This window comes from Triticum urartu, chromosome 1A (assembly GCF_056163025.1).
Source record: "Triticum urartu cultivar PI428250 chromosome 1A, HENAU_Tu73, whole genome shotgun sequence".
Classification (NCBI taxonomy): Eukaryota; Viridiplantae; Streptophyta; class Magnoliopsida; order Poales; family Poaceae; genus Triticum; species Triticum urartu.
This window is the reverse complement of record NC_141873.1, coordinates 146432034-146504122: the sequence shown is the minus strand read 5'-3', so window position 1 is coordinate 146504122 and position 72089 is coordinate 146432034. Positions and strand designations below refer to the sequence as shown.

Sequence of the window (72089 nt, the reverse complement as noted above, 5' to 3'; positions counted from 1 at the left end):
TTCCATGATGATCTCATCGGATGAACCACGATGTCGAGGATTCAATCAATCCCGTATACAATTCCCTTTGTCTAGCGGTACGATACTTGCCCGAGATTCGATCGTCGGTATCCCGATACCTTGTTCAATCTCGTTACCGGCAAGTCTCTTTACTCGTTCCGTAACACATCATCCCGTGATCAACTCCTTGATCACATTGTGCACATTATGATGATGTCCTACCGAGTGGGCCCAGAGATACCACTCCGTCACACGGAGTGACAAATCCCAGTCTCGATTCGTGCCAACCCAACAGACACTTTCGGAGATACCTGTAGTGTACCTTTATAGCCACCCAGTTACGTTGTGACGTTTGGCACACCCAAAGTATTCCTACGGTATCCGGGAGTTGCACAATCTCATGGTCTAAGGAAATGATACTTGACATTAGAAAAGCTTTAGTGAACGAACTACATGATCTTTGTGCTAGGCTTAGGATTGGGTCTTTGTCCATCACATCATTCTCCTAATGATGTGATCCCGTTATCAATGACATCCAATGTCCATGGTCAGGAAACCGTAACCATCTATCAACGAGCTAGTCAACTAGAGGCTTACTAGGGACATGGTGTTGTCTATGTATCCACAAATGTATCTGAGTTTCCTAACAATACAATTCTAGCATGGATAATAAACGATTATCATGAACAAGGAAATATAATAATAACTAATTTATTATTGCCTCTAGGGCATATTTCCAACAGTCTCCCACTTGCACTAGAGTCAATAATCCAGTTCACATCGATATGTGATTAACACTAAAGGTCACATCCCCATGTGACTAACACCCAAAGAGTTTACTAGAGTCAACAATCTAGTTCACATTACCATGTGATTAACACTCGATGAGTTCTGGGTTTGATCATGTTATGCTTGTGAGAGATGTTATAGTCAACGGGTCTGAATCTTTCAGATCCGTATGTACTTCGCAAATTTCTATGTCGTCTTGTAGATGCAACTACTACGCTACATTTGGAGCTATTCCAAATAACTGTTCTACTATACGAATCCAGTTTACTACTCAGAATAATCTGGATTAGTGTCAAAGTTTGCATCGGCGTAACCCTTTACGACGAACTCTTTTACCACCTCCATAATCGAGAAAATTCCTTAGTCCACTAGTTACTAAGGATAACTTTGACCGCTGTCTTGTGATCCATTCTTGGATCACTCTTGTACCCCTTGACTGACTCATGGAAAGGCACATTTCAGGTGCGGTACATAGCATAGCATACTGTAGGGCCTATGTCTTAAGCATAGGGGACGACCTTCGTCCTTTCTCTCTATTCTGCCGTGGTCGAGCTTTAAGTCTTAACTTCATACCTTATAACTCAGGCAAGAACTCCTTCTTAGACTGATCCATCTTGAACACCTTCAAGATCATGTCAAGGTATGTGCTCATTTGAAAGTACCATTAAGCGTTTTGATCTATCCTTATAGATCTTGATGCTCAATGTTCAAGTAGCTTAATCCAGGCTTTCCATTGAAAAACACTTTCCAAATAACCCTATATGATTTCCAGAAATTCTACATCATTTCTGATCCATAATATGTCAACAACATATACTCATCAGAAATTCTATAGTGCTCCCACTCACTTCTTTGGAAATACAAGTTTCTCATAAACTTTGTATACACCCAAAACTTTGATCATCTTATCAAAGCATACATTCCAACTCCGAGATGCTTACTCCAGTCCTTAGAAGGATTGCTGGAGCTTTGCATACTTATTAGCATCTTTCAGGATTAACAAAACCTTCCGGTTGTATCACATACAACCTTTCCTCAAGAAAATCATCGAGGAAACAATGTTTTGACATCCTACCTGCAAGATTTCATAAATAATGTAGTAATCGCTAATATAATTCCAACAGACTCTTAGCATCGCTACGAGTGAGAAAGTCTCATCATAGTCAACTCCTTGAACTTGTCGGAAAAAACTTAACGACAAGTCGAGCTTTCTTAATGGTGATACCTACCATCATTGTCCGTCTTCCTTTTAAAATCCATATGTACCTAACAGCCTTACGACCATCAAGTAGTTCTCCCAAAGTCTACACTTTGTTTTCATATATGGATCCTCTCTCGGATTATATGGCCTCGAGCCATTTTGGAATCCAGGCCCACCATCGCTTCTCATAGCTCGTAGGTTCATTGTTGTCTAGCAACATGACTTCCAAGACAGGATTACGTACTACTCTGAAGAAGTACGCATCCTTTTCATCCCACGAGGTTTGGTAGTGACTTGATCTGAAGTTTCATGATCACTATCATAAGCTTCCACTTCAATTGGTGTAGGTGCCACAGGAACAACTCCCTGTGCCCTGCCACACGTTAGTTGAAGAGATGGTTCAATAACCTCATCAAGTCTCCACCATCCTCCCACTCAATTCTTTCGAGAGAAACTTTTCCTCGAGAAAGGACCCGATTCCAGAAACAATCCCTTATTGCTTTCGGATCTGAGACAGGAGGTATACCCAACTGTTTTGGGTGTCCTATGAAGATGCATTTATCCGCTTTGGGTTCGAGCTTATCAGCCTGAAACTTTTTCACATAAGCGTCGCAGCCCCAAACTTTTAAGAAATGACAGCTTAGGTTTCCCTAAACCATAGTTCATACGGTGTCATCTCATCGGAATTACATGGTGCCCCTTTTAAAGTGAATGTGGTTGTCTCTAATGCCTAACCCACAAACCATTGTGGTAATTCGATAAGAGACATCATGGTATGCATCATATCCAATAGGGTGCAGTTATGATGTTCGGACACACATCACACTATGGTGTTCCAGGCTGTATTAGTTGTGAAACAATTTCCACAATGTCTTAATTCTGTGCCAGACTCGTAATTCAGATATTCATCTCTATGATCATATCATAGATATTTTATCCTCTTGTCATGACGATCTTTCAACTTCACCCTGAAATTACTTGAACCTTTCAATAATTCAGACTCGTGATTCATCAAGTAAATATACTCAATATCTACTCAAATCATCTGTGAAGTAAGAACATAACGATATCCACTACACGCCTCAGCACTCATTGGACTGCACACATCAAAATGTATTACTTCCAACAAGTTGCTTTCTAGTTCCATTTTACTGAAAACGAGGCTTTCAGTCATCTTGCCCATGTGGTATGATTTGCATGTCTCAAGTGATTCAAAATCAAGTGAGTCCAAACGGTCCATTTGCATGGAGTTTCTTCATGCATATACACCAATAGACATGGTTCGCATGCCTCAAACTTTTCAAAAACGAGTGAGCCCAAAGATCCATCAACATGGAGCTTCTTCATGCGTTTTATATCGATATGACTTACGTGGCAGTGCCATAAGTAGGTGGTTCTATCATTACTATCTTATATCTTTTGGCATGAACATGTGTATCACTACGATCGAGATTCGATAAACCATTCATTTTAGGTGCAAGACCATTGAAGGTATTATTCAAATAAATGGAGTAACCATTATTCTCCTTAAATGAATAACCGTATTGCGATAGACATAATCCAATCATGTCTATGCTCAACGCAAACACCAATCTCGATGGTAGAGGGAGCGTGCGATGTTTGATCACATCAAGCTTGGAAAAACTTCCAACACATATTGCCAGCTCACCTTTAGCTAGTCTCCATTTACTCCGTAGCCTTTTGTTTCGAGTTACTAACACTTAGCAACCGAACCAGTATCTAATACCCTGGTGCTACTAGGAGTACTAGTAAAGTACACATCAACACAATGTATATCCAATATACTTCTATCGACCTTGCCAGCCTTCTCATCTACCAAGTATCTAGGGTAATTCTGCTCCAGTGGCTGTTCCCCTTATTACAGAAGCACTTAGTCTCGGGTTTGGGCTCAACCTTGGGTTTCTTCACTAGAGCAGCAGCTGATTTGCCGTTTCATGAAGTTTCCCTTCTTGCCCTTGCCCTTCTTGAAACTAGTGGTTTCACCAACCATCAACAATTGATGCTCCTTCTTGATTTCTACTTTCGCGGTGTCAAACATCGCGAGTTGCTCAAGGATCATCATGTCTATCCCTGATATGTTATAGTTCATCATGAAGCTCTAATAGCTTGGTGGTAATGACTTCGGAGAACCATCACTGTCTCATTTGGAAGATCAACTCCCACTCGATTCAAATGATTGTTGTACTCAGACAATCTGAGCACAAGCTCAACAATTGAGCTTTTCTCCCTTAGTTTGCAGGCTAAGAAAATCGTCGGAGGTCTTATACCTCTTGACGTGGGCACGAGCCTGAAATCCCAATTTCAGCCCTCGAAACATCTCATATGTTTCGCGACATTTCAAAACCGTCTTCGGTGCCTCAACTCTAAACCGTTTAACTGAACTATCACATAGTTATCAAAATGTGTATGTCAGATGTTCGCAATATCCACAGACAACATTCGAGGTTCAGCACACTGAGCGGTGCATTAAGGACATAAGCCTTCTATGAAGCAATGAGGACAATCCTCAGTTTACGGACCTAGTCCGCATAATTGCTACTATCAACTTTCAACTAAAATTTCTCTAGGAACATATCTAAACAGTAGAACTAAAGCGCGAGCTACGACATAATTTGCGAAGACCTTTTGACTATGTTCAGGATAATTAAGTTCATCTTATGAACTCCCACTCAGATAGACATCCCTCTAGTCATCTAAGTGATTACATGATCCGAGTCAACTAGGCCGTGTCCGATCATCACATGAGATGGACTAGTCAACATCGGTGAACATCTTCATGTTGATCGTATCTTCTATACGACTCATGTTCGACCTTTCGGTCTCTTGTGTTCCGAGGCCATGTCTGTACATGCTAGGCTCGTCAAGTCAACCTAAGTGTTTCGCGTGTGTAAATCTGTCTTACACCCGTTGTATGTGAACGTTAGAATCTAACACCCGATCATCATGTGGTGCTTCGAAACAACGAACTGTCGCAATGGTGCACAGTTAGGGGGAACACTTTCTTGAAATTATTATGAGGGATCATCTTATTTACTACCGTCGTTCTAAGTAAACAAGATGTATAAACATGATAAACATCACATGCAATCAAATAGTGACATGATATGGCCAATATCATATTGCTCCTTTTGATCTTCATCTTCGGGGCTCCATGATCATCATCGTCACCGGCATGACACCATGATCTCCATCATCATGATCTCTATCATCGTGTATTCATGAAGTTGTCTCGTCAACTATTACTTCTACTACTACAGCTAATGGTTAGCAATAAAGTAAAGTAATTACATGACGTTTATGTTGACACGCAGGTCATAAATAAATTAAGACAACTCCTATGGCTCCTGCCGGTTGTCATACTCATCGACATGCAAGTCGTGATTCCTATTACAAGAACATGATCAATCTCATACATCACATATATCATTCATCACATCCTTTTGGCCATATCACATCACATAGCATACCCTGCAAAAACAAGTCAGCCGTCCTCTAATTGTTGTTTGCATGTTTTACGTGGCTGCTATGGGTTTCTAGCAAGAACGTTTCTTACCTACGCAAAGACCACAACGTGATATGACAATTGCTATTTACCCTTCATAAGGACCCTTTTCATCGAATCCGATCCGACTAAAGTGGGAGAGACAGACACCCGCCAGCCACCTTATGCAACTAGTGCATGTCAGTCGGTGGAACCGGTCTCACGTAAGCGTACGTGTAAGGTTGGTCCGGGCCGCTTCATCCCACAATGCCGCCGAATCAAGATTGGACTAGTAACGGTAAGCATATTGAACAAAATCAACGCCCACAACTACTTTGTGTTCTACTCGTGCATAGAAACTACGCATAGACCTAGCTCATGATGCCACTGATGGGGAACGTAGCAGAAATTCAAAATTTTCCTACGTGTCACCAAGATCTATCTATGGAGAAACCAGCAACGAGGGAGGAGTGGATCTACATACCCTTGTAGATCGCGCGCGGAAGCGTTCAAGAGAACGGGGTTGATGGAGTCATACTCGTCGTGATCCAAATCACCGATGATCCTAGCGCCGAACGGACGGCACCTCCGCGTTCAACACACGTACGGTCAGCGTAACGTCTCCTTCTTCTTGATCCAGCAAGGGGGAAGGAGAGGTTGAGGAAGATGGCTCCGACAGCAGCACGACGGCGTGGTGGTGGTGGAGCTGCAGTACTCCGGCAGGGCTTCGCCAAGCACTATGGAGGAGGAGGATGTGTTGGAGAGGGAGAGGGAGGCACCAAAGGCATAGGTTGAGAGGCCCTCCTTTCCCCACTATATATAGGGAGTCCAAGGGGGGGCGCCGGCCCTAGGAGATCCAATCTCCTAGGGGGGCGGCGGCCAAGGGAGGAGTCCCTCCTCCCCAAGGCACCTAGGGGTGCCTTCCCCTTCTGGGACTCTTCCCTTCTTGAACCCTAGGCGCATGGGCCTCTTGGGGCCGGTGCCCTTGGCCCATATAGGCCAAGGCGCACCCCCTACAGCCCATGTGGCTCCCCGAGGCAGGTGGCCCCACCCGGTGGACCCCCAGGACCCTTCCGGTGGTCCCGGTACAATACCGGTGACCCCGAAACTTGTCCCGACGGCCGAAATAGCACTTCCTATATATAATTCTTTACCTCTGGACCATTCCGGAACTCCTCATGATGTCCGGGATCTCATCCGGGACTCTGAAAAACATTCGGGTTACTGCATATACATATCCCTACAACCCTAGCGTCACCGAACCTTAAGTGTGTAGACCCTACGGGTTCGGGAGACATGCAGACATGACCGAGAAGACTCTCCGGTCAATAACCAACAGCGGGATCTGGATACCCATGTTGGCTCCCACATGTTCCACGATGATCTCATCGGATGAACCACGATGTCGAGGATTCAATCAATCCCGTATACAATTCCCTTTGTCTAGCGATACGGTACCTGCCCGAGATTCGATCGTCGGTATCCCGATACCTTGTTCAATCTCGTTACCGACAAGTCTCTTTACTCGTTCCGTAACACATCATCCCGTGATCAACTCCTTGATCACATTGTGCACATTATGATGATGTCCTACCGAGTGGGCCCAGAGATACCTCTCCGTCACACGGAGTGACAAATCCCAGTCTCAATTCGTGCCAACCCAACAGACACTTTCAGAGATACCTGTAGTGTACCTTTATAGCCACCCAGTTACGTTGTGACGTTTGGCACACCCAAAGTATTCCTACGGTATCTGGGAGTTGCACAATCTCATGGTCTAAGGAAATGATACTTGACATTAGAAAAGCTTTAGCGAACGAACTACATGATCTTTGTGCTAGGCTTAGGATTGGGTCTTTGTCCATCACATCATTCTCCTAATGATGTGATCCCGTTATCAATGACATCCAATGTCCATGGTCAGGAAACCGTAACCATCTATTGATCAACGAGCTAGTCAACTAGAGGCTTACTAGGGACATGGTGTTGTCTATGTATCCACACATGTATCTGAGTTTCCTATCAATACAATTCTAGCATGGATAATAAACGATTATCATGAACAAGGAAATATAATAATAACTAATTTATTATTGCCTCTAGGGCATATTTCCAACAGGAATTACTAGGAAGTTTACGTAAGAACTTTCATTACTTTAGGTGGATGCAACATTGTCGTACAAACTAAAATCCACCGCCCTGACAAGTCACTAATGGGCAAATAAGTTTTCGAGTCTCTGGCCACTTGATGTTTCAAAAACGAATTCAGCTTCTACGGAGAAATGAGCTCCACCATGTACCCGCGCGGGTGTGGCTGGGCACGAAGCGTGAGTACGTGCACGGTGCACCTATTCTCTTGTATACATACACCACCTACGTGGGGTTGTGTGAGAGAGATACAAACCTAGAGAGATATAGTGTGTGGGTTCTTGAGAGTTTTTTTGTGGGTGGGGGGGTCAATCAAAAAATTTAACATATGCAATGTGTGTGAAATAGAGTCCTGGATATAACATATATATAGAGGGGGCGATCCACGAGAAGAGAGTGGAGGTATCATCGGCTTGAGGTGTCCATAGAATCGAAGAGAGGGATGATGTGTGTGTGTGCGCGCGCACGCGATCGATAAAGAGTGCCATCGAATTTATGTGTGCCCACGTCAAAGATATAGAGTGGCTGGACTACTGGAACGTGAGATGGGACATGTGCAGTTTGTCTCTATGGTATGGATACCAACCTGTTGGGTTTCATAGTAATTTCAAAAAAATTCCTACGCACACGCAAGATCATGGTGATGCATAGCAATGAGAGGGGGAGTATGATCTACATACCTAGTAGATCGACAACGGAAGCGTTTGGTTGATGTAGTCGTACGTCTTCACGATCCGACCGATCAAGCACTGAAACTACGGCACCTCCGAGTTCTAGCACATGTTCAGCTTGATGACGATCCCCGGACTCCGATCCAACAAAGTGTCGGGGAAGAGTTCCGTCAGCACGACGGCGTGGTGACGATCTTGACGTACTACTGCTGCAGGGCTTCGCCTAAGCACCGCTTCAATATTATCGAGGACTATGGTGGCTGGGGGCGCCGCACACGGCTAAGGAATAGATCACGTGGATCAACTTGTGTATCTCTGGGGTGCCCCTGCCTCCGTATATAAAGGACTAAAGGGGGGGCGGCCGGCCAAGGAGGGCGCGCCAGGAGAGTCCTACTCCCTCTGGGAGTAGGATTCCCCCCCCCAATCCTAGTTGGAATAGGATTCGCGGAGGGGGGAAAAGAGATAGAGGGGCCGGCCCCCTCTCCTTGTCCTATTCGGACCAAGGGAGGGGAGGGGCGCGCGGCCCATGTAGGGCTGCCTCTTTTCTTTTCCACTAAGGCCCATCATGGCCCATTTAGCTCCCGGGGGGTTCCGGTAACCTCCCGGTACTCCGGTAAAATCCCGATTTCACCCGGAACACTTCCGGTATCCAAACATAGGCTTCCAATATATCAATCTTTATGTCTCGACCATTTCGAGACTCCTCGTCATGTCCGTGATCATATCCGGGACTCCGAACAAACTTCGGTACATCAAAATGTATAAACTCATAATATAACTGTCATCATAACCTTAAGCGTGCGGACCCTACGGGTTCGAGAACAATGTAGACATGACCGAGACATATCTCCGGTCAATAACCAATAGCGGAACCTGGATGCTCATATTGGCTCCTACATATTCTACGAAGATCTTTATCGGTCAGACCGCATAACAACATACGTTGTTCCCTTTGTCATCGGTATGTTACTTGCCCGAGATTCGATCGTCGGTATTCCAAATACCTAGTTCAACCTCGTTACTGACAAGTCTCTTTACTCGTTATATAATACATCATCCCACAACTAACTCATTGGTTGCAGTGCTTGCAAGGCTTAAGTGATGTGCATTACCGAGAGGGCCCAGAGATACCTCTCCGACAATCGGAGTGACAAATCCTAATCTCGAAATACGCCAACCCAACATGTACCTTTGGAGACACCTGTAGAGCTCCTTTATAATCACCCAGTTACGTTGTGACGTTTGGTAGCACACAAAGTGTTCCTCTGGTAAACGGGAGTTGCATAATCTCATAGTCATAGGAACATGTATAAGTCATGAAGAAAGCAATAGCAACATACTAAACGATCGGGTGCTAAGCTAGTGGAATGGGTCATGTCAATCAGATCATTCACTTAATGATGTGATCCCGTTAATCAAATAACAACTACTTGTTTATGGTTAGGAAACATAACCATCTTTGATTAACGAGCTAGTCAAGTAGAGGCATACTAGTGACACTTTGTTTGTCTATGTATTCACACATGTATTATGTTTCCGGTTAATACAATTCTAGCATGAATAATAAACATTTATCATGATATAAGGAAATAAATAATAACTTTATTATTGCCTCTAGGGCATATTTCCTTCAGTCTCCCACTTGCACTAGAGTCAATAATCTAGATTACACAGTAATGATTCTAACACCCATGGAGCCTTGGTGCTGATCATGTTTTGCTCGTGGAAGAGGCTTAGTCAACGGGTCTGCAACATTCAGATCCGTATGTATCTTGCAAATCTCTATGTCTCCCGCCTGGACTAGATCCCAGATGGAATTGAAGCGTCTCTTGATGTGCTTGGTTCTCTTGTGAAATCTGGATTCCTTTGCCAAGGCAATTGCACCAGTATTGTCACAAAAGATTTTCATTGGACCCGATGCACCAGGTATGACACCTAGATCGGATATGAACTCCTTCATCCAGACTCCTTCATTTGCTGCTTCTGAAGCAGCTATGTGCTCTGATTCACATGTAGATCCCGCTACAACGCTTTGTTTAGAACTGCACCAACTGACAGCTCCACCGTTTAATGTAAACACGTATCCGGTTTGCGATTTAGAATCGTCCGGATCAGTGTCAAAGCTTGCATCAACGTAACCTTTTACGATGAGCTCTTTGTCACCTCCATATATGAGAAACATATCCTTAGTCCTTTTCAGGTATTTCAGGATGTTCTTGACCGCTGTCCAGTGATCCACTCCTGGATTACTTTGGTACCTCCCTGCTAGACTTATAGCAAGGCACACATCAGGTCTGGTACACAGCATTGCATACAGGATAGATCCTATGGCTGATGCATAGGGAACATCTTTCATATTCTCTCTATCTTCTGCAGTGGTCGGGCATTGAGTCTTACTCAACTTCACACCTTGTAACACAGGCAAGAACCCTTTCTTTGCTTGATCCATTTTGAACTTCTTCAAAACTTTGTCAAGGTATGTGGTTTGTGAAAGTCCAATCAAGCGTTTTGATCTATCTCTATAGATCTTAATGCCTAATATGTAAGCAGCTTCACCGAGGTCTTTCATTGAAAAACTCTTATTATAGTATCCCTTTATGCTATCCAGAAATTCTATATCATTTCCAATTAGTAATATGTCATCTACATATAATATCAGAAATGCTACAGAGCTCCCACTCACTTTCTTGTAAATACATGCTTCTCCAAAAGTCTGTATAAAACCAAATGCTTTGATCACACTATCAAAGCGTTTATTCCAACTCCGAGAGGCTTGCACCAGTCCATAAACGGATCGCTGGAGCTTGCACACTTTGTTAGCTCCCTTTGGATCGACAAAACCTTCTGGTTGCATCATATACAACTCTTCTTCCAGAAATCCATTCAGGAATGCAGTTTTGACATCCATCTGCCAAATTTCATAATCATAAAATGCGGCAATTGCTAACATGATTCGGACAGACTTAAGCATCGCTACGGGTGAGAAGGTCTCATCGTAGTCAATCCCTTGAACTTGCCGAAAACCTTTTGCGACAAGTCGAGCTTTGTAGACGGTAATATTACCGTTAGCGTCAGTCTTCTTCTTGAAGATCCATTTATTCTCAATTGCTTGCTGATCATCGGGCAAGTCAACCAAAGTCCATACTTTGTTCTCATACATGGATCCAATCTCAGATTTCATGGCTTCAAGCCACTTTGCGGAATCTGGGCTCACCATCGCTTCTTCATAGTTCGTAGGTTCATCATGATCTAGTAGCATGACTTCCAGAACGGGATTACCGTACCACTCTGGTGCGGATCTTACTCTGGTTGATCTATGAGGTTCAGTAGTATCTTGTTCTGAAGTTTCATGATCATCATCATTAGCTTCCTCACTAACTGGTGTAGGTGTCACAGAAACAGTTTTCTGTGATGCACTACTTTCCAATAAGGGAGCAGGTACAGTTACCTCGTCAAGTTCTACTTTCCTCCCACTCACTTCTTTCGAGAGAAACTCCTTCTCCAGAAAGTTTCCGAATTTAGCAACAAAAGTCTTGCCTTCGGATCTGTGATAGAAGGTGTATCCAATAGTCTCCTTTGGATATCCTATGAAGACACATTTCTTCGATTTGGGTTCAAGCTTATCAGGTTGAAGCTTTTTCACATAAGCATCGCAGCCCCAAACTTTCAGAAACGACAACTTTGGTTTCTTGCCAAACCATAGTTCATAAGGCGTCGTCTCAATGGATTTTGATGGTGCCCTATTTAACGTGAATGCGGCCGTCTCTAGAGCGTATCCCCAAAACGATAGCGGTAAATCAGTAAGAGACATCATAGATCGCACCATATCCAGTAAAGTACGATTACGACGTTCGGACACACCATTACGCTGTGGTGTTCCGGGTGGCGTGAGTTGCGAAACTATTCCACAATTTTTCAAATGTACACCAAACTCGTAACTCAAATATTCTCCTCCACGATCAGATCGTAGAAACTTTATTTTCTTGTTACGATGATTTTCAACTTCACTCTGAAATTCCTTGAACTTTTCAAACGTTTCAGACTTATGTTTCATTAAGTAGATATACCCATATCTGCTTAAATCATCTGTGAAGGTGAGAAAATAACGATATCCGCCACGAGCCTCAATATTCATCGGACCACATACATCTGTATGTATGATTTCCAACAAATCTGTTGCTCTCTCCATAGTACCGGAGAACGGCGTTTTAGTCATCTTGCCCATGAGGCACGGTTCACAAGTACCAAGTGATTCATAATCAAGTGGTTCCAAAAGTCCATCAGTATGGAGTTTCTTCATGCGCTTTACACCGATATGACCTAAACGGCAGTGCCACAAATAAGTTGCACTATCATTATCAACTCTGCATCTTTTGGCTTCAACATTATGAATATGTGTATTACTACTATCGAGATTTAACAAGAATAGACCACTCTTCAAGGGTGCATGACCATAAAAGATATTACTCATATAAATAGAACAACCATTATTCTCTGATTTAAATGAATAACCGTCTCGCATCAAACGAGATCCAGATATAATGTTCATGCTTAACGCTGGCACCAAATAACAATTATTTAGGTCTAATATTAATCCCGAAGGTAGATGTAGAGGTAGCGTGCCGACTGCGATCACATCGACTTTGGAACCGTTTCCCACGCACATCGTCACCTCGTCCTTAGCCAATCTTCGCTTAATCTGTAGTCCCTGTTTCGAGTTGCAAATATTAGCAACAGAACCAGTATCAAATACCCAGGTGCTACTGCGAGCATTAGTAAGGTACACATCAATAACATGTATATCACATATACCTTTGTTCACCTTGCCATCCTTCTTATCCGCCAAATACTTGGGGCAGTTCCGCTTCTAGTGACCAGTCTGCTTGCAATAGAAGCACTCAGTTTCAGGCTTAGGTCCAGGTTTGGGTTTCTTCTCTTGAGTAGCAACTTGCTTGCCGTTCTTTTTGAAGTTCCCCTTCTTCTTCCCTTTGCCCTTTTTCTTGAAACTAGTGGTCTTGTTGACCATCAACACTTGATGCTCCTTCTTGATTTCTACTTCCGCAGCTTTCAGCATCGCGAAGAGCTTGGGAATAGTCTTATTCATCCCTTGCATATTATAGTTCATCACGAAGCTCTTGTAGCTTGGTGGCAGTGATTGGAGAATTCTGTCAATGACGCAGTCATCTGGAAGATTAACTCCCAACTGAATCAAGTGATTATTATACCCAGACATTTTGAGTATATGCTCACTGACAGAACTGTTCTCCTCCATCTTGCAGCTATAGAACTTATTGGAGACTCCGTATCTCTCAATCCGGGCATTTGCTTGAAATATTAACTTCAACTCCTGGAACATCTCATATGCTCCATGACGTTCAAAACGTCGTTGAAGTCCCGATTCTAAGCCGTAAAGCATGGCACACTAAACTATTGAGTAGTCATCAGCTTTGCTCTGCCAGACGTTCATAACATCCAGCGTTGCTCCTGCAGCAGGCCTGGCACCCAGCGGTGCTTCCAGGACGTAATTCTTCTGTGCAGCAATGAGGATAATCCTCAAGTTACGGACCCAGTCCGTGTAATTGCTACCATCATCTTTCAACTTTGCTTTCTCAAGGAACGCATTAAAATTCAACGGAACAACAGCACGAGCCATCTATCTACAATCAAACATAAATAAGCAAGATACTAATCAGGTACTAAGTTTCATGATAAATTTAAGTTCAGTTAATTTACTTAAAGAACTCCCACTTAGATAGACATCCCTCTAATCCTCTAAGTGATTACGTGATCCAAATCAACTAAACCATGTCCGATCATCACGTGAGATGGAGTAGTTTCATTGGTGAACATCTTTATGTTGATCATATCTACTATATGATTCACGCTCGACCTTTCGGTCTCCGTGTTCCGAGGCCATATCTGTATATGCTTGGCTCGTCAAGTTTAACCTGAGTATTCCGCGTGTGCAACTGTTTTGCACCCGTTGTATTTGAACATAGAGCCTATCACACCCGATCATCACGTGGTGTCTCAGCACGAAGAACTTTCACAACGGTGCATACTCAGGGAGAACACTACTTGATAATTTAGTGAGAGATCATCTTATAATGCTACCGTCAATCAAAGCTAGATAAGGTGCATAAAAGATAAACATCACATGCAATCAATATAAGTGATATGATATGGCCATCATCATCTTGTGCTTGTGATCTCCATCTCCGAAGCACCGTCGTGATCACCATCGTCACCGGCGCGACACCCTGATCTCCATCGTAGCATCGTTGTCGTCTCGCCGAGCTTGTGCTTCCACGACTATTGCTACCGTTTAGTGATAAAGTAAAGCATTACAGCGCAATTGCATTGCATACAATAAAGCGACAACCATATGGCTCCTGCCAGTTGCCAATAACTCGGTTACAAAACATGATCATCTCATACAATAAAATTTAGCATCATGTCTTGACCATATCACATCACAACATGCCCTGCAAAAACAAGTTAGACGTCCTCTACTTTGTTGTTGCAAGTTTTTACGTGGCTGCTACGGGCTTAAGCAAGAACCAATCTTACCTACGCATCAAAACCACAACGATAGTTTGTCAAGTTGGTGCTGTTTTAACCTTCGCAAGGACCGGGCGTAGCCACACTCGATTCAACTAAAGTTGGAGAAACTGTCACCCGCAAGCCACCTATGTGCAAATCACGTCGGGAGAACCGGTCTCGCGTAAGCGTACGCGTAATGTCGGTCCGCGCCACTTCGTCCAACAATACCGCCGAACCAAAGTATGACATGCTGGTAAGCGGTATGACTTATATCGCCCACAACTCACTTGTGTTCTACTCGTGCATATAGCATCAACATATAAAACCTGGCTCTGATACCACTGTTGGGTTTCGTAGTAATTTCAAAAAAATTCCTACGCACACGCAAGATCATGGTGATGCATAGCAACGAGAGGGGCAGTATGATCTACATACCTAGTAGATCGACAACGGAAGCGTTTGGTTGATGTAGTCGTACGTCTTCACGACCCGACCGGACAAGCACCGAAACTACGGCACCTCCGAGTTCTAGCACACGTTCAGCTCGATGACGATCCCCGAACTCCGATCCAGCAAAGTGTCGGGGAAGAGTTCCGTCAGCACGACGGCGTGGTGACGATCTTGATGTACTACTGCTGCAGGGCTTCGCCTAAGCACCGCTACAATATTATCGAGGACTATGGTGGCTGGGGGCGCCGCACACGGCTAAGGAATAGATCACGTGGATCAACTTGCGCATCTCTGGGGTGCCCCTGCCTCCGTATATAAAGGACTAAAGGGGGGAGGCGGCCGGCCAAGGAGGGCGCGCCAGGAGAGTCCTACTCCCTCTGGGAGTAGGATCCCCCCCCAATCCTAGTTGGAATAGGATTCGCGGAGGGGGGAAAAGAGAGAGAGGGGCCGACCCCCTCTCCTTGTCCTATTCGGACCAAGGGAGGGGAGGGCGCGCGGCCCATGTAGGGCTGCCTCTTCTCTTTTCCACTAAGGCCCATCATGGCCCATTTAGCTCCCGGGGGGTTCCGGTAACCTCCCGGTACTCCGGTAAAATCCCGATTTCACCCGGAACACTTCCGGTATCCAAACATAGGCTTCCAATATATCAATCTTTATGTCTCGACCATTTCGAGACTCCTCGTCATGTCCATGATCACATCCGGGACTCCGAACAAACTTCGGTACATCAAAATGTATAAACTCATAATATAACTGTCATCGTAACCTTAAGCGTGCGGACCCTACGGGTTCGAGAACAATGTAGACATGACCGAGACATATCTCCGGTCAATAACCAATAGTGGAACCTGGATGCTCATATTGGCTCCTACATATTCTACGAAGATCTTTATCGGTCAGACCGCATAACAACATACGTTGTTCCCTTTGTCATCGGTATGTTACTTGCCCGAGATTCGATCGTCGGTATTCCAAATACCTAGTTCAATCTCGTTACTGACAAGTCTCTTTACTCGTTCTGTAATACATCATCCCGCAACTAACTCATTGGTTGCAGTGCTTGCAAGGCTTAAGTGATGTGCATTACCGAGAGGGCCCAGAGATACCTCTCTGACAATCGGAGTGACAAATCCTAATCTCGAAATACGCCAACCCAACATGTACCTTTGGAGACACCTGTAGAGCTCCTTTATAATCACCCAGTTACGTTGTGACGTTTGGTAGCACACAAAGTGTTCCTCTGGTAAACGGGAGTTGCATAATCTCATAGTCATAGGAACATGTATAAGTCATGAAGAAAGCAATAGCAACATACTAAACGATCGGGTGCTAAGCTAGTGGAATGGGTCATGTCAATCAGATCATTCACTTAATGATGTGATCCCGTTAATCAAATAACAACTACTTGTTTATGGTTAGGAAACATAACCATCTTTGATTAACGAGCTAGTCAAGTAGAGGCATACTAGTGACACTTTGTTTGTCTATGTATTCACACATGTATTATGTTTCCGGTTAATACAATTCTAGCATGAATAATAAACATTTATCATGATATAAGGAAATAAATAATAACTTTATTATTGCCTCTAGGGCATATTTCCTTCACTACCTGCAGCACTCGACTATCAGTGTGTGGTGGGGGAAGAGGGAGGCCCAATTAACTATAGAGGTACAATGGCTGGTATATGTGTGGAGGAGGAGAGAGGCCTACCTCATGTATTAAGGAGATCGATCTGCCTCATGTATTAAGGGAGATCGATCGGCATCCATGTATATGTGCAGGAGATGAATAAGGTTGGGAGAGAGACAGAGCTAGAGTGTTGGAGGGGGTGGTAGTGGAGTTGCTTCTAACAAATTTGGGATATGCTTGCTAGACAAACAGAGGGCACGCCCGTAATATCAATAAGAGAGGAGATGGCTGCTTGTTGTCTGTGCACGTGCGTGTGAGAGACGGGTCAGGAGGCATGCACAAATAATGGGGGGGCGATGTGGCTGTGGTAAGCAGACATAACTACATAGGAAGATCAATCGCCCTTTGTAAGAGAAAGGAGAGACATAACTTGTGAGGTACGCCGATCAATGGGGGGGTAGTTAAAGTCGATCTAGGTATATGTTGGGAGATCGATCGGTATACATGCATGTGTGTGTTAGAAGCAAATGAGGCACGAGGAGAAGGATAGAGAGAGAGGGATGCATGTAGGAGGTGGTACGAGAGGCATACTATATCGGGGGGAGGATTGTGCGAGTACGAGAACGATGAAAAGAGTGGTGGGAGTGAGGCATGGACGGTGACAAGAGAAGAGGGGAAGCTTGTGTTTGTGCTAGGCACACCTGGCTAGAGAGGCATATCGATTGATGTGTGCCGTAAAGAAGGAGCTGGGGGGCCTACACACACCATGGGTGAACGACCTAAAGTGAAAAGACGAATTTGCGCGATGGAGCTAGAGAATGCTGATGGAGGGTGAGAGGGATGCGGGCGTGTGCATGCACAAGAGAAAGTTAGCGCTAGCTACAAAGATAAGAGGGTTGTGTGGGTGTAAAAGACGAATAGAGATCATATATACTTCATTATAAAAAGCGAATTCGGATATTTGAAGAATTTATCATAGTGTTTCAAACTGACGGATGTGTGAATATATATAACGGTGATACACATGGTGTGGTTATGAACATGGTATACTACATTTAATATGTTTTATCTCTACTCTTATAAAAAACGGAGTTGTTGATGATGGTGTTCCTGCCATCCTGCATTATAGGCCGTCTGATTTATATCTGGCGGATAGCAAGGAAACTATGATGGTTGAAGTTGGCAACAATCATGATTGTAGATTCTTATTGAAATAGAGAAACGAATTCGAATTTAGTTCGAATTGCAGCGGTAGTATAGACATTTGAATGCACTAAAATGTTGGTATGAGTAGGTTACATGCATTGTACAGCAAGCGAAAAAATTTAATCGGACATAACATGGATTCATACTCCCTCCTTACATCTATATAGGGCGTAATGAGATTTTTAAGACCGCCTTTGACTATTGACAAGATTAATAGTACATGACATGCACAATGTGAAAATTATATCATTGAAAGAACCTTTCACAGACGAATTTAACGGTGTGCTTTGCGTAAGTTGCATGTAATATATCATTGCTCTAATATTTGGTCAAAGTTAGCATCGAAAAACGCATTAGGCCCTATATAGATGGAAGGAGGGAGTAGCTTTGAATAGCATTTGTATAGTAAAACGGGGCAAGACTCTCTCTTTGTGTGGTGTGAATAGTTTTATTTTTTCGTTTTCTTTCTGGTTGAGGGAAGTGCGAATTGATTTGGTACGTACAAGTACAATATTACTACATGTTAGGCTTGTCCCTAAAATTCAACCCGCGTCTTGTTATATCCCAAAAATTCAGATATCGTGCTCCCAAAATTGGCGCCCTCACAACCCGCGCCTTGCTATCCCAAAATTACAACGCGCGCGAAAACTCCCTCCAGCTGCCAAATCCCGACACGCGAAATCCCCCTTCTAACCCTGAGCCGAAAGGGCCGCTAGTTCAAATCGGTGGGGGGTACTTTTGTAACACACCCTACATTTTGGACAAGCGCGTTCCTAAGTCATGCTTCACCCCCTCCCATCGCCCCCTTTTCGCCATTCGAAATCCCAGGCCGCCATAACCTCTCCGCTCCAGCCTCGAAACCCCACCCTCCTCCGTCCGCCACGTCACTGCTGCCCAGCCGGAGCCTCTTCCCCGATGACATCGTCCAGCGCAACAGCTCGACGTCCCTCGTCCACCTCCCCGGATGAGGATCCGTCATCCGTCTCGCCGTCCTGCCAGTTTAGCCGCCCCGTCCTCCACCTCCAAGGAGCTGCTCCGACGATTGCCTCGTCTATCACGGCTGCTCCATCCCCACAGCGCCGCCTTAACTTGCTCCACCGGAACCGCAGCATCCTCACCGACTCCTCGGACAAAGCCGAGGCCTACTCGGCGCCACCAAAGAGGTTGTACACTCATCGCATCGCACCTTCTCCTTAACTCGACCTCCCGGCGCCGACGGTGCTCCATCCCGCACCCCCATGGAGCGGCTACCTTGAAGCCAGTGTCGTGGGCGACATCACCACAGCGGCTCTACCCAGTGCGAGGCCCCTTCGACGGCGGTGTCCATACCAGCCAGATCTGCTGCTGCTGCTCCAGCTATCGCTCGATCGCTCGCTCGCCCAGCTGCTGCTCCTGCTCTCCCCCTTGCTCGTGCTGCTACTCTGCTCTGATTAAGCCAAACTTCAGTCGACTAAATCGACTTTTGGGTCAGTCGATTTCAGGGGTTGGGGGGGCTCGCCGGAGTTAAGGAAGAACCACCCGCAACGGGGACGGGGGCTCGCCGGAGAGGTACCCCACTATCTATCTTAGGGTTCAGGGTGGGGGCGGGGGGCCTAGAGGGCTGGCCGGGGTGGCGGTGGCGAGTTGTTTCGGGGCGGCGAGGCGGCGCTGGGGCCGGTGGTTCGACCGCTGGTGGCTGGCGGCTCAGGGGGGTGCAGGTTGAAGATGAACTGCAGGCCCTCCCTAAACTACATGTCAAGTGCCTCTCTGCTACCATTGCGTTCAGTTTCAACAGTAGCATTCAGATTCCACAGTAAATTTCAGTTTCGACAGTTAAGTTCAGAGTCAATAGTTTTTACCTCATCTATTGTAGTCAGGTGGTTTTTGGTGATGTTAATTTTACATCCATTTTACATCATCTATTGGAGATGCTATTAGAATCCCACTTGAGATTGACGATGTCTGTCTTGTGCTGCTTCAGCCTTGACGTCTTATGGCTCACCGGAGCTGCTCCAACGACAAAACGATCCGTCACAACAAAGCAGTGCCCTGGACGTCGTCTACAGATTCCTCAGATCTTCCTCCACACCTCCGACAGCCACCTCTGCCTCAATTGCTTCAGCGACCAACCCAATGATGCTGAGGTCGACACGGCTACGGCAAAGAGGTTGCACACTTGTTGCATCACTTATTACTATACATTCACGTCGATCCATTAGGGCTATTTTGGTTCAACGGTAAAACATTGATCCACTGGTTGTTACCATCACTCTAAATTTTTGCATGCTCTCCTTACATAATCTCACCATATTTTTTTCGTATGCATGTCAGATATTGTACACAGTCATGCTGAACATGTAGAGAAAAAGAGAAGAGTTTTGCGTGGCAATACAATGTCATGCAGACATCGCTCCATGGTGGGTTCAATGGCAAACCCTCCCCACCCCTCTCCAAATCGTAATCCAGAGGAAGATATCTGTTCTGAGGCGGATTCGGATGCCGCTGACCACTCCTACTTACCCCCCAAGGTGTTTGCTCTACCTTGGCATGATGATGTTAGTCATATCATGCATATGTTGCCTTGTAGTGCCTACTTTTGACATCATATATGTCATTTGCTTAGTTTAGACATGTTCTGTAATGCCACATGTTTAGTTTCTATATCATATATGGGAATTATGCAGTCTCATGTCTTTTAGCCAGCCATAATATATGTGAAATGTGCAATGCCATCCTGTTTAACCAGGCATCTTATATTTGAATGATATCTTGCCCATCCTTTTCTTCATTACATTTCCATTTGTCGACAATGTTTGTACATTAAACTACTCTTCCTGTGAATCAGCCATTTGGGTGGGAGATGGAAAAATCTGGAGTGAAAACAAGGCCTTTAGAGCAGACAGTGCTACCTGTCGAAGCAGATCTCTTATTGGGTCCCGATAGCTCCCCAGAGATGGATTCAGAGACAGATGACTAGTCCTATTCCCCCACTGAGGTGTATGCTCTAACTTGGCACGGTTATACTGCTCATATCATGCATACGGTGTCTTCCATTGCATAGTTTAGACATCATATACACAATATTCAACACCATGTTCTTAGTTCAGACATCACATCGAATGCCCTCTGTTTAGCATATAAATCACATATGTGAATTAAATGATGGATCCTGATTACTTAGATAACATGTAGGTGAATTATGCATGTAGGTGAATTATGTCATGCAATCCTGTTTAGTTATTCATCATATCTTTGAATTATGTTATGCTATGCTATCCAGTTTAGATAGACATCATATATGTGAAATTATGTCATGCTATCCGTTTTAGTTAAACAATATACATGTCAACTATTTCATGCCCTCTTTTTCCACACTATCTATTGCATCTGTCTCTCATACAATGTCTGTACATTCAACTATGTTTCCTGTTTATCAGCCATTTGAATTGGAGCGGGTGATGCCAGTATCTAGCGGACTAAAAACACGGTCTTCAAATAAAACAGTGCTACCTCTTGGTGGAGATAGCACCCCGGTTGTACATGCACAAGAACCAGCCCTACCACACATAACCCAAACTCTCGCAGATTGTACCCCTACTATGATGGACAGAGAACCAGCTTCACCCAATCTAACCCCAACCCCAACCGATAGTAACCCAGTTCCTGTTGACACAGCACCATCTCCACCACAGAGCTCCCAAACAAGAGCAGTTAGTAAGGCAGCTCCAGTGCCCAAAGGGCCAGTACTATCACGGCGAACCCCAACTCCACCAGTTAGTACGCTTATTCCTGTGGAGGAAGCACAACCAGCTAGTCGTAGTTTAGCATCTATCGCATTTGATGTTGTTAAATCGTATGTGCGTATCTTCCCATCTTGGAAATATTATACTGGAGATGAAGGAAAATGCCAGTTGCAGGTGTTTGTCCAGGAGTTATGTGTAAGTAATGTTATTCATGGCAATTACTTTGCTTCCTCCCATACATCCTACCTCCATGATGGTTATAATACAGCAAATTTTCCCATTTTTCTCTATAGAGAAGGACCGATTTGGAAACTCAGGATGAGGTAACCTGTGCTAATACCTCTGCTATCTTCAAGAATGCTTGGTGTCAGTATCGGAATTACCTGAAGAAAACGTACTTCACCGGCAAAGAAACTCATCAAATTCCCTTACGTTCTCCTGAGACACATTTATTGGACGGTGACTGGGAACGCCTTGTTCTGTACTGGTCCCGAACCAAGAATGTGGTAAGGTCTATGAGCTCATTTTCTATTTTTAAGTATTATATTCTTGCGTCTTACTGTACTCTGTTCATGTAGAACAAGTGCCTAAACCTGAAGAATAATTGTTCTAATTTAATATTTCATTGCTATCATAGGACATAGATATATGTTTGTTTGATGCTTTTATTATGTACTAGTACTTGGCAATAGAAGACTTGGTAGTTTAATCCTATCCACCTTAGTAATGAACTGGTTCAATGAAATGAGTTTCATATACTAGTACATGCTAAACTTGTTATGTGTCTGCTTGTTTCTTCTTTTAGAATGCTGACAGAATATTGGGGAAGAGTGCCTTATTAAGCAACGGTAAAGGAAGTAATGCAGATAAGGTTCAGGATAGTGACACATCCTGTCTTGGTTTAGTGTTGGAGTTACTGGCCACTACCGCTTGCACAAGCTATTCAAACTCACTGTCTGAATCAGTTCGGTTTCTTGAGTCTCAACTACAAGCTGAAAGACATCGATCAACTGTGCTGCGACAAGAAGCGGAAGGACTGCGGAAGTCCCTGGAGCATTCAGATGCATACTTTCTGGTGCAACAGCAAGCATTGGAGGATTTTAGCGCCAAACAGGACAAAGCTAATCAGCTTGCTAAGCTTATTGCCAGCATGGTGGATACCCAGGATAACGTTTCTTGAGCTCTTCTGAAGTTGTTTCAGTTATGCTCTTGTTTTGCTGCCGCGTTTATTTGCACTGGTGGCCAATTTTGACGGCCAGTGTATATGATATGCTGCTTTGTTCCCTATATTTGCACTGGTGGCGAACTTTGATGCCCAGTGGATGTAATATGTGTAATATCTGTGATAGCCCAGCGCTAGTTGCTTGCTTATTTATTTCCTTGTTGTCTTGTTTATTTGTTTGCTTGTAGTCATTGCAGTTCTTTTTCCGCGGTTAACTAGTGGCTGCAATAACCTATTTTTTAAAACTAGGCCACAATAACCATGGGCTAATATTTACTGTAGTGACACTGGGCCTCCTACGGGCCGTAGAAACAGTGGGCCTTCTACGGGCCGTAGAAACAGTAGGCCTTCTACGGGCCGTAGAAACAGTAGGCCTTCTACGGGCCGTATCATCAATGGGCCTTATACGGGCCGTATGATCGATTGGCCAAACATGGGCCAATAACAGGCCACATTATGGCAGTAAACGGGCTAGAGTTGGAATCGTCCGTTCATGGCCCGACCGTAACGGGCCATCGTTAATAGGCCGTATTTGATGATGCTATGAAAACGGCTCAACGTATTAACGGACCACAAACGGGCCGACTGTAACCACGAGCTGAATTTGGCCCACAAGCAGAAAATGACAGTAACGGGCCGTAAGTAAACGAATGCTAGAAATGAGCCCAAGAATAAATGGGCTTTGAGAAGGCCGAAAGATAACATGGGCTGGAAACGACCCAATGGAATAACGGGCCATTAATGGGTATAAAGTGATACACTGTTCATTACGGGCCAGTTTCACCACGGGCCGTTAATGGGTGTAAAGTGATACACTGTTCATTACGGGCCAGTTTCACCACGGGTCGTTAATAGGCCAAGAGTTGCATAGGGCCTCATATGGGCCGAAAGACGTCATGTGCCATACATGGGCCAGAAGTGAAAACGGGCTGGAATCATATTGGATGGCCTAGATGACGCTACTGGGCCTAATTCGGATAGGGCGTAACGGGCCTTGGGTTAGCGGGCTGTAAATGGGCTATATGCGAACATGCCGTTAACAGGCTTTCCATGGGCCAGCCCGCCACCTTTTGACCAAGTCAAACGGGCCGGCCTTTTCACAAAAATGGGCCTCTGTTGGGCCGTGCCACGTGTCGACGTATCATAGGCGCCTATCGGACCCACTGACGAGCTGACACGTGTTTCGTCCGGCCAATAAGAATTTTACACGTGGAAATTTCCCATTGGTCGGGGCTGTTAACGGGTTACCGGATCCAAAACCTGACCCGATAGCTTAACGGCGTTCCGTTACGGTGGATGCCATGTGTCGGTCACCCTTGACGAAAGCACTTCTGTGACGCGTGATTTATCGTCATGGAAGTGGACACTTCTGTGATGATAATTTTGGTAATGTCATGGAACACTTCTACGACAGCACAAGTATGACTATCTTGATTCTGTCATAAATTTGTCATGGATGTACATGCATGACAAAAAAAGCGACCTACTGTGACAAACACGTATCACCACGGAAGTGTATTTTTTTGTAGTGTGGATTTGTTTTATAGAAACTATTGATCTCTCATGCTTCACTTAAGATTATTTTGAGAGTCTTTATAGCATGGTAATTTGCTTTAAATCCTAATATGCTAGGTATTCAAGAATAAAAAAATTTCTCTTATGAGTGTGTTGAATACTATGATAAGTTTGATACTTGATAATTGTTTTGAGATATGAAGATGGTGATATTAAAGTCATGCTAGTTGAGTAGTTGTGAATTTGAGAAATACTTGTGTTGAAGTTTGTGATTCCCATAGCATGCACGTATGGTGAACCGTTATGTGATGAAGTCAGAGCATGATTTATTTTTTGATTGCCTTCCTTATGAGTGGCGGTCGGGGACGAGCGATGGTCTTTTCCTACCAATCTATCCCCCTAGGAGCATGCGTGTAATATTTTGCTTTGATAACTTGTAGATTTTTGCAATAAGTATATGAGTTCTTTATGACTAATGTTGAGTCCATGGATTATACGCATTCTCACCTTTCCACCTTTGCTAGCCTCTCTAATACCGCGCACCTTTCGCCGGTATCATACACCCACCATATACCTTCCTCAAAACAGCCACCATACCTACCTATTATGGCATTTCCATATCCATTCCGAGATATATTGCCATGCAACTTTCCACCGTTCCGTTTATTATGACACACTCCATCATTGTCATATTGCTTAGCATGATCATGTAGTTGACATCATATTTGTGGCAAAGCCACCACTCATAATTCTTTCATACATGTCACTCATGTATCATTGCATATCCCGGTACACCGCCGGAAGCATTCATATAGAGTCATATTTTGTTCTAAGTATCGAGTTGTAATTGTTGAGTTGTAAGAAAAATAAAAGTGTGATGATCATCATTATTAGAGCATTGTCCCAGTGAGGAAAGGATGATGGAGACTATGATTCCCGCACAAGTCGGGATGAGACTCCGGGCGAAAATAAAAAAAGAAAAAAAGAAAAGAGGCCATAAAAAAGAGAAAAGGCCCAAATAAAAAAAGAAATGAGAGAAAAAGAGAGAAGGGACAATGTTACTATCCTTTTACCACACTTGTGCTTCAAAGTAGCACCATGATCTTCATAGTAGAGAGTCTCTCATGTTATTACTTTCATATACTAGTGGGAATCTTTCATTATAGAACCTGGCTTGTATATTCCAATGACGGGCTTCCTCAAAATGCCCTAGGTCTTCATGAGCAAGCAAGTTGGATGCACACCCACTTAGTTTCTTTTTGAGCTTTCATATGCTTATAGCTCTAGTGCATCCGTTGCATGGCAATCCCTACTCACTCACATTGATATCTATTGATGGGCATCTCCATAGCCCGTTGATACGCCTAGTTGATGTGAGACTATCTTCTCCCTTTTTGTCTTCTCCACAACCACCACTCTATTCCACCTATAGTGCTATATCCATGGCTCACGCTCATGTATTGCGTGAAAATTGAAAAAGTTTTGAGAATGTCAAAAGTATGAAACAATTGCTTGGCTTGTCATCGGGGTTGTGCATGATTTAAATATTTTGTGTGGTGAAGATAGAGCATAGCCAGACTATATGATTTTGTAGGGATAACTTTCTTTAGCCATGTTATTTTGAGAAGACATAATTGCTTTGTTAGTATGCTTGAGGTATTATTATTTTTATGTCAATATTAAACTTTTGTCTTGAATCTTTCGGATCTGAATATTCATACCACAATTAAGAAGAATTACATTAAAATTATGCCAAGTAGCACTCCGCATCAAAAATTCTTTTTTTATCATTTACCTACTCGAGGACGAGTAGGAATTAAGCTTGGGGATGCTTGATACGTCTCCAACGTATCTATAATTTTTGATTGCTCCATGCTATATTATCTACTGTTTTGGACATTATTGGGCTTTATTATCCACTTTTATATTTTGGGACTAACCTATTAACCGGAGGCCCAGCCTAGAATTGTTGTTTTTTTTTGCCTGTTTTAGGGTTTCGAAGAAAAGGAATATCAAACGGAGTCCAAACGGAATGAAACCTTCGGGAACATGATTATCTCAATGAATAAGACCCGAGAGACATGGACCCTATGTCAAGAAAAGAAACAGGAGGCCACGAGATAGGGGGGCGCGCCCACCCCCCCAGGCGTGCCCTCCACCCTCGTGGGCCCCTTGTTGCTCCACCGACATACTCCTTCCTCCTATATATTCCTACATACCCCCAAACGATCAGATACGGAGCCAAAACCCTAATTCCACCGCCATAACTTTCTGTATCCACGAGATCCCATCTTGGGGCCTGTTCCGGAGCTCCGCCGGAGGGGGCATCGATCACGGAGGGCTTCTACATCAACACCATAGCCCCTCCGATGAAGTGTGAGTAGTTTACCACAGACCTACGGGTCCATAGTTAGTAGCTAGATGGCTTCTTCTCTCTTTTTGGATCTCAATACAATGTTCTCCCCCTCTCTTGTGGAGATCTATTCGATGTAATCTTCTTTTTGCGGTGTGTTTGTTGAGACCGATGAATTGTGGGTTTATGATCAAGTCTATCTATGAATAATATTTGAATCTTCTCTGAATTCTTTTATGTATGATTGGTTATCTTTTCAAGTCTCTTCGAATTATCAGTTTGGTTTGGCCTACTAGATTGATCTTTCTTGCAATGGGAGAAGTGCTTAGCTTTGGGTTCAATCTTGCGGTGTCCTTTCCCACTGACAATAGGGGCAGCAAGGCACGTATTGTATTGTTGCCATCGAGGATAACAAGATGGGGTTTTCTTCATATTGCATGAGTCTATCCCTCTACATCATGTCATCTTGCTTAAGGCGTTACTCTGTTTTTAACTTAATACTCTAGATGCATGCTGGATAGCGGTCGATGAGTGGAGTAATAGTAGTAGATGCAGGCAGGAGTCGGTCTACTTGTCTCGGACGTGATGCCTATATACATGATTATACCTAGATATTCTCATAACTATGCTCAATTCTGTCAATTGCTCAACAGTAATTTGCTCACCCACCGTAGAATACTTATGCTCTCGAGAGAAGCCACTAGTGAAACCTATGGCCCCCGGGTCTATCTTTATCATATTGATCTCCTACTACTTATTTATTTCCTTTGCTATTTACTTTGCCTTTATTTTACTTTGCATCTTTATCATAAAAATACCAAAAAAAATTATCTTATCATATCTATCAGATCTCACTCTCGTAAGTGGCCTTATAGGGATTGATAACCCCTATTTGTGTTGGTTGCGAGGATTTATTTGTTTTGTGCAGGTACGAGGGACTCGCGTGTAGCCTCCTACTGGATTGATACCTTGGTCCTCAAAAACTGAGGGAAATACTTACGCTACTTTGCTGCATCATCCCTTCCTCTTCAGGGAAAACTAACACAGTGCTCAAGAGGTAGCAGATATCATGAGCATAGGGTGTTATTTCAGTATCCGAACCCCTGATGATATCTGTATTGTATTCGGGTGCTGGGAGCATGATCAGGTCCGTACTGGCATCTCCGCTCTCGTCCTGCCATACCACGGATGGCTCGAAAAGCCTTTCCACAAAGGTATTAGGTGGGACGGGGTCATGCTTGGCGCCCATGCGAGTGAGTATATCTGCTGCCTGCTTACTGTCTCGAGCGACATGATGAAATTCAAGCCAGTTGAACCGAGCCAATATTTTTAATACGGCGTTTTGACATGCCGCCATTTTTGGATCTTTTGCATTGAACTCTCCATTTACCTGTGATATTGCGAGGCTTGAGTCGCCACGCACCTCGAGGCATTGTATGCCCACGAAGACATCCATGCGGAGACCATGTAGAAGTGCCTCGTGTTCGGCTGCATTATTGGAGTCTGTATACATGATTTCCAACATGTAGCGGACTGTGTCCCCCGTAGGGGATGTCAAGATGACGCCAGCCCCAGTCCGGCTAGCATTTTAGAGTCGTCGAAGTACATTATCCAGTTGGAGTAGGAACTGTACTCTTTAGGGAGCTTGGCTTCTGTCCACTCTACAACGAAGTCGGCTAGCACGTCATATTTAATAGCTCGGCGAGGCTTGTATGTTATTTCAAATGGTAAGAGCTCGATGGCCCATTTAGCTATGCGGCCGGTGGTGTCCCTGTTGTTCATAATGTCGTTCAGTGGTACTTCAGATGCCACCGTGATCGAACACTCTTGAAAATAGTGCCAGAGTTTTCAGGATTCCATAAAGACCACATAAGATATCTATTGGTAGTGAGGGTATAGGTGTTTGCATGGTGTAAGGACCTCCGATACGTAATAGACTGGCTTTTGGATGGGGAATTTATGTATGTCTTCCCCTCGCTCAACGATGAGTACGGCGCTCACTACCTGGTGAGTTGCGGAGATATAAAGCAACATAGGCTCGCCAACACTTGGGGTGGCCAAGATTAGGTTGCCTGCTAGTAAGGTTTTTATTTCTTCCAATCGGGCTATGGCCGCTGTATCCATTTGAAGTTTTCGGTGCGTCTAAGCAGTCTATATAGTGGTAATGCTTTTCCCCTAATCTGGAGATGAAGCGGCTCAATGCCGCCACGCACCCTGCGATCTTTTGGACATGCTTTAAGTCTATTGGTGTAGCCAATTGCGACAAGGCTCGGGTTTTAGCTGGGTTTGCTTCAATTCCCCTGTGGGAGACAATGAACCCTAGTAGCTTCCCGGCTGGAACGCTGAAGATGCATTTTTCCGGATTGAGCTGTATGTTGTATGTTCGGAGGTTCTCAAATGTGAGGCGGAGATCATCCACCAATGATTCGACATGTTTAGTTCCGATGACTACTCGTCCACATATGCTTCAACTGTTTTGCCGATTTGTTTTTCCAAGCATGTCTGAATCATGCGTTGGTAAGTGGCACCAGCGTTTTTAAGCCCAAAAGGCATAGTGTTGAAGCAGAAAGGCCCATACGGGGTGATGAACGCCATTGCGGCCTGGTCGGACCCCTTCATTTTGATCTGATGATATCCTGAGTAAGCGTCGAGGAAACACAATGAGTCGTGTCCCGCGATCGTATCAATGATCTGGTCAATGAGGGGCAACAGAAAAGGGTCTCTAGGGCAGGCCTTATTGAGGTATTTGAAATCGACACAAAGGCGCCAAGATTTATCCTTCTTCGGCACCAGGACCAAGTTGGCTAGCCAATCCGGGTGTTTGATTTCTCTGATGAACCCGGCCTCGAGTAGTTTGGCTAGCTCGTCCCCCATAGCTTGTCGTTTGGGTTCAGAAAGTCGCCGCAACGTTTGCTTGACTGGTTTGAACCCTTTGATTATGTTAAGGCTATGTTCGGCCAATCTGTGTGGGATCCTCGGCAAAGATGTCCCAATTTTCATGTAGTAACACGCGTAAGGCGGCGTCTACCGTCGGATCCAGCTGTACTCTGATGGATTATGTTTTATTAGGATCTGTCGGGTGTACTTGAAATTTAACTATTTCATCTGCTGGCTTGAAAGAGGTGGATTTAGGTCTCTTCTCGAGAATCACATCATCCTTGTCCACCGTGGATCGTAGGGTGGTTAGTTCTTCGGCCACGAAGGCTTCAGATAGTGCCTCAAAGGCCAAGGATGCGGTTTCGTTTTCGGTGCAGAGTGCTTTATCTGGATCACTCGTAACTGTGATTATTCCATTGGGCCCTGGCATTTTAAGCTTCATGTAACCATAATGGGGTATGGCTTGGAAGTGTGAAAAAGCGTCCCGCCCTAGCAGGGTGTGGTATCCGCTATTGAAGGGAACAATGTGAAAGAGCAACTCTTCCGATCTGTAATTTTCAGGCGTGCCGAATACTACGTCAAGTTTAATTCTCCCCGAACATCGTGCTTCTCGACTGGGGATGATGCCTTGAAAGGTGGTACTGTTTTGCTCGACGCGTGTTCAATCAACCTGCATTTTGTCTAGCGTGTCCTCGTAGATAAGGTTAAGCCCACTGCCACCGTCCATGAGAACTTTAGCAAGTTGAAATTCGTCCACAATGGGGTTTAATAGTAGAGTGGCGGGTGCTCGGACTAATTGGTCCCTTGGTTCGTCGTCAGCGGTAAAGGTTATTGCCGCGTCGTTCCATGGGCTTACTATGGTTACTTGGTGGACTTCGGCGAGGTCGCGAAGTGCCCTCTTACGTTGATTATGTGAAGAGAAAGTCTCGAAGACCGTATGGACGTTAAAATCATCATCTTCTGGAGAATGCTTCTCTGGAGTGGCGGTGGTGAGGATGGCGTCCCCACTTTTAGCTACCTGCCGGAGTACCCAACATGCTCGGAGGCTGTGAGTTGAGTTTGCGCTTGGCGTCGCATGTATCAGACACGGCTTATCGAGGAGTTCGTCAAGAACAGACCTGTGTCCCATCAAGGGTTTGTTTTTCTTACCGACGGGCTTATGGTCGGATGCTTCGTAAGGGTGTATCCGTTTTGCCCAGGCAATACACTGCTTAAAGGCGGCAGGTTCCAATTGGGTTTTCTGGGCCTTCCACGTGCTTTTCGTCGCGCAGTACTTTCATACTATGTGCGATAGTTCCGGAAAACTCTATATGCGATGGCAGTCGAGGGCATTCCGAATTCCCTGGTCGGTACAATTGCGATGAAAGACCGGGACTGCATCATCGTCGCATCAATCTTTAATCTTGTTTTTGACAAGTAGGAACCTGGCCCAAAAGTGATGGACCGCTTCCTGAGGTAGCTGCCGTACATACATCAGGTCATATATGTCTGGAGGTCCTGAATTACTTGGAGAGTATTGATTGTGGTGGGTGGGTGGGCTAAAACTCAAATCTCGAGCCAAATTTGTGTCCGGAGCTTGTAAAGGCTCCGACGTCAGTAGCTCGGGTCCGGGAAGATCCAAGTCCTCTCCGGACCCTATGTCCGATCCCGAGTTGAGGGGACGTGGAGTCCCATCTAAAGGAAGGGTATCCGACTCAAGGGGTTCGGAGATCCGAACATCGCTGGTTGATACGTCTTCGTCGTATCTACTTTTCCAAACACTTTTGCCCTTATTTTGGACTCTATCTTGTATGATTTGAATGGAACTAACCCGGACTGACACTGTTTTCAGCAGAATTACCATGGTGTTGTTTTATGTGCAGAAAACAATATTCTCGGAATGACCTGAAACTCCACGGGAGGTCTTAGAAAAAAATAATAAAAAATCCTCGCCAAATATGAAGACCAGGGGGCCCACACCCTTTTGACGAGGGTGGGGGACGCCCCCCCCTAGGGCACGCCCCCTACCTCGTGGTCCCCCTGTTGACCCTCCGACGCCAACTCCAACTCTATATATTTGCTTTCAGAGAGAAAAAAAATCAGAGAGAAGAAATCATCGCGTTTTACGATACGGAGCCGCCGCCAAGCCCTAAAACCTCTCGGAAGGGCTGATCTGGAGTCCGTTCAGGGCTCCGGAGAGGGGGATTCGTCGCCGTCGTCATCATCAACCATCCTCCATCACCAATTTCATGATGTTCACCACCGTGCGTGAGTAATTCCATCGTAGGCTTGCTGAACGGTGATGGGTTGGATGAGATTTATCATGTAATCGAGTTAGTTTTGTTAGGGTTTGATCCCTAGTATCCATTATGTTCTGAGATTGATGTTGCTATGACTTTGCTATGCTTAATGCTTGTCACTAGGGCCCGAGTGCCATGATTTCAGATCTGAACCTATTATGTTTTCATGAATATATGTGAGTTCTTGATCCTATCTTGCAAGTCTATAGTCACCTACTATGTGTTATGATCCGGCAACCCCGAAGTGACAATAATCGGGACCACTCCCGGTGATGACCTTAGTTTGAGGAGTTCATGTATTCACTATGTCCTAATGCTTTGTTCCGGTTCTCTATTAAAAGGAGGCATTAATATCCCTTAGTTTTCAATAGGACCCCGCTGCCACGGGAGGGTAGGACAAAAGATGTCATGCAAGTTCTTTTCCATAAGCACGTATGACTATATACGGAATACATGCCTACATTACATTGACGAACTGGAGCTAGTTCTGTGTCACCCTATGTTATGACTGTTACATGATGAACCGCATCCGACATAATTATCCATCACTGATCCGGTGCCTACGAGTTTTCCATATACTGGTTTACGCTTATTTACTTTCCCGCTGCTACTGTTACAATCACTACAAAACTAGCGGGTGCACCCGCGCAATTGCGCGGCTAGAATAGTTTTTTTATATTTTATACTTAGGATAGTTGATACGTCTTTTGTTATTTAATCTTATTATATGGATTTGAACATGTATTATAGGCAATTAGATATTACTCCCTCTATAAAGAAGTATACGAATGTTTAGATCACTACTTGATCGAAACGCTCTTATATTTCTTTACGAAGGATTGATCTTAACACTTTTATATTTCTTTACAGAGGGAGTATTATTTATTCACCTTTGTATCCATTTTTAAAGCCTCATAAAGTTATATGCATTTTCTAATTTTTACATCTACTCTTATTTCCATTTGACCAGACATTTTGTTCTTCCTTTTTTCTCACTAAGGTTCGTGAAATACTGAAAGTATTTTAATACTTTCTAAACTGAGTTCCTGCAAGTGTGTTTAATGTTGTATATTGTTTTCCTTTGACGGACATTGTTTGTTGATTCTTAGTAATCATTTTGATGATCCAGATGGCAAAATTTAATTTTTTTGGATCCTATGATCCTTTGCTGAATGTTGTATATGTTTAGGCTATTTTAGAGTATTTTCTTTCATGTTTTATCTATGATTTTTTAGGATTCATATTTTATTTACGTGTGCCAGGATCGGTGCATTCCACGGAGAAGTAATAAAAAGAATCTGTACCCAATTTTGCATAGCCCATGCATGAAGCCTACAAAGGCCCAACATATATTTTAGGCTCATTGGCGCAAAAAATCTGATTCTAAAAAAACAATTTCTTTTCTGTGTCTAAAAGAACAATTTCTTTTCTAAGTAAAACATCCCGTAGCCCCAGGTCCCAGAGTCAAAAGAAAAAACACACTCTCCTCTGCTCCTGTACGATTCCCCACCCGGCTCCTCATCCACTTGCGCCATTTCCTCCGATTTGCCGCCGGCGAAGGTATATGTCGCCGCTACCCATCAGGAAACTAATCCCCATGTTATCACACATCTACATGTCGCTTATTTTTTGTCCGAATTTTGTTACCTTGAGGTGGTGGCGCTGGCGCATGTGGCTGGGTGAGTACGTGGATCTCGGCGAGGTCGTCGAGTCTGGCGACGCGGCCATGGATATGGCCAAGGAGAGCGTGGGCTACACTGCTCAAAAATTTATTGGTCGGAGGCTTTGGATGATGGTGGCACAGAGGTAGTGAGGGATCTCACGGAGTAGGGAACAGTAGCAAGACGTGAGCAGCTTCTGCTGGCGGATGTTAGTTGTTGCCCTCCTGCTATGCGACCTGCTACCAAACGTAGGTGTTACTGCAACCATACAAGTTTTTGTGTAGGGGAATGATCTAGAAATCTGAATAAGTTTTTATCATTCCATTGCTAAACAATACTCATACCACAACTTTCTGTGTGGAGAAGTGCTCGTATACTTGCCCTCTGAATTTTGCAATAGAGAACATAGTAAAGCAAACATATTAAATTATCTCGACCTAGCAAGTGATTCTTGCATCTAATTATTGTTTGACAGTAAAAGCATCAGCCTAATTATTGATTGTCGATGTCACAAACTCACAATTATTATTTTTTAGTTGCCAATTACATTATCTGTCAAACAATAAGAAAACTTTTCCCACCGTGACTCCCATTTTAGCACCCCTAAAGAGTTTAATCTGAAAAGTTAGTGCAATCACATGGAGGAGGTTTTCTGTTAGAAACATTAGTTAGAACTGTAAACATATCTGAGTGTTGTATATCTTTTTCTAGCTTTTATTGTGGCGTGTCCTTGGTAACACGAAATAATAGTCAGGAAAAACCTCCAGAGATCTTATGACCTCCTTTACCTGTGTACTATGTGCAAACCGGGCGATATTTGGTAGACTCCACAACCTTAAAATTGCTAAATGCATAAATAGATCGTTCTGAAGGTGTCCATGTAGATAGTAGCATGAAATATTTGACCCTGCGTAATCTATGAAATATCTTCAGTAATTGTTTTTTAAAAGAATAGAAATTTGCAATTACTTATATAAGCAATAACATGTTCATCCATCAAGATCATATCTAGGTTGATAAGCTCATCAGCTGGAGTATTGCCCGAATCCCATATTCCCATACTTTAAACTGAGTGTTCCAATTTTGTCACCTTGTCGCTATCGCTCATCTTCTTGTACGATATACTGTTTTGGCCTCAGGAATAGAAATATAGCTGTCAATTGATGAAATTACTATGAAGATTTTATCAAGAAAAATTGAGTTTACTAAATAATAATTACCAAATTTGGTGGATCAAATGAGAAGCTGTTGGGCATATCTTCGTCCAACATCGAGTTATTTCGTCCAAAGTCGAGTTGCTTGTCGCGTGTAGCAGTTGGATGTGGCTTCATTAGGTGTCGAGTCGCATGTCTGATTTCTTTGATTGTGTGTTCAAGTTGCACTTTTGGATGACTTCTATCTAGGTGCATGCTTGTGTCGCCGATATAAGGGTTGATTTGGCTAGTAAACTCAGCACGTGAGATGCGCTTGTCCTATTCGTGGTTATCTCATCCATGCTTTCCTTGCATGTTGGAATCCTATTTGTGTTTGCCTCTAATCTGGTGGTGTTAAAAAGTTTTTGTATTCTTGTGTCAGCAACCGAGTCCAACAGATTTAATAGGGGAAGACGCGGTGCCAATTTTTACGTGTGTACTTGTGACATGTCTACATACTAAGACATGTGTACGTGATAATATTTGCTGCTGAGTATATTTGTATGTAACACCTGCATCTTATAATATAAGCTGTTAGTATCTAAACTTAACGATTGGGATAACTTTGCATATATCTGGGCTCAACCTGTATATCTCAATATTTGAGTTGTTTGTACGTGCCTAATATTTTAGTAACATTAGCCATGGATTTATATAAATCTGTACTGATTCTTGAACCAATCAGACAGTTTTTTTTGTTTCTTAAACATGCACCTACCTGCAAAAAAAATGCGACAATCCGGTAGCTTTAATTTATATAGACTATCTCGGGCTGTTGTTTCCTATATTTCCTGATGATGTGAGTAATCTATTTTGGTCGGACTCTTTCTTTTCAAGGGTGGTTACGCTATTCCTTCATTGTCACATAGCAATGCTACCTTATGTGGGATCATCTTGGACATGTTTTTCAGTGGGGAAAAGGCATATGAGCCGGATGAAAGACAAACATAAAATTCATGAGGAAAGATAGTCGAATTATTGAGTGCATTGTAGTTTGTTGATAAAATACCTTGGCATGTGAGGTCAGAAGACAAAACTAAAGTAATATATAGACTTCTATACCAATTTTCATATTTCTTGTCTTCGATCCTCTCCCCATCCCTTGTTATGTATCTTTGCACCAATATGTGTTTGAGCAATTCCCCTCCAAGAATTAGATCTAAACATGGCTGGCTTCTATGTATACCAAATATTTTCTTGTTCCGCCCAAATTGATCGGCCACATTCTTAGTTGCCTTGACTTTCTTGGGTAAAGCAATATCTTTCCTACCTACAGATCTATCCACACACGCTCAACTTAATATGACCACTTATCATTGTATAGTGGTATTTGCGCTTAAGGATTTTCTCTCATTCACTTCTTACTCATGTTGATCGTGTCTTTACTATTTTGCAATATCTTGCCTACCAACCTATGCACCCACCCATGCTCATCTTAATTTGATTGGTTATCACTGTATATTTGTATTTCTGCTTAAGTATTTCTCATTCACTTCCTTCATATCTTATTCATTTTGATCGTGTCTTTATTTCTTTCGTATCAATTCTTTTTATATATTTTCAGTATATCAACACTGTTGAATCGGGAGATGGGTACCTTCAGACAGCAGCCTCGCTTCCTGTCTTGTTTCCTGCGTGAGTGTGTGTCTAAGATGTGGCGGCTCACACGGGAGAAGGGAAGAGGGGCTCCTCTTCTAGGTCAGCACCTCTCATGGGCTTGGGCCCAAGAGACAGATCTTGATGGGCTAGGGCCCATACCGGTTCAACACCCCCCCTCAAGATGGGTGGTAGATATCTATCATCCCCATCTTGTCACACGCCAAGTTACAGTCCTTTGTTCCCAGTCCCTTTGTCAAGCAATCTGCAAACTGCTGCCCAGAGCTGACATGAGTAAGGCTGATGATCCCAGCATCTAGTTTCTCTTTAATGAAGAAGCGATCAATTTCCACATGCTTCGTCCTATCATGTTGAACTGGGTTATTAGCAATGGCTATAGCTGACTGGTTGTCACACCACACTCTTAAGGGTCCCTTCCTCAAAAGTTTCAACTCGCATAGTAGGTGCTTCACCCAGAGCATATCACACAACCCTTGAGATAATGCTCTATATTCAGCTTCTGCTGTTGATCTAGACACAATAGTCTGTTTCTTGCTTCTCCATGACACCAAATTTCCTCCCACAAACACACAGTAGCCTGAAGTTGATCGTCTATCATCTTGACAGCTAGCCCAATCAGAGTCACTATAGCCATCCACCTCAAGATGTCCACTCTTCGCAAACCACAACCCTTTACCCGGAGTCCCCTTCAAGTATCTCAGGATTCTGTGAACAATATTAAGATGCCCACTCCTTGGTTCATGCATGTATCTGCTCACCACCCCCACGGCATACGTAATGTCAGGCCTGGTATGACACAAGTACAATAACCTTCCAACCAGCTTCTGATAATCTTCCTTATTCACTAGCTCACCTGATTGTGCTGTTATTTGATGATTTTGTTCAATCGGAGTAGGGGCTGCACGACATCCCATCATGCCCATGTCACTCAAAAGATCCAAGGTGTATTTTCTTGGCACAAAGATATTCCCTTCTCTGTCCGAGCCACTTCTATGCCAAGGAAGTACTTTAGATTTCCCAAGTCTTTTACCTCAAACTCCTTGCTCAGACACCCCTTCACTCTCTTTATTTCCTCCTCATCATCTCCGGTGATGATGATATCATCAACATACACTGCAACAATGGTGATCTTCTTATCAATGTGTCTATAAAACACCGTGTGATCACCATTACATTGGCCATACCCCATATTCCAAACAGCTCGTCTGAACCTATCAAACCATGCCCTCGGCGATTGCTTCAGACCATACAAGGATTTCTTCAGCCTGCATACCTTCCCCGTAGTCTGTTCTGTGCCAAAACCAGGCGGTATCTCCATGTATACCTCTTCTTTCAAGTCACCATGTAAGAAGGCATTCTTGACATCTAACTGGTGCAATTTCCACCCAAAGTTTGCAGCACACGAGACCAATACCCGTACTGTGTTCATCTTTGCAACTGGAGCAAATGTCTCATCATAGTCAATTCCATAAGTTTGACTATATCCTCTGGCGACCAATCTAGCCTTATACCGTTCCACCTTGCCCTCAGGATTCTGCTTCACAGTAAAAATCCACTTGCAACTCACTGCTTTCTTTCCTGCCGGCAATGTGGTTAGCACCCATGTCTTGTTTTTTTTCAATGCTTCTAACTCCTCTATCATCGATTCACGTCACTTCGGATCTTGCTTTGCAGCCTTCCAATCCTTAGGGATAGACACAGTTTGCAGAGAGGCAACAAACGCCTTATATGAAGGTGACAAAGCCTTGTAAGACACAAAATTGCCAATATCAAGGTCATCACAAGCATCATCCTTTGGCAGAGCCTTCCTTGCTACCTCACCCTTCCCTGCGGCTTCACGTGTAGGTTTTCGCAACGCAATGGGCAGCTCCACTGTGTCAGATGAGCTTGCCTCACTGCCTTGCTACTCCCCCTGCACTCTTGCCTCCCTGCCTTGCTGCTCCCCCTGCACTCTTGCCTCCCTGCCTTGCTGCTCCCCCTGCACTTGTGGTTGCCGTCGAGAGTACACCAGGGTATTCGTCTGCCATCGATCCCGAACAGGAACCTGGAGAGCACCAATCTTAAGTGTATCGACAGTTGGCTCGACATGAGCCTGCACATCATCATCAGTGATGGTACTAACCGGAATTGTACCCACTATTGGTTGAACTTGAGCCTGCACATCATTATCAGCGTTAATGTCCACAGAATCCCCGTGAGTATGAGACACATCCTTCTCCCCCTCTTGACCATCATGCACAGGGTGTAGGTGGTCAAGCTCTGCAAACAGCAGACTGAGATCAGTCGGCTCACCATAGAATGGCTCAGACTCCCTGAACGTAACGTCCATACTTACAAACCTACGTTTTTCAGAGGGACACCAACATTTATACCCCTGCTGACTAGACGAGTATCCCAAAAAGACACACTTCACTGCCCGAGGATCAAGCTTGCCAACAGATGGTCGGTGATCACGAACAAAGCAGGTACTGCCAAACAACTTTGGCGGAACAACAAACTTATTATCTCCAACAAGCAACTCAGACGGAGATTTCATGCCAAGTATCCTGGAAGGTGTCCGGTTGATCAAGTATGTGGCTGTCATAACTGCATCATCCCACAAGAACTTAGGCACATTCATGGTAAACATCAATGACCGAGCAACCTCAAGAACATGACGATTCTTTCGTTCGGCCACTCCATTCTGAGGGGGGGGGGGTGTCCGGACATGAAGTTTGATGAAGAATCCCATGGTCAGCCATGAAAGCCCCAAAAATGTTGTTCACATACTCCGTTCCATTGTCCGTCCTGAGCACCTTGACCTGTACCTGAAACTGGTTCTTTACAAGAGCATGGAAGTTCTGAAAACAGCTAAACACCTCATCCTTGTGACGCATCAAGTAAATCCAAGTCATGCGAGAATAGCCGTCAATAAAGGTAGCAAAATACTTCTTCCCATTCATTGACACCACTGGGCTAGTCCATACATCCGAATGAATAAGCATAAAAGGAGATATGCTCCTGAGCCCCTTACTCACATATGAGGCCCATGTGTGTTTTGCATATTCACAAGCATCACATGTCAGCTTGCCTTTGCCTATTCCACACATAACATCCGGAAATATTCTACTCATCTTATCAAAAGATACATGCCCCATCCTACAGTGATGGATCATCGCCTGCTTCTCCTTATCCTCCATGGTCGCAGCACACACCAAGTCCGGCTGCACCTCCTAGTCCATGTACCAGAGCCCCCTACGCCTGGTGCCAGTCCCAACCGTCTGGCTCGTCTGTCGCACCTGAATCAAGCAACCAAACTTGTCAAGGATCACATGACAGTCCATTTGATCAATGAGTGCACTGAAAGAGACCAAATTGACAGGAAAGGCTGGCACATGTAAAACTGACGATAGGGAAATGGTCGGAGTACACTTGACTGTACCAACCCCTATGACTGGTTGTTTTGTGCCATCAGCCGTTTGTATAGTGCCCGTGTGAGAGGGAGGATGCTTAGTGTAAGACTCGAACACACAGGAGTTACTAGCAACATGCTTAGATGCTCCAGAGTCAAGAACCCACTCTGGAGCACTCTCATTAGTAGCAAGAGATGCTCTTTCCGGATTACCTTCATCAGTGGAGGCCCAGTGAGCAAAGTCTCCATAGACAACATCATCTACATCTTTGCCTTTGGACGTCCCAGTGTCTCCTGCAACGGCCATGTGAGCCCTCTGACCCCCTGAGTGTCCTGAGTAGCCACCTCTGCCTCTAGAAGCCTGGCCCCATGAGATCTCTGAGTATCCACCTCTGCCTCTAGCACTTCTACCTCTGCCTGTTCCCCCTCTGTTATATCCCCTGCCTCTGCCACGAGTTGGACATTCTCTCTTCGAGTGACCTACCTCCCCACATATATGACATTTGGTGGGATCGCCCCACTCCATGCGCTCAGTGACTGCAAATGTCGAAGCTGGCACAACCTTCACGTCTGCATGCTCAAGGGATAGGCGCACCTCCTCTTGAGTCATCGCTGCAATAGCCTCGGGAATGGTAGGCAGACTAGGTTGGTGCAACAAGGAAGCCTTCCTGCCATCAAAGCAACCTTTGAGGCCAGCCAAAAATTTCAGCACACGCCTGCGTGCCATCCACTTATGCCCTGACTCGATTGAAGCCGCGTCATAGAGTTCCAGGGGATCACAGTTATCCTGGTCAGCCCACAGAGCCTGCAGTTCTGCCACGTATGTCATCACTGACATGCCATCATCTTGGCGCAGCAACCTAATCTTGTCCTCAATCTGAGCAATGAGCATGACATTGCCCTTGCCAGAGTATTGAGTGGACAGAATCTTCCATATCTCAGCAGGTGAGGATAGCCCCTCCACAAAGCGTCCAATGGAGGGCATCACAGAGTTCAACAACCACACCATAAGTACAGAGTGGATGACCTTCCACCTCTTGCCCTCTGCACTACGCTTGTCCCCTGGTTCTACAACGGTGCCCAACAAATATCCATCAAGCTCCTTCTGCTCCACAGCCCACAAAGCCCTCCTGGACCAGCTCAAATAATTTGTTGCCCCCTCTAGCTTCATGTCCAGGGGCGACATTTCAAGCTTTTGAGCCACTTCCTGTCGAGGAACGATGGCCCCAGAGTTGGACTCCGTGAGGATCTTAGCGAGCTTCTCCAAAGCCTCGGCAAGACCAGTTGGTTCAGCCATCGTTTGACAGGATAAGCAGCAACAGCAACACTCAGCCTCAGAGAGTCTTCTTTCCCAAGCACCACCACCACCACCACCACACCAAGCTCACAACAGCAAGTCCACAGAGAAAAAAAATCTCTGTAAAGCACACAAGCGGTCCAGCCCAGCCTCTTCCTGTTCCAGAACGAGCAGTCCAGCAGGCTGCACTTCTTTCTTCCTCTGCCGCAGCACCAAGAACCAGCCGCACAAGCACCAGCAGCTCAGCAAGCTTCCAGGAACAACACAAGGCAGCAGCAGCAGCTGCAGTTCCTCTTCTGTTCAGCAGCACCAACAGCAGCAGCTCCCCGCCGCAGCCTGACTCGCACACAGCCCAAATCCGCCGCTGCCTTCTTCCTCCTCCTCTTCTTGCCGCAGCCGCCTGCACAGCCCGCAGCAGCCCTCCTCGGCCGCCCCCTTTGCAGCTAGCCACCCCAGGGACGCGAAGCAGGACAAGAGGAAGCAGCACCTTCCCGGCCGCGTCGCAGCTCCTCGAGCCCAGCCGCGCCGCCGCCGCACGCACCACAGCAGACCCGCCGCCTCGCGCACGCACGCAGCCTCCTTTCTCGCCTGACCCCGCTGGGCCCCACCGCCGCCTCTCCGGCGAGGGACTACACCGTCACCGTCGTCGCCTGGCTCGATACCATGTTGAATCGGGAGATGGGTACCTTCAGACAGCAGCCTCGCTTCCTGTCTTGTTTCCTGCGTGAGTGTGTGTCTAAGATGTGGCGGCTCACACGGGAGAAGGGAAGAGGGGCTCCTCTTCTAGGTCAGCACCTCTCATGGGCTTGGGCCCAAGAGACAGATCTTGATGGGCTAGGGCCCATACCGGTTCAACAAACACAACTACTCATTACATAGTTTCTTTTCATGAAAATTGGTACAAATGCATATATATACACTACAAAGATATATCATCTTTCATCCGAGAGCTTTCTGGTTGATGTCAGCTGTATAATGAGCCGTGTGTGATCGTTGCGCTTCCGGTTGTTTTCTAACATGTGAGCTTTTTGATCAGTTTGTTGTGCTTAGTACTGGACACTGGAACATACTATCATATTTCGTATTATTAAATCTAAGCTGCTATAGTTGTGATCCACAAAAGTTGTTTTAGTCTATTTTTCACAAATGCTGTGGGTCAGAGCCCATAGCTTGTACATGGTGGCACACTGTTTCCTATATATTGTCACATCCGCTGTTTTAGATTTTGACATGATTTTGAACTATAGCTCTGGCAATTTTAATCGATATGTGTTTGTAAATAAAATTATAAATCCTATTGTAGTTTGAACAATCTATGGTGAACAAAATATTATTAGTTTTGCCCGACGGATCTAACTATTTATAGGAATGCTGTTAAATATGTGTGCTTCATTCAATCTTATTACAACCCTCTTAAATTACATGGCTTAATCGGCTTTTGTTGATTTATATTAATTCACTTTATTAAATTCATTTGTACTATGCTCTCATATAGTCAATTTTCATTTTTTGTAGTTTCTTAATCGATTTATAGGAATGCTGTTAAATATGTGTGCTTCATTCAATCTTATTACAACCCTCTTAAATTACATGGCTTAATCGCCTTTTGTTGACTTATATTAATTCACTTTATTAAATTCATTTGTACTATGCTCTCATATAGTCAATTTTCATTTTTTGTAGTTTCTTAATCGCCTTTTGTTGATTTATATTAATTCACTTTATTAAATTCATTTGTACTATGCTCTCATACAGTCAATTTTCAATTTTTTCTAGTTTCTCCCGTACACTCAAATGCCCAAGCAAACACATTGTTGGCTATTCCCAAATAGCCAGCCCATATCTACTGTATACTGTGGCCCAACACAACATGCAACTAATTCATTTTTCTTCTCCATCTGCCTTGTATCGTTGGTTACAGTCGGCTTGGTTTGTTTAGGAACACATCTTTTCGTATGATTTTTTTCATGTGGATTCTTTTTTTAGATGGACTTTTGGTGTGGATTCTGATTGGCTTCTTTTTACAGGAGGACTCTTATTGGATTGGTTCCTACTCCCTCCATTGCTAAATATAACTCATTTTAGAGATTCCAATGCAGAATACATACCGACAAAATGAGTGAATCTACATTCTAAAATATGTCCATATACATTCATATGTAGTTCGTATTGGAATCTTTAAAAAGACTTATATTTAGGAGCGGAGGGAGTAGATGCAACTTTCTTGTGAGGAATCGGATTGCCTTTTTACAGGAGGATTTCTTTTTTCTTGCGAGATTTTACAGGAGGATTTTGATTGGTTGTTGATATAGGAACCTGGATGTTGTATGGAATTTTCTTGTGTGGAATCGGATTGCCTTTTTCCAGGAGGGCTATTGATACAAGGACGTACATGTTATAGAAAAATGTGTTATACTTCAACGTAATGGATTGACGAAGAAAAACAAATGCTTGGAGCTTCTGCCTGCTTGGTCGTATGTGTTTACTTCAATACTGCTGGGGGAAAAAGTAGAAAAAATTGCATGTTTATAGATTTGCTGTTGGTAGCTGTGTGTGCTTTTAGGAAATCTTTGGCTACCTCGTCCGTGTGTTTTAGTCAAGCATGCTGGCTCCTGCTTTTTTTTTAGAAACTCCTACTTCTGTTTGGCAGGCGTGAGGGCTCCTGCTATTGGGCTTTTGCCTGACCTGGAATTTGAGGTTTCACGTTCAGTTGCAAAGAGAACCACGGAAGGGATTCTCTCCATCACGTGTGCATGCCAATTTCATTATCCGTTAATCAATCTGGTCGGTCTATCTTTTGGCAAGCGTGTGGGCTCCTGCTTCTTTCAATATCTCCGTTTAGACAGGACTATTTGTAACGTGACGTGTTATATTGCTTGTACATGAACGTGACGTGTTATATTGCTTGTACATGAACATGATATTTGTATGTAACGTTACATCTTTTAAATCTCAACCGTCAATGTCTAAAATTAACGATTGTGATAATTTAATATATGTGGATGAATATGGTGGCTTATTTGACTTCTATCTTAATTATATAATAGATACTAAAAACATTACTTTTGCTGTCTTTACTTTTGTTGTCGCTATCACTGTTATCATATTACTTTGCTATTAAACACTTTGCTGCAGATACTAAGTTTTCAGGTGTGGTTGAATTGACAAATCAGCTGCTAATACTTGAGAATATTCTTTGGCTCCCCTTGTGTCGAATCAATAAATTTGGGTTGAATACTCTACCCTCGAAAGCTGTTGCGATCCCTTATAGTTGTGGGTTATCAAGACTTTTTTCTGGCACCGTTACCGAGGAGGATAGCTTTATTCTTTGAGTCACTTGGGATTTATATCTGTTTATCACTATGAAGAACTTGAAAGATCCAAAAATCAAGATTTATCCCTCAGTTACAAGGGGAGGTAAGGAACTGCCATCTAGCTTTGCACTTGATTAACCTTTTGTTATGAGTAAGTTTGCGACACCTACACCTACTTCTGCTATTCGTTCTGATATGTCGCATGTTACTGATGATGCCATTTCTGCTATGCATGATACTTATAATGAAACTGCTTCTATGTCTGATATTACTATGCCCCTTAGTGAATTTCTTGATAAACAAATTGCTAGGGCTAGAGAAAGAGAGATTATTGAATCTGAATACGATGATGATAGTGATGATGAAAATATGCCTGTTATTCTTAAGGGTTATTCATTTGATCAAGATGCTTCTTTAGCTATTTTAGCTTGCAGAGATAGATATGAGCTTAAGAGGTTATTAATTAAATGGAACAAAGAATCACTTAGAGATAAAATGAAACCCGATCCTGCTTTTGCTACTTCACCTATATGTGTTCCTGATAAAGATTATGAATTCTCTGTTGATCCTGATATAATTACTTTGGTTGAATCTGATCCATTTTATGGCTATGAATCTGAAACTGTTGCGGCACATCTTACTAAGTTAAATGATATAGCTGCCCTGTTCATTAATAATGAGAGATCACGTTACCTGTATTTACTCAAAATATTTCTGTTTTTATTAAAGGGCGATGCTAAGATATGGTTTAATTCTCTTGATCCTGGTTGTGTGCGTAGTCCCCAGGATATGATTTATTACTTCTCTGCTAAATATTTTTCTGCTCATAAGAAACAAGCTGCTTTGAGGGAAATATACAACTTTGTGCAAATTAAAGAAGAGAGTCTCCCACAAGCTTGGGGGAGGCTTCTCAAGTTACTTAATGCTTTGCCTGATCATCCTCTTAAGAAACCTGAAATACTTGATATCTTTTATAATGGACTAACCGATGCTTCCAGAGATTACCTGGATAGTTGTGCTGGTTCTTTTTTCAGGGAAAGAACACCGGTTGAAGCTGAAATTCTATTGAATAATATGTTGACAAATGAAAATAATTGGGCACCTCCTGAGCCAGCTTCTGCTTCAATTACCGAGCCTATTCCTAAACCAACTCCGAAGAAGAGAGGTGTTCTATTTCTCAGTTCCGAAGATATGCAAGAGGCAAAGAAATCTATGAAAGAAAAATGTATTAAAGCTGAAGTCCTTAAGAATTTACCTCTTATTGAAGAAATACATGATCTTAATTCACCGCCCGTTGAAGAAACTTATGATCTCAATCATTTATTTACTGAAGAACCTCCTGATCCCGATGTCCTGACACAAGTAGTAAAGGTAAATTCTCTCTATAGATATGATAAAGCTGAAGTCCCTCCTACTAAAATTGGTAGTCAGTGCTTGGATGAGTTTGATAACTTTATATTTAAGCAAGATGACTTCAATGCTTATTTTGGTAGACAATTAAAAGAAAATGTTTATATGATTAGACGCTTGGGTGATTATATGGCTGATATTAAAGGTGAACTTAAACTTATTAGCAAACATGCTTCTATGGTTACCACCCAAGTAGAACAAGTACTTAAAGCTCAAAAAGAAATGCTTAATGAAATGAATAGTAAGAAAAATAATTATGCTGTTAGAGTGGCTACTAGAACTGATAGAATGACTCAGGAACCTTTGTATCCTGAAGGCCATCCTAAGAGAATCGAGCAAGATTCTCAAAGAAATAATATTGATGTTCCTAGTTCTTCTAAAAAGAAGAAGAAGAAAAATGATAGAACTTTGCAAACTTCTAGTGAACCTATTGCTGAACCACCTGATAATCAAAATAATATATCTATGTCTGATGCTGAAACACAATCTGGTAATGAACATGAACCTAGTAAAAATATTAATGATGATGCTCAACCTAGTAATGACAATGATGTAGAAACTGAACCTGCCGTTGATCTTGATAACCCACAATTAAAGAATCAACGTTATGATAAAAGAGACTTTGTTGCTAGGAAACATGGTAAAGAAAGAGAACCTTGGGTTCAGAAACCCATGCCTTTTCCTCCGAAACCATCCAAGAAAAAGGATGATGAGGATTTTGAGCGCTTTGCTGAAATGATTAGGCCTATCTTTTTGCGTATGCGATTAACTGATGTGCTCAAAACAAATCCTTATGCTAAATATATGAAAGATATCATTACTAATAAAAGAAAGATACCGGAAGCTGAGATTTCCACCATGCTTGCTAATTATACTTTTAAGGGTGGAATACCAAAGAAACTTGGAGATCCTGGAGTACCTACTATACCTTGCTCCATTAAAAGAAATTATATTAAAACTGCTTTATGTGATCTTGGAGCCGGTGTTAGTGTTATGCCTCTCTCTTTATATCATAGACTTGACTTGAATAAGTTGACACCTACTGAAATATCTTTGTAAATGGCTGATAAATCAACTGTTATACCTGTCGGTATTTGTGAGGATGTGCCTGTTGTGGTTGCAAACGTTAGTACTTTAACGAACTTTGTTATACTTGATATTCCCGAGGTAACTTAGTGTTATTCGAAATTTCTCCGGTTTCATGATTATCGGAATGAGTTTGTTAACAAGACTTGATCAACCTTGTTAGTGGATTCTTTTTGATGAGCATGAGATGGATGAAACTAGAAGCACAAACTTCTGTACCTTCTTTGTATTTTCTGCTATTAAATAAAGTAAAAACAGTATTTTTCTGTCTGTTTCCTGACTTATCCGTGCAATATAAAAATATCAAAAATAAAAGTCCTCATAATTCCATGCCAATTTAATATTAATTTTTCAGGAATATTTGAAAATTTACTGTGCAAAAATTACCGCGGGAGGAGCTGCCACCTGGTCACGAGGGTGGTGGGTGCCCCCCCTATAAGGCGCGCTCCCCTACCTCGTGGGCCCACGGTGGCCCTCCTCCACTTATCCCAGCACCCATCTTCTTCCTCTATCTCACACAAACCCGAAAAACCAACTCAAGCACGAGTTCCAGCCACTTTTGCTGTGATTTTCGATCTCCTTGCTCAAAGCACCTCTCGCAAAACTGCTTGGAGAGATTGTTCCTTGGTATGTGACTCCTCCATTGGTCCAATTAGTTTTCGTTCTAGTGCTTTATTCTTTGCAAATTTGTGTTGCATAGGTGACCATGTTCTTGAGCTTGCATGTCAAATTTATATGGTTCCAAGTAGTTATAATGCTTGATATAGGCTCTATGCACTTGTAGGAGTAGTTGCTATCAGTTTTATTGAGTTTGGTTTACTTTTATTTTGAAGTTACTAAAAATTTCAGGTTGTTTCAGAAAAATGATGAGGAGAATATTGAGGCGCTCATCAAGCCAAAGCTCAAAGGAAAAGGCACTTAAGCCTAAGTATAATTTGCCACGCACCGCGGAGATTCGGGCGTGTGAATGGCCTTCTGAAGATTTCTTGAGAGCAGCCGGTATCTATGAAGATTTTTATGAGTTGGCTCACAATGCAGGCCTCACCACTTTCCTCCACGACCAATGCGATCAGTATCTCTTACTCACAAATACCTTTGTGCAAAACTTTTATTTTCATCCTAGGAACTCACCACCTACGGTGAAATTTCATTTATATGATGAGCCTAAGGAGATGTCACTTTATGATTTCTGTCGGATTTGTTTAGTCCCTTTTGAGGGCAAGACAGAAGAACCACATCATGATGATGTGGCTGGGTTTATTGATAATATCACTATAGGAGAAACCAGGAAGGTTTCCGATGCACGAATCACTAGCATACATTTTCCTGTTTTGCGTTACTTTGCATTATTTGCTAGTCGTTGTTTAATTGGACGCGGAAATTCTGGAAATGTTAGTATCCCTGATTTAATTATTCTGCTCCAAGGTTTATATAGTGATAACACCTTTAGTTTGGGCGGTATTATTGCTAGACGGTTAAATATGAACTGTACTAAGGGTCCCATCTTTGGAGGCATTTATGCCACACTCCTAGCCGCACATTTTAACATACCTATTAGGTATGCTGAGAAGGAAGAAAAAGTGCTACCCCGTATTTATCTAGATCATAAAAGTATGGTGGCACATGATTTTATTGTTAAGAATAGGGCAGGGGATCTTAGATATCAACTGTTCTTTAATAAACATCATCCTGAGACTATTACCTTGCCTGCTCCTTCTTTGTTTGATTTGACTGCACGCACGTACCTTGTTTCATTGGCAGCTATTCACGCCTACCGGAACCCTGCACCAGCTGAGGATTCAGAACCGGAACCACAATTTGATCCTTCATGACAGTCTAGCTATCAGTGGGATCTGGAGATGATTGCCAGCCAGTGGCAATCGGAGCCTTCTTCTTCTTCATCACAGTACGACCCCAACAACTATTATTATGGATATCCGCCAGGCCAGCCGTGGCCATAGACCAACTTAGGCCAAAAGCCTAAGCTTGGGGGAGTACGTATTTCTCACCGACATTACATTTATGCTCACACACACTCATTGCTAGATGTCGGTGCTCATACTTTTTCACTGTAATATCCATGCTAGGTTATTTTCCTTTTTATGCTTTCTTCTTGTGTGTTTAATAAACCTTAAGAAAAACCAGAAAAATAGTAGTAGTTTATTTTTCTGCTGTAGTAGTAATAATTAAAGAGAAAATCCAAAAATATTTCCCGTTCTTCTTTTGCTTGTTGGCAGCTTTCCCGTGTAAATAGTTTTATTTCTTTTCTTTTCTTTGGGGGTCAGTAGGAGAAGACCATAATTAAATTGTTGAAGTGGCTCTTATATGCATTATTGTTGATTTAACCAAGAGCCCATATTGCCTTGTCTTCTCCTGTTTATTGAATGCTCGCAGATTCCAGCTTAGTCCAATGCACGTGCACTCTTATTATTATTCACACCGTTCGGTCGTGCAAGTGAAAGGCAATTATGATGATATATGATGGACTGACTGAGATGAGAAAAGCTGGTATGAACTCGACCTCTTTTGTTTTTGTAAATATGATGAGCCTGTCGTTTTTGATTCAGCTTATTATGAATAAACATGTTTGCAATGACAATTAGAGATCATAATTGCTTGTGCCATGTTTGATTAGCTATGAGTTATAATGATTTACCTTGTATGCCAACATGCTATTGAGATGATTATGATGTGGTATGATGGGGTGGTATCCTTTTTTGAATGATTTAAGTGACTTGACTTGGCACATGTTCACGCATGTAGTTGAAACAAAATCAACATAGCCTTCACGATATTTATGTTCATGGTGGATTTTATCCTACTCATGCTTGCATCCAATGTTTATTAATTTTAATGCATGTACATGGCTGTTGTCGCTCTCTAGTTGGTCGCTTCTCAGTCTTTTGCTAGCCTTCACTTGTACTAAGCGGGAAAACTGCTTGTGCATCCAATCTCTTAAACTCCAAAGTTATTACAGATGAGTCCACCATACCTTCCTATATGCGGTATCTACCTGCCGTTTCAAGTAAATTTGTATGTGCCAAACTCTAAACCTTCAAATAAACATTCTGTTTTGTATGCTCGAATAGCTCATGTATCAACAAAGGCTGTCCTTATCTTCCGTGTTAGGCGGGTTATTCTCAAGAGGAGTGGACTCCGCTCCTCACTCATGAGAAAATGGCTGGTCACCGGGATGCCCAGTCCCATGCTTTATGCAAACTAAATCAAAATTAATTGCAAACAAAACTCCCCCTGGGACCTGATGTATGTTGGAGGCACTCGTTGTTTCGAGCAAGCCATGGATTGATGCTTGTTGGTGGAGGGGGAGTATAAACTTTACCATTCTGTTTGGGAACCACCTATAATGTGTTTAGCATGGAAGATATCGCCATCTCTTAGTTGTTACGTTGACAATGAAAGTATACCGCTCAAAATACAATTTATCTCTATTGCAAAGCCAAGCTCTGGCACCTCTACAAATCCTTGCTTCCCTCTGCGAAGGGCCTATCTATTTACCTTTATATTGAGTCATCACCCTCTTATTAAAAAGCACTAGCTGGAGAGCACAGCCGTCATTTGCATTCATCACTGTTAATTTATATTGGGTATGACTATGATTGGATCTCTTTTACCATGGATTACAATGTCTAGTCAGTCCTTGATTTTTAAAGGTGCTCTGCATTTATGTTTTGCGGTCTCAGAAAGGGCTAGCGAGATACCATCTTATTATATCATATTATGATTGTTTTGAGAAAGTGTTGTCATTCGAGATTTATTATTATAACTTGCTAGTTGATTATGCTATTGATATGAGTAATTGTGAGACCTGAGAATTATTGCAAATATGGTTAGTTATAATTTATGCTGAAAACTTGAATGCTGGCTTGACATAGTTACAACAACAAGAGCAAACAGAGTTTGTAAAAGTTTTTCTTTCTTTTTTTCAGTTTGTCAACTGAACTGCTTGAGGACAAGCAAGGGTTTAAACTTGGAGGAGTTGATACGTCTCTGTCGTATCTACTTTTCCAAACACTTTTGCCCTTGTTTTGGACTCTATCTTGTATGATTTGAATGGAACTAACCCGGACTGACGTTGTTTTTAGCAGAATTAGCATGGTGTTGTTTTATGTGCAGAAAACAAATATTCTTGAAATGACCTGAAACTCCACGGGAGGTCTTAGAAAAAATAAAAAAAAATCCTCGCCAAATATGAAGACCAGGGGGCCCACACCCTTCTCACGAGGGTGGGGGGCGCGCCCCCCCTAGGGCGCGGCCCCCTACCTCGTGGGCTCCCTATTGACCCTCCGACGCCAACTCCAACTCTATATATTTGCTTTCGGAGAGAAAAAAATCAGAGAGAAGAAATCATCGCGTTTTACGATACGGAGCCGCCGCCAAGCCCTAAAACCTCTCGGGAGGGCTGATCTGGAGTCCGTTCGGGGCTCCGGAGAGGGGGATTCGTCGCCGTCGTCATCATCAACCATCCTCCATCACCAATTTCATGATGTTCACCGCTGTACCAATTTTCATGAAAAGAAACTATGTAATGAGTAGTTGTGTTGATATACTGAAAATATATAAAAAGAATTGATACGAAAGAAATAAAGACACGATCAAAATGAATAAGATATGAAGGAAGTGAATGAGAAATACTTAAGCAGAAATACAAATATACAGTGATAACCAATCAAATTAAGATGAGCATGGGTGGGTGCATAGGTTGGTAGGCAAGATATTGCAAAATAGTAAAGACACGATCAACATGTGTAAGAAGTGAATGAGAGAAAATCCTTAAGCGCAAATACCACTATACAATGATAAGTGGTCATATTAAATTGAGCGTGTGTGGATAGATCTGTAGGTAGGAAAGATATTGCTTTACCCAAGAAAGTCAAGGCAACTAAGAATGTGGCCGATCAATTTGGGCGGAACAAGAAAACATTTGGTATACATAGAAGCCAGCCATGTTTAGATCTAATTCTTGGAGGGGAATTGCTCCAACACATATTGGTGCAAAGATACATAACAAGGGATGGGGAGAGGATCGAAGACGAGAAATATGAAAATTGGTATAGAAGTCTATATATTACTTTAGTTTTGTCTTCTGACCTCACATGCCAAGGTATTTTATCAACAAACTACAATGCACTCAATAATTCGACTATCTTTCCTCATGAATTTTATGTTTGTCTTTCATCCGGCTCATATGCCTTTTCCCCACTGAAAAACATGTCCAAGATGATCCCACATAAGGTAGCATTGCTATGTGACAATGAAGGAATAGCGTAACCACCCTTGAAAAGAAAGAGTCCGACCAAAATAGATTACTCACATCATCAGGAAATATAGGAAACAACAGCCCGAGATAGTCTATATAAATTAAAGCTACCGGATTGTCGCATTTTTTTTGCAGGTAGGTGCATGTTTAAGAAACAAAAAAAAACTGTCTGATTGGTTCAAGAATCAGTACAGATTTATATAAATCCATGGCTAATGTTACTAAAATATTAGGCACGTACAAACAACTCAAATATTGAGATATACAGGTTGAGCCCAGATATATGCAAAGTTATCCCAATCGTTAAGTTTAGATACTAACAGCTTATATTATAAGATGCAGGTGTTACATACAAATATAGTCAGCAGCAAATATTATCACGTACACATGTCTTAGTATGTAGACATGTCACAAGTACACACGTAAAAATTGGCACCGCGTCTTCCCCTATTAAATCTGTTGGACTCGGTTGCTGACACAAGAATAAAAAAACTTTTTAACACCACCAGATTAGAGGCAAACACAAATAGGATTCCAACATGCAAGGAAAGCATGGATGAGACAACCACGAATAGGACAAGCGCATCTCACGTGCTGAGTTTACTTGCCAAATCAACCCTTATATCGGCGACACAAGCATGCACCTAGATAGAAGTCATCCAAAAGTGCAACTTGAACACACAATCAAAGAAATCAGACATGCGACTCGACGCCTAATGAAGCCACATCCAACTGCTACACGCGACAAGCAACTCGACTTTGGACGAAATAACTCAATGTTGGATGAAGACATGCCCAACAGCTTCTCATTCGATCCACCAAATTTGGTAATTATTATTTAGCAATTTTTCTTGATAAAATCTTCATAGTAATTTCATCAATTGACAGCTATATTTCTATTCCTGAGGCCAAAACAGTATATCGTACAAGAAGATGAGCGATAGCGACAAGGTGACAAAATTGGAACACTCAGTTTAAAGTATGGGAATATGGGATTCGGGCAATACTCCAGCTGATGAGCTTATCAACCTAGATATGATCTTGATGGATGAACATGTTTATTGCTTATATAAGTAATTGCAAATTTCTATTCTTTTAAAAAACAATTACTGAAGATATTTCATAGATTACGCAGGGTCAAATATTTCATGCTACTGCTCTCAAAAAAATATATATTTCATGCTACTATCTACATGGACCCCTTCAGAACGATCTATTTATGCATTTAGCAATTTTAAGGTTGTGGAGTCTACTAAATATCGCCCGGTTTGCACATAGTACACAGGTAAAGGAGGTCATAAGATCTCTGGAGGTTTTTCCTGACTATTATTTCGTGTTTGTTACCAAGGACACGCCACAATAAAAGCTAGAAAAAGATATACAACACTCAGATATGTTTACAGTTCTAACTAATGTTTCTAACAGAAAACCTCCTCCATGTGATTGCACTAACTTTTCAGATTAAACTCTTTAGGGGTGCTAAAATGGGAGTCACGGTGGGAAAAGTTTTCTTATTGTTTGACAGATAATGTAATTGGCAACTAAAAAATAATAATTGTGAGTTTGTGACATCGACAATCAATAATTAGGCTGATGCTTTTACTGTCAAACAATAATTAGATGCAAGAATCACTTGCTAGGTCGAGATAATTTAATATGTTTGCTTTACTATGTTCTCTATTGCAAAATTCAGAGGGCAAGTATACGAGCACTTCTCCACACAGAAAGTTGTGGTATGAGTATTGTTTAGCAATGGAATGATAAAAACTTATTCAGATTTCTAGATCATTCCCCTACACAAAAACTTGTATGGTTGCAGTAACACCTACGTTTGGTAGCAGGTCGCATAGCAGGAGGGCAACAACTAACATCCGCCAGCAGAAGCTGCTCACGTCTTGCTACTGTTCCCTACTCCGTGAGATCCCTCACTACCTCTGTGCCACCATCATCCAAAGCCTCCGACCAATAAATTTTTGAGCAGTGTAGCCCACGCTCTCCTTGGCCATATCCATGGCCGCGTCGCCAGACTCGACGACCTCGCCGAGATCCACGTACTCACCCAGCCACATGCGCCAGCGCCACCACCTCAAGGTAACAAAATTCGGACAAAAAATAAGCGACATGTAGATGTGTGATAACATGGGGATTAGTTTCCTGATGGGTAGCGGCGACATATACCTTCGCCGGCGGCAAATCGGAGGAAATGGCGCAAGTGGATGAGGAGCCGGGTGGGGAATCGTACAGGAGCAGAGGCGAGTTTGTTTTTTCTTTCCTAAATTCTTAAAAGCAAAGCTTTGCTGTTTAGACGTCCCGAGCACACACCCTTCGGCGCCGTTCGATCAAAATCGCGGCCTCCAGATACTAGGTGGCCGGGCCGACACAAACGAAGTCATTCTGCCCGTGCGGCTGTGCGTCTGTTCCCCACTCCTCTCAAACTCACCTTCTCCCTCTCCCTGTGCACACTTTCCTCCACGCCCGATGAGATCTGCTGCGCTCGCCTCCATTACCCTGGCCCTCGCACTCGCCGGCGTTCACCGAGCCAAATCCTGCGCCGGAGCCCCTCCTTCCTCAACCTTCTTCTCCACCGATGTGCCCCCATACCCCGACCGGCAACGAAGCACCCCGCATGAGCGGACGCATTCCCCTGCCCCAGACCGGCGGCGAAGCGACCCCGCGCTCTGCTTCTCCCTCCCCGGCGTCGTCCTACACCCCGCCGCGTCGATCCCTCGCCGGATTGATGCATCCCGTGGCTGGGACCTTTGCTTCCTGTTTGACGCGGTCCCTTCTCATCCAACAACAACAACAAAAGGAGGAAGCGGCTGCTCCGGCCGCCCCCTGCAGATTCCAACCAACGACGACGCCTTCTGCTCACGCGCCCCTTGGAGATCCCCTACAGTTCAATTCCCTGGCTGCACAGTATAGGGAGGATTCTCTTGAAGCATTGCCTCAAATTCTTCCTCCACAACCATGCCTGCAAGGGTCATGTGGACGGCGACGAGAAGCACTGAGCAATGGATGCGATGCACTACCTCACTGTAGATTTCCCTCCCGCTCTTCGTCCACAGGGTGAGCCGTTCTGAACCAATTTTTGGATTTACCAAAGTGCGTGTTGAGTTACACAGAGATGTGGTGCCTTGCTAGATTTTGCAGTATGAGTAGTTCATGAGTAATTGCCAGATCCTTTCCCACAGAACATGCCTTTTTTTGTCGTACAAAACTTGCCTAACTATTTATATGTAGTTGCCTCAAATGTTAGTCAATTTTTCCATCTCATTGAGGTGCTATATATCTGAAATAGCAAGTAACATACTGAAATGTTGTCTGCTTGGATGGTTAAACATTTCTATTGATCATGGTATCCATATCAGCCTAATGATTTGCTTGCCTAATGATTTTGTTAGTTGGTTGCATGATATGCAGTGGCGAAGCTACACACGCTTCATTGGGCGGGCCAAAACCAACTAGCTTAAGAAATATGTCCGAAATTTTGCTCCCAGAGCCCCAGTTCAGCACCACACTCTACACCGTAATCTCATTTGGCAGGGCGGGCCATGGCATGGTTTTGCGCAGCCGTAGCTCCGCCACTGATGAAATGTCTGTCCGCCTAGTTAAACATTACTATTGAATATGGTGTCCATATCAGCTAGACTGAAACTTGTACAGGAACACATTAGTTCAATAATAAAAAAGGCCTACTTGGATGGTTTATACATTTACAAGTCCGTCGGTTCTAAACTTCTAATACTATAAGATATGTGTAGAAGTATAAGCACATTAGTGCGTGTTGAATAATGCCGCCAGAATCAAATTGATTTTTACAAAGGATTAGCACCATATTATTATTGTTATGCTATTTTTAGTACACATTAAAGTAAACTCTCTTAGGGGAAAGCAACACTGCATCTGAATGAAAGATTCTCTGTCTTCCAGTGGTCGTTGATGCCACACACAAGATGTAGTTAACAACAGGAGATTGTTTTGATGTGTGCACTGACAGTTCCATCTGTTTGAACAATTCACTAGCTCTCCTTCCTTAGTTGGAGCTGAACCAGTTCCCTGTTGGCACTTTTGTTAGCCATTAGTACATCACTAAGCAAGGAAAAGTAAGAAGTTGTGGACTGTACTTCAGACCGAGAAAGTCAAGACAAAAAAACATGTTTTCTTCTAGTCAATCTATAACCTTTCTGGACACTGAGTTCTAACCAAACACCCTTTTTGGACACTGAGTTCTAGCCAAACACCATGCTTCCTTCTAGTCAATGATTTCTACACTAAATTGCCTAATAATGTCAGAAAGTTGCCTACAATATTTATTTTGGCATATGATTTATGACAACCAGCAAGCGGAAGGGAGGAGAGAGATGCAGGAGTACCGGTGACCAGCAAGCGAAGGAAGAGGAAGAGCCAAGGGGGCAGCGCTATTTGTACATTGCGGCCACCTAGTGGGGTAGAGCTAGATCCGGGGAAGCGTTGTCTCGAGTGGTCGAAGAACTGGGCTACAAATCACCCTAAGTATCCCAAAATCGACACCCCTAAGCATGTGTTTTTCTACTCACATATATAATTCTGTGTGATAGAGGCGGAATAGGGAGATTGAAGAGGGGTGTGTGTGTGTGTGTGTGGGGGGGGGGGGGGGGGTCCCATCTTCATGGGAAAATCGATATTTTTGAGCGCGGGTGCGAGACTTGGGATGCGGGAGCTGGAATCGTCGATGACTCGAGCCGAGATTGTCCAAAACTTGCCTAACACATGTGAGTCAGTTGCCCAAAAGATCCACTCCCAAGATGTGGGGGATGGAATCGTCCATGACTCGAGCCGAGAGTGTCCAAAACTTGCCCAACGCATGAGAGCTAGTTGCTAGAGATGCCGGCATGAGTTGCCCAAAAGATCCGCTCCCGAGATGCGGGGGCCGAAATCGTCGATGACTTGAGCCGAGAGTGTCCAAAACTTGCCCAATGCATGATAGTTAGTTGATAGATATGCTGGCATGAGTTGCCCAAAGGATCCGCGCTCGAGATGCGGGGGATGAAATCGTCCATGACTCGAGCCGAGAGTGTCCAAAACTTGCCCAACGCACGATAGTTAGTTGCTAGAGATGCCGGCGTGAGTTGCCCAAAAGATCCGCTCCCGAGATGCGGGGTCGGAATCGTCGATGACTCGACCCGAGAGTGTCCAAAACTTGCCCAATGCATGCTAGTTAGTTGCTAGAGATGCTGGCATGAGTTTCCCAAGAGATCCGCTCCCGAGATGCGGGGGCTGGAATCATCGATGACTCGACCCGAGGGTGGCCGAAACTTTCCCAACGCGCGATAGTTAGTTGCTAAAGATGCCGGCGTGAGTTGCCCAAAAGATCCGCTCCCGAGATGCGGGGGTCGGAATCATCGATGACTCGAGTCGAGAGTGTCCAAAACATGCCATACGCATCATAGTTAGTTGCTATAGACGCCGACGTGAGTTGCCCCAAATATCCGCTCCCGAGATGTGGGGGCTTGAATCGCCGATGACTCGAGCCGAAAGAGTCCAAAACTTGCCCAACTCATGATAGTTAGTTGCTAGAGATGCTGGCATGAGTTGCCCAAAAGATCCGCTCCCGAGATGCAGGGGCTGGAATCGTCGATGACTCGACCCGAGGGTGTCCGAAACTTGGCCAATGTATGATAATTAGTTGCTAGAGATGCTAGCGTGAGTTGCCCAAAAGATCCGCCCCTGAGATGCTGGGTTTTATTTCGCCCAAAACTTGCCCAACACATGTTATGTAGTTGCGAAAAAGGCTGGCGTGAGTTGCCAGAGATATATATTTTTTTAGCAAAAAAGTGATTTTGTTTGCACAAATTTTTTATTTCCATAGAATAAGTTGTCTACATATAAAAATATATTTTCCTAAATCACCTAAGTTTACTCTAAAAAAATCAACTGAGTTTTGTAAATATGGTTTCGTAGATATTCTAGCCTAAACAAATTGTTTGTTTTGTTTGCAGGGCCTTACTAAATTTTAAAAGGATGTCAAAGCAACATTTTTGAGGTTTTGTGCACACGCCCAAGCAAGAAGCTTCAAGGTCCACTTCTAGGTACTCATAAAGCTATCCAACTTTTTTGTTTCAGCAAGAAAAGAGGAGTTGCCTCAAACACACAAGAGTTGCTTACTGCTAACACTGATTTTGCATGGGAGGAGGTCGATATGCATGGGATGAGAGGGAGGGGGGATGGGTTTTGATGGCAATAGCATCATCATCAGGTTTTTGACAACGGGCAATTTTTGGGAGGGCTCGAGCCGGAAGTTGCCTGGCAGAGGGGCATGAGTTGCATGCTCGATTGCTCGTGTATATGTAATTTGGGAAACTGATAAGCAGAGTACACGAGTTGGACTGCCTCGGGAAAGTGCCGAAAATTGCCCAACACAGAGTAGACTGTTGCTACATATGCTTGTGTGAGTTGCTGGAAGTAGTTTTTTTCTTCAGAAAATGATAGGCAGTCCATGCTTGGTTTTTTATACAAATGTGTCGCTAGGTTGAAATGAACTTTGATCATGTGTTTAAACTTGCCTAACCATTTTTGTGTACGTACTATTTGCCTCAAAATGATGCAGAACTTTGTCCTCAAAATGTAGTCTCTTGATAGTTCAGAAAACACACACATATCGAGGGCTAGGCAACTTCACACAGCTAGACCAAGCAATTGACACACACACACACAGAGAGATCAAGCAACTTAAAAACTATTGGGGTAGGAAGGTTTTTGGGTGTTAGAAATTTTACGCGTGTGTAAACAGAGAATTCATAAATCTTTTTGTCCAAACAATAGGCAAGTCATAGATAAACCCGTAGCAAGTCCCACATAGTTGTCAAGAAAGTCCTGCCTTTTGGTTGTCAAGCATCCAAAAACTTGCCTAGCCAGTTTGTCTTATTTTGTAGGTGCCTAAAAAATGATGCAAAATTTTCCATCTCCTTGTTTTCTCTTATATGTGGGGCTTGGTTCATCGTGCGTGTGTTTGAGATGCACCCAACACTATTATTAGCTATTTGTCTACGAGCACTTTTTTCGCTTCGTTATTTTGGTTGTTGGGGGGCGAGGAGCCCCGTAGCTATTTTTTTTGCTACGGAACCCCACACACCCTTTGTGTTTTCATTTCATTTTATATTTTTCTCAGGAGTCACCTACAAAAATCTCAAGCTATCAAAGAAATGCCCAAGAAAAGGAAACCATCACCAAGTACTCTCCGGTAATTTTCACATCCTGTTCCGGGGCTTAGTTCCGTACTATCTAGGGGGATCAACTGTTCTTGATTACCTGATTTTGCATTTGAAATTGCCTAAAAAAACTCAGAACTTGCCTACATTTTTTCGAGTGATTCTGTTAAAAATGAATATGAAGAGCCTAGTAGGTCTGTTAATGACACAATATATCACAAATTGCTTAATGGTATCACTAGGTTTGCTTAAACAAATCCATAAAAGTTGTTGCCTTTTTTTCAGGAAGAACCATTTTTGTACAAAAGCAAACTAAAAACGACGGGCTTTTGTTTTTGCTTTCTCCCACCCATTTCATTTTTGCTTAAAAAGCGCCCAGTGGTTGCTCACACTCCCCCCTCCACATCAAGTTCTAGCATGCAAAGCACATATAAGTTACTTACTAGCAACACTCATTTTTGCTTAAACAAACCTTAGAAGTTGTTGCTCTTTTTTGTTTTTTCAACACTCTTCTAGTACAAAAGGCAATGTAAGAAAAAAAACATCAAGGGGTTTCTCTGGTAAAACATCCAATAGTTGGACAAAGAAAACTGAAACAGTTTTCATGTCCTGACTTTACTTGCTTATTGTCAATGACTGATTTGCTTAAAAATCTGATATAGTTGCTCACACTTTGCCCCCCTACACATCAAGTTCTAGCACGCGCGAAACACACAAGAATTGCTTACTGCCAACACTGGTTTTGCTTAAACAAACCCTAGAACTTGGCTGCTCTTTTTTGTTTTTTCAACACATTTATAGTACAAAAAGCAACCTAAGAAAAGCATCAAGGGGTTTCTCTGAATGGACAACAGCCAGCAGGTGGATAAAGGAAAACGAAACACTTTTCATGTACTGGCACTTGCTTTTTGTCAATACTTTGATTTGCTTAAAAAACCGCTATAGTTGCTCACTAATTCCTTTTTACTGTTTCTTGCAACGGGTGCAGTACAAATCAATACTAGTTGCTCATGCAGATGGAAGAAACAAGGGAAAAACATTGGAAAAGGAGTTTGCAATCAGGATGAACAAGGTGAGGAAAAGTCAAACCTTCTATCTCTTTCCTCTTATACACCATGGTTCACTTTTCTATCTCTCCCTTTTGTGTTTAGATTCTTATAGATCTCTTTTTCAGTTCTCAAGCAATATGTGGCAGCCATTACAGGGACCTTCGGATGAGGGGCAAGGGAGGAGAGGGGGCGTGGGGAGAAGAAGCAAAAGGGCGTGGGAACGGCACGTCTAGAGCGCTCCCTCTCGTTGGGTGGACGAGGGACGCGAGAGACGGTGGATCCTCTCACTTTCCAAATCTGGACAAGGGAACCGAAACCTACCTAATATGGGAGGCTGCTAGGAGGCGCTAGCGGGCAGATGTTTGCCCGCTAGTCGCGTCCTTTTTCTTTTGATTCTGGGACCTGGGGCTACGGGATGTTTTACTTAGAAAAGAAATTGTTCTTTTAGACAAAGAAAAGAAATTGTTTTTTTTAGAATCAGATTTTTTGTGCCAATGAGCCTAAAATATATGTTGGGCCTTTGTAGGCTTCATGCATGGGCTATGCAAAATTGGGTACAAATTCTTTTTATTACTTCTCTGTGGAATGCACCGATCCTGGCACACGTAAATAAAACATGCGAACCAACTTGTGGTTGAGATGGTTAGGTGGACAGTAGTATCCCCAACCCACCAGGGTTCAAATTCTAGTGCTTGCATTATTCCTGGATTTATTTCAGGATTTCCGGCGATGCGCTTTCAGTGGGAGGAGACGTTCCCGTCGACGACGAGGCGCCTACGGTGACTTCGTAAATCTCAAGATGATATGCCGGCTCAATCTCTCGGAGTTGCTCATAGGGGTAGGGTGTGCGTGTGTGCGTTCATAGGGATGAGTGTATGCGCGTGTATATGAGCGCTTGTGTCTGTACTGATGCTAAAAAAACGTAAATAAAACATGAATCCTAAAAAATCATAGATAAAACATGAAAGAAAATACTCTAAAATAGCCTAAACATATACAACATTCAGCAAAGGATCATAGGATCCAAAAATTTAAATTTTGCCATCTGGATCATCAAAATGATTACTAAGAATCAACAAACAATTTCCATCAAAGGAAAACAATATACAACATTAAACACACTTGCAGGAACTCAGTTTAGAAAGTATTAAAATACTTTCAGTATTTCACGAACCTAAGTGAGAAAAAAGGAAGAACAAAATGTCTGGTCAAATGGAAATAAGAGTAGATGTAAAAATTAGAAAATGCATATAACTTTATGAGGCTTTAAAAATGGATACAAAGGTGAATAAATAATACTCCCTCTGTAAAGAAATATAAAAGTGTTAAGATCAATCCTTCGTAAAGAAATATAAGAGCGTTTCAATCAAGTAGTGATCTAAACATTCTTATATTTCTTTATAGAGGGAGTAATATCTAATTGCCTACAATGCATGTTCAAATCCATTTAATAATCTTAAATAACAAAAGACGTATCAACTATCCTAAGTATAAAATATAAAAAAACTATTCTAGCCGCGCAATTGCGCGGGTGCACCCGCTAGTTTATCATAACATCGGAAAGAGTCTATGTCAGAGCTAAAAAGCAAGTCCACATACTCAACTATCATTTAGTCCTCCATAATTGCTAACACTCACGCGATACTTGTGGTTACGGAGTTTTAATCGGACACAGAGAAAGATAGGGGCTTATAGTATTGCCCCACAACCTTTTACCTCAAGGGTAATGTCAACAATAATGGTTCATGCTCCCCTACATCCAATTAGATATATATATATATCTGGTTCTTTCCAACATGCTGAGCTTACCAAAGGATAAAATGAAAAAGAAAAGGTAAAGATCACCATCACTCTTGCATAAGGTAGAAGATAATAATAATAAAGGATAGGCCCTTCGCAGAGGGAAGCAGAGGTTGCCATGCGCTTTTATGGTTGGATGCATAAAATCTCAATGCGAAAGAATGTCACTTTATATTGCCCGTTGTGATATGAACCTTTATTATGCAGTCCGTCGCTTTATTACTTCCACATCACAAGATCGTATAAAGCTTATTTCTCCCACACCAATCAATCATACATATTTAGAGCAATTTTTATTGCTTTGCACCGATGACAACTTACTTAAAGGATCTTACTCAATCCATAGGTAGATATGGTGGACTCTCATGGCAAAACTGGCTTAAGGGTATTTGGAAGCACAAGTAGTATTTCTACTTGGTGCTGAGAATTTGGCTAGCATGAGGGGGAAGGCAAGCTCAACAAGTTAGAGGATCCATGACAACATACTTTATCTCAGATATAAAAAAGACATAACTCATTACGTTGTCTTCCTTGTCCAACATCAACTCTTTAGCATGTCATATTTTAATGAGTGCTCCCAATCATAAAAGATGTCAATGATAATATATCTATATGTGAAAACCTCTCTTTCCTTATCACATCCTATTAATTGCAACAATGACCAAAGCTATGTTTGCCAACTCCCAACAACTTTGAATCATCATACTATTTCTATGTGAAGTCATTACTCTCAATAAGATCAATATGCACGAGGGAGAGGCTCGTCGTAGACCACCACATTAGTGGGGAACGCGTCGAGCGACGCGGTGTCAGAGTCGACCAACATCGGGTTGGTGGAACCTACAGACTCCAAGTCTACGGCAGGCTCACTGGTGACGTGGAGTTGATTGAGGAGGCCCGCGAGGAGGCTCTCGGAGCCGCCCGTGCCTGCGTCAGATGCGGGTTCGTTGGAGATGTGAACCTCGCCGACAAGTTCGACGAGGCGGCTAGCGGCGCAGGCGATCTCGACGCCGTGCAGCGCGTCGGTGCAAACTCCGTACGGCATGCCTGGCTGGCTGCGCTCGCCAGAGAGGAAAAGGGTTCCCGTCCAGAACAGGTCTCCGGACGACGGTGCACCAGGCCCCACGGTGGGCGCCAAATGTCGGGGGTTGGGTGCGACATATGCTAAAGGATGGCTTATCATGGTGGGGGCGAGTAGAACATCGGCGGTGCCTGGAAACGGGATGAGGCGTAGACATGCACGCCGGTGAATCTTACCCAGCTTCAGGGCTCTCCGGGGAGATAACACACCTACTGCTGCTCTGCGGGGTCTCCGCATGATCACTATGGCAAAGTGTTTACACGATTGCTCCTTGAGCTGTTTACTGGAGGCAGGAGAGGGCAAGGCTAGCTCTCTCCTCCCTATATGATCTGGTCTAGAGCTAATGGATTCCAACCCTTTGCATGGGTGCCCTGGGGGGTTTATATAGGCCTGGAGTCTTTGAGCCCGCTGCCACAGTCCCCGGGCCGGGTACTGTAGTCCCTGGGCCGGCTTTGACTGTGGCGCCTTTGGAGCCATCTGCCAAAATCTTTGTACCGTCTATTGGGGCTCTGGAGTTGGATCCGACTTCTTCGGGGGGAGCCGGCACAAAGATGGAGTCTGATTCTGGTGAAGGCTTGACAGGCGGCTTGAGGAGGCGTTGAAGGGCGACGCCGGATGGTATTGCTTGGCGGGTAGAGCCGATTCGTGCCAAGGCGTCTGCTTGGTCGTTGTCGTTTCTTGGCACATGGAGGAACTCACACCCCTCGAAATACCCACTGGGTTGCTGCACGAGGAAACGGTAGCTCGCCATGTTGGCATCTTTGGCGTCCCAGTCGCCAGATGACTGTTGGACCACTAAGTCCGAGTCGGCATAACACAGGATCCGGCGAATGCCAAGTTCTTTGGCAAGCCGGAGCCCGTGAATGAGCGCCTCGTACTCGGCGATGTTGTTGGAGGCGGCAAAATGGATTTGCAGAGCGTATTTGAGCTTGTCGCCTTTAGGGGAAGTGAGGACGACGCCGGCTCCCAAGCCGGTGCGCATCTTGGAGCCGTCGAAATGCATCCGCCAATGGGTGGAGTTGGGCGCTGGAGGTAGGTACTGGGTCTCGGCCTAGTCGACGAGGAAGTCGGCCAGTGCTTGTGACTTGATGGCGGTGCGGGGCTGGTAGTGGATGGTGTAGGGAGCCAGCTCTATGGACCACTTGGCCACTCGGCCAGAGGCATCTCGGCTTCCGATGATCTTGACAAGTGGAGCCGTGCAGACCATAGTGATTGGATGCTCTTGAAAGTAAGGCTTCAATTTCTTGGCGGTAAAGTGTATGCCATAGCACATCTTCTGGTAGTGGGGATAGTTCTGCTTGGAGGTCGACAGTACTTCGCTCAGGTAATATACCGGTCTCTGGACAGGTAGTGCCTTGCCTTCCTCCTTGCGTTCCACTACAATGACCATGCTGACTACCCGGCTAGTGGCGGCGATGTACAGGAGCATAGGTTCCTTAGGGGTCGGAGCCGCCAGAACAGGTGGAGTAGTCAGCATCTTTTTCAGTTGGAGAAAGGCTTCGTCCGCCTTGTGGTTCCACTCAAAAAAGTGGTCTTCTTCATGAGTTGGTATAAGGGGAGAGCTTTCTCGCCCAGCCGACTGATGAATCGGCTGATAGATGCCAGGCAACCGGTGAACTTTTGCACGTCTAGCAGTCGGCTGGGTACCTTCATCCTCTCAATGGCCTTGATCTTCACGGGGTTGCATTCTATGCCGCGTTCAGAGACCAGGAAGCCAAGGAGCTGGCCGGCTGGTACTCCGAAGACGCACTTCTCGGGGTTGAGCTTGATCTGGAATTGGCGCAGGTTCTCAAAGGTCTCCTTGAGGTCTTCCAGCAGTGTTCCACGCTTTTCCGTCTTCACCACCACATCATCCACGTAGACGTGGGCGTTCCTACCGAGCTGCTTGAGGAGGCACTTCTGCATGCAACGTTGGAAGGTGGCGCTGTAATTCCTCAAGCCGAACGTCATGGTGAGGTAACAGAAAGCTCCAAACGGCGTGATGAAGGCGGTCTTCAGTCTGCCAGCTGGGTTCAGCTTGATCTGGTGATATCCTGAATATGCATCCAAAAAACTCAGCAGCTCGCATCCGGTGGTGGAGTCTGTCACCTAATCAATTCTTGGCAGAGCAAATAGGTCCTTGGGGCAGGCCTTGTTGAGGCTCGTGTAGTCAATACACATTCGCCACTACTTGTTTTTCTTCAGTACCAGGACCGGGTTGGCCAGCCACTCTGGAAAGAATACTTCCATAATGAAGCCAGCTTCTAGGAGCCGGGCTATCTCTTCTCCGACAACTCTTCTCTTCTATTCTGATAGGCGGCGCAGGGGCTGCCTGACCGGCTTTGCATCAGATCGGACATGTAACTTGTGCTTGGCGAATTCCATCGGTACACCTGGCATGTCTTTGGGGGACCATGTGAAGATGTCCCGATTCTCACGGAGGAAATCGACGAGCTCGCCTTCCTATTTGCTGTCGAGGTTTGCGCTTACGACAGCGTACCTCTCTGGGTGCTCCGGATCCAAGGGTATCTTCTTTGTCTCCTTGGCCGGCTTGAACGAACCCTCAGCCTCCGACTCCTTTGGGTTGGGCGACGCCTCTGGCTGCTTGCCGGCCATCGCCACAACCCGTTCCAGGAGCCGCTTCTCGGCTGCGATCACCAGGGACTCGGCTAGCCGACTGCTCTCGGTCGCACAGGCAGACAACTTCCGGTAGTCGCCTGCTATAGTCAGAATTCCCCTGGAGTTGGGCATCTTCATTTTGAGGTAGGCGTAGTGGGGGACCGCCATGAACTTGGCAAAGGCGGGTCGGCCAAGTAGTGCATGGTAGGGGCTCTCAAGGTCCACCACCTCAAACCAAACTGACTCTCGGCAGAAGTGATCTTTGTCTCCAAAGAGGACGTCCATCAGGATCTTGCCGATTGGTGAGCAGGAAAGCCCAGGAACAATGCCGTGGAACACAGTCCGGCTGTTCTGAAGCTGTCTTTGCTTGATTCCTAACTTCTCCATGGTGTCCTTATACAGGATGTTGATGCTGCTGCCTCCGTCTATCAGAACTCGCGAGAAACGCGCAGCCCGTCTATCCGTGGCAAAGGTGGCATCCAAGACCAAGGCATAGGAGTCCGGACTCGGCATCACCTCTGGGTGATCAGCCCTGCTCCAACTGATAGGCTTCTCGGACCAGTGCATGAACTCTGGCGTCTCTGACGCTACTGCATTCACCTCTTGTCGCTGCAGCCGCCTGCTGCGTCGATCATCAGCCATACTGGTAAACACCACGTAGGCTCTGTGTTCTTCGGGGTATTCGTCTTGTACTGCGCCGACTGGCCTGACAACCGGCTGCCGGGGCGGAGGCGGCTGCCCAGCAGGCGGGGGAGGTAGGAGGCCATCTCCTTTGGCGATCCTGGTGAGCCAGTGGCACTTCCGGGTGGTGTGATTCGACGGCTTCGTGCCGCTATGGAACTTGCAAGGTCCATCCAGAGTCTGTTCGTAGGAGAAGGTCGGCAACCAGTTGGGCTTGCCGCCTTTCTGTTGCTTGGGCAGAGGCTGCCCATCCGGCTGCTGGGCTTCAACTTTCGCGACCTGCCGGCTGCTGGAAGCCGGTTGCGGGGCCTTGCGCTTGTGGTCGTTCTGCTGTTGTCGTCGACTGGCGTCTCCCGCCGGAGTTCTTGGAGCTTGAGGAGCCACTTCGCCAGTGGCGCTGACTTGAATTTCTGCCTTCATCAAGGAGTCGGCCGCGGCGTACTTGTCTACTATGATCAGCAGCTCGTCGAGGGTTTCTGGCTCGTCGCAGAGGAGCTTGTGCTTGAGGAGGGTGCCTTCTCTGCACCCGGCGGTGAAGTACTCGATGGCCTGCACCTCGTGCACGCCCTCGCAGGAGTTCTGAAGCTCGGCCCAACGCGTGAGGTAGTCACGAGTCGACTCGTCGGGACCTTGCATGCACAAGGAGAGCTGACGAGGCTTGGGAGGATGCTTGTACGTGCTGGTGAAGTTGCGGACGAATGCTTTGGAGAAGTCGACCCAGTTGTTGATGCTGTGGGGCTCCAGGCTATTCAGCCATGTCCGGGCCGTGCCCTGGAGCATGAGCGGAACGTATTTTACGGCGACACGCTTGTTGCCGTTCGCTATGCTGACAGCCGTGGAGTAGTCGACTAGCCAGTCTTCCGGCTTCACGGAGCCGGTGTACTTGGGCGTGTCTCTTGGGAGCGTGAACCCTTTGCGAAAGGGCTCGTCTCGAATGCGGGGCCCGAAACAAGGCGTACCCAACTCGTCTTCTTCTTCCAATGCCAGGGATCGGTGAAGCTGGTCGATCCGGTGGCAGGCGTCGTTCTCCCCGACTCCCTCTCGGCGGCCAAGGCGGTCGCCAAGAGTCGGATGATCAACAGGCGGCGGGGAGACTCGCCTTTCCTTGCGAGGAGGAGGAGCCGGACAGTCATCCCGTCGTTCCACTACTCTCGGGCGGCCGTCTCGGTCGCGCTCTATGGTAATGTGAGTCCGACTGTGGCTGACAGCCGGATCCTTGTCCTTTCTTCCTCGGGCGCCGCTAGTCGGCGTCCGAGACGTCGCGCCTTGGTCTCGGCGAAGGTCGTCGTTTTGCCGCTGCGGTGCCTCTGTGCGGCAGCCGGCCTCGTTCTGCGCGGCAGCCGTGTCGAGGAGCCGCTGGACTCGCTCCATCATCAAGCGGTGCTCTTCGCCCTCGAAATTGTCCAGCTCGTCTGCCGCCGCCTGGGAGGCTCGAATGTTCTCCGCAGGTGTAGTGTACACAGGGCGTCTTGCTCCGAACAGGTCGGTGATGGCTGCGCCGCGCTGCTGGACCGTGCCAAGGCGGCTGGGCCCAGCCGGGGCTGGTGAGCCACCAATAGCGCGATCCATCTCTCGCTGGTAGGCTTCTGACAAACGTCTCATGCTAGCCAGCTTCTTCGCACCTTCGACGAGTTGAAGGCGGCGCGCCTCCAACGTCTCTGCGTCAGCGTCTTCCGGAATGGGCGCAGTCAGGTCTTGTTGCGCCGCGCCAAGCGGATCATGCGCTCCTCCGCCGGGGAGCTCGTCATGACTGATGACGAGCACCTCGGTGACGGTGCTTCCGTCGCTCTCCGCACGAGGGAGAGGCTCGTCGTAGACCACCACATTAGTAGGGAACGTGTCGAGCGACGCAGTGTCGGAGTCGACCAGCATCGGGTCGGTGGAACCTACAGACTCCAAGTCTACGGCAGGCTCATTGGTGACGTGGAGTTGATCGAGGAGGCCCGCGAGGAGGCTCTCGGAGCCGCCCGTGCCTGCGTCGGATGCAGGTTCGTTGGAGATGCGAACCTCGCCGACAAGTTCAGCGAGGCGGCTAGCGGCGCAGGCAATCTCGACGCCGTGCAGCGCGTCGGCACAAACTCCGTCCGGCGTGCCTGGCTGGCTGCGCTCACCAGGGAGGAAAAGGGTTCCCGTCCAGAACAGGTCTCCGGACAACGGTGCACCAGGCCCCACGGTGGGTGCCAAATGTCGGGGGTTGGGTGCGACATATGCCAAAGGATGGCTTATCATGGTGGGGGCGAGTAGAACGTCGCCGGTGCCTGGAAACGGGATGAGGCATAGACATGCACGCCGATGAATCTTACCCAGCTTCAGGGCTCTCCAGGGAGATAACACCCCTACTGCTGCTCTGCGGGGTCTCTGCATGATCACTATGGCAAAGTGTTTACACGATTGCTCCTTGAGCTGTTTCCTGGAGGCAGGAGAGGGCAAGGCTAGCTCTCTCCTCCCTATATGATCTGGTCTAGAGCTAATGGATTCCAACCCTTTGCATGGGTGCCCTAGGGGGTTTATATAGGCCTACCCCCAGGGGTACAACGGTAATCCAGCTAGGCGCGGGCCCAGCCATCAGCGCCTCCGGCCTCCGTCTTCTCCGCTGACTGCTGGGGCCCGCCGACTGGTTGGCCTCGCCGACTGGCTAGGTACGGAGCCGACAGGCCGCGTCCGCCGTGGGCGGGTCTTGCCGGCTGCTGATTACTGTAGCCGCGCTTCTAATGACGCGTGCTTCATCATAGAGTCATGGCAACAGCCCCGCCGCCTGGCGGGCGATCACTATTGCCACTCTCCGTCACATTTGGTTAATGGCGCGTGGGCCCCGGGGGAGGAGCCGGCCGACTCTCGGGGGCCGACTCCTGACGGGTCCGACTTGTGGTGCACTTGCCGTCTCCTGGGGTCCCACTGGCTGGTGGGACCCGCCACCCCAGGGTCGTACAGACAAGCCGTCGTGGGCGCAGGATTCGGTCCTTCGGTGCTGACGTCAGGGCTGGCACGACAACAGTGCCACGCCGCACGGAGATCTCCTCAGTACGGCGTACTGTGACCATGCTTGCCTTTGGAAAGGGGTGGGAGCAGTCTTCACTGTAGCCACTCCCCTGTCCTGTCCCTCTTGATGAGGACATGGGGTTTGGCTGGAATCGTGGGCCGACTCCCCAAGACCGGCTTCTTTGGAAGTCGCCAGTCAAGAGTCGGCTTATCTGAAGTCGTCCCCGGGACTCGGCCATGATTGGGCAGTCGGTTGCCTTGAGAAGGCGGCTCTTCGTCCTGGGGTCTTGAGGGGCGCAGCCTGCCCCGATGTCTTGAAAGGTTCTGGGGCTCGGGTTAACCTATCCGGGGCCCATTACTCCGACAGCTTGGGTTCTCCATTCATCAAGTGAGCTAATATCAAATAACCTCTTCTCACCGGCAAGTTTAAAATCATAATTGCGCTCTTTAATAGCCCAATATGCCTTATCACAAGCAAATACAACTGCTAAAAGCTCTTTAGAATCAACAATATAAGATCTGAACTTATCACAAGCAAATACAACTGCTAAAAGCTCTTTTTCAGTAGTAGCATAATTTCTTTGAGCATTATCTAGAGTCTTACTAGCATAATGAATAACATTTAATTTCTGATCAACTCTTTGCCCTAGAACATCACCTACAACATAATCACTAGCATCACACATAATTTCAAAGGGTAAATTCCAATCAGGTGGCTGAACAACAGGTGCAGAGACTAATGCTTTCTTAAGTATTTCAAATGCTTCTACACAATAATCATCAAAGAAAAATGGTATATCTTTTTGCAATAAATTAGTCAGAGGCCGAGAAATTTTTGAGAAGTCCTTAATGAACCTCCTATAAAATCCAGCGTGACCAAGGAAACTTCTTATACCTTTGATGTCCTTGGGACATGGCATCTTTTCAATAGCATCAACCTTGGCTTTATCAACTTGAATACCTCTTTCAAAAACTTTGTGCCCCAAGACAATATCTTCATTAACCATAAAGTGGCACTTTTCCCAATTCAAAACAAGATTAGTTTCTTCACATCTCTGCAAAACTCGATCAAGATTGCTCAGGCAATCATCAAAAGAGGAACCATAGACAGAAAAGTCATCCATGAAAACCTCACAAATCTTTTCACAAAAGTCAGAGAATATAGCCATCATGCATCTTTGAAAGGTAGCAGGTGCATTAGATAAACCAAAAGGCATACATCTATAAGCAAAATTACCAAAAGGGCATGTAAAAGTAGTCTTTGATTGATCTCTAGCTGACACAGGTATTTGAGAGAAACCAGAATAACCATCTAGAAAGCAATAGTGTGTATGTTTGCATAATCTTTCTAGCATTTGATCAATAAAAGGTAAGGGGTAATGATCTTTCTTAGTAGCTTTATTTAATTTGCGGAAATCAATTACCATCCTATAACCTGTGATAATTCTTTGTGGAATCAATTCATCTTTATCATTAGGAACAACAGTAATACCTCCCTTCTTAGGGACACAATGGACATGACTTACCCACTCACTATCAGCAACGGGATAGATTATACCTGCCTCCAGAAGCTTTAGTATTTCTTTTCTTAGCACTTCTTTCATTTTAGGATTCAGACATCGTTGAGGATCACGAACTGGTTTGGCATCTGCTTCTAAATTTATTTTATGTTGACATAGAGTGGAACTAATGCCCTTAAGATCATCAAGAGTATATCCAATAGCAGCACGATGCTTCTTCAGAGTTTTCAATAATCTTTCTTCTTCATGCTCTGAAAGGTTAGCACTAATAATAACAGGATATATCTTCTTTTCATCAAGATAAGCATATTTAAGATTATCAGGCAACAATTTAAGCTCAAACACGGGATCACCCTTGGGTGGAGGTGGATCCCCTAAAATTTCAACAGGCAAATTGTGTTGCAGAATAGGTTCCTGTTTAAAGAATACTTCATCTATTTCCCTTCTTTCATTCATGAACATATCATTTTCATGGTCTAGCAGATAATGTTCTAAAGGATCACTAGGAGGTACGGAAATAGAAGCAAGACCAATAATTTCATCCTTACTAGGTAATTCTTCCTCATGATGTTGTTTACTAAATTTAGAAAAATTAAACTCATGAACCATATCATCCAAGCCAATAGTAACAACATTCTTTGTGCAGTCTATGGTAGCATTGACAGTATTTAAGAAGGGTCTACCAAATATAATGGGACAAAAGCTATCTTGTGGGGAGCCAAGAACAAGAAAATCAGCAAGATATTTAGTTTTCCCACACAAGACTTCAACATCTCTAACAATTCCAATTGGTGAAATAGTATCTCTATTGGCAAGTTTAATTGTGACATCAATAC

General features: G+C 44.5%; 2 protein-coding genes and 1 long non-coding RNA gene across 16 annotated transcripts; 1 reads left to right on the top strand and 2 right to left on the bottom strand.

Moving 5' to 3' along the window:
- Positions 1-33519: 33519 nt before the first annotated feature.
- LOC125554817 (uncharacterized) lies at positions 33520-61184 on the top strand. Of its 14 annotated transcripts, none has more exons than XM_087516131.1 (9): positions 33520-33671; positions 33765-34020; positions 44406-45955; positions 47436-47707; positions 47940-49588; positions 58337-58426; positions 59506-59577; positions 60534-60617; positions 60720-61184. In XM_087516131.1, exons 3-4 carry the CDS (start codon positions 44732-44734, stop codon positions 47517-47519), a joined length of 1308 nt encoding a protein of 435 aa, XP_087372257.1. In that variant the 5' UTR covers positions 33520-33671; positions 33765-34020; positions 44406-44731; the 3' UTR covers positions 47520-47707; positions 47940-49588; positions 58337-58426; positions 59506-59577; positions 60534-60617; positions 60720-61184. The 14 variants fall into 14 exon arrangements, with proteins under 14 accessions (XP_087372257.1, XP_087372258.1, XP_087372277.1 ...); XM_087516132.1 differs by having other exon boundaries at positions 47930-49074; XM_087516151.1 differs by having other exon boundaries at positions 47930-49588; positions 60562-60617; positions 60750-61184.
- On the bottom strand, positions 37511-41270 carry LOC125554796 (uncharacterized). Its single transcript, XM_087538210.1, has 3 exons — positions 40187-41270; positions 38627-38841; positions 37511-38116 (listed from the first exon to the last, which is right to left on the bottom strand). Exons 1-3 carry the CDS (start codon positions 41268-41270, stop codon positions 37511-37513), a joined length of 1905 nt encoding a protein of 634 aa, XP_087394336.1.
- Positions 54006-54830, bottom strand: LOC125554814 (uncharacterized). The gene is made up of 2 exons (XR_007304450.2): positions 54537-54830; positions 54006-54443 (listed from the first exon to the last, which is right to left on the bottom strand). It is a non-coding gene; the product is annotated as an uncharacterized LOC125554814 (long non-coding RNA).
- Positions 61185-72089: the final 10905 nt, after the last annotated feature.

Coding starts and splice junctions, on each gene's coding strand:
- LOC125554796 (XM_087538210.1), bottom strand. CDS start 41,270: ATGGCTGAACCAACTGGTCTTGCCGAGGCTTTGGAGAAGCTCGCTAAG. Junction 38,842..40,186: donor CTGGGCCTCCACTGATGAAG/GTAATCCGGAAA, acceptor TGCTGTTTGCAG/AGCTTGACCACCTACACCCT. Junction 38,117..38,626: donor TTAAGATTGGTGCTCTCCAG/GTTCCTGTTCGG, acceptor ACTGTGAAGCAG/AATCCTGAGGGCAAGGTGGA.
- LOC125554817 (XM_087516131.1), top strand. CDS start 44,732: ATGAGTAAGTTTGCGACACCTACACCTACTTCTGCTATTCGTTCTGAT. Junction 45,956..47,435: donor TCCTGACACAAGTAGTAAAG/GTAAATTCTCTC, acceptor TTAATTTTTCAG/GAATATTTGAAAATTTACTG.